The sequence below is a fragment of the Lathamus discolor genome, chromosome Z (genome assembly GCF_037157495.1).
Source record: "Lathamus discolor isolate bLatDis1 chromosome Z, bLatDis1.hap1, whole genome shotgun sequence".
Classification (NCBI taxonomy): domain Eukaryota; kingdom Metazoa; phylum Chordata; class Aves; order Psittaciformes; family Psittacidae; genus Lathamus; species Lathamus discolor.
This window is the reverse complement of record NC_088909.1, coordinates 106301384-106373472: the sequence shown is the minus strand read 5'-3', so window position 1 is coordinate 106373472 and position 72089 is coordinate 106301384.

Sequence of the window (72089 nt, the reverse complement as noted above, 5' to 3'; positions counted from 1 at the left end):
CTCTATACATCCTAAATAATCTCAGAGACACATATGTATAATCATACAAACACACACTGTATTCAAACTCGAGAATATCACCTGTACCCATCTTGCAGCCTGAACCTGAAGTAAAAAAAAACCCAGCTTTTTTTCTCCACATCTTTGTGCCACAAGACGAAAGTGAGAGACTCTAGTGTTTCTGATAATACCCACATCATGTATTTTCTATGTGTACGGCTCATGTGTCAGTTACTGTTCTCCTAAGCATACAAACCAATATACTCTCACTGTAAAGAAAGCCAGGAAAATTAGTGTAAATTAAATATATAATTTTATACACCCATATTTACGTAAAAGAAGTATTGAACATGTGCAAGTGCATCAGATCGTAATAATTCACACTGAGGATGAGCGGGCTATTTGGCACTTGGTGGAGTACTTGCATATGATTTATATAGAGTTCTAATCTCTGTAATAAAAGTGGGCCAAAAAGAGAGAGAGAGGAATCTGCTGGGATGAGTTTGGGTATGTACATTAATCAGTAGTAATAGAAAGAAGTATGTAGAAGTTCAGTGTTTGGCTAAATTCCAACTGATGAGATGCATTTGATGGTAGGCAAGGCTTCCAAGGAACGGGTAAAGGCTTTTATATTTAGGTCACCTATATTTAGAGAAGATAAAGCATTGTGTCTTGTCATACTAAATGCTGTCCCAGCTTAATAGATCATTTCTCTCTCCAGCTTTCACATTTCTACAGGGGGTTGCTGTGCTGCCAACTACAAAACAACGCCTGGATCTGAAAGAAGTATGAGTATTATTTACCTAAAAAGAAAATTAATTTATCTCTAGAAAATTATGTGCTGAAAGGGATAGGGATCTACTGCATTCTGATAGATTCATAATATTTTCTTCTAGGTTATTACTTGGTTAGGTTCGTGAACTGTTTCTTCTTGCACTAAGAAATGTTCTCTGTTCATCTGTTTTGGTATACTTCCTATTGTTTTGTTTTAATTAAAGTTTTACAGCACAGAAGAACGTATGTTTTATACTGCAGACAGCAAAATACCTGATTCCAGCTGAGGCAGAAGAAGAATCCAAGGAAAGAAGATTAAAACATACTCAGATACGTTGTGTATGCTCTCTCAGACAACATTAATCAGAAACTTGCTGAGTCTGAAATTCTTTCTGTAAATACAGTGATCCTCAATCAAACCTCTTTCATAAATTTGTTCTGGAAACCTTTATTGGGCCTGTAGATTTTGCGTTCAAAACATTCAGGCCAAGTTGCATGACACCTCCCTGAGAAACCTGGAGAAGCACAAATTATTTTCCTTTTCCACTGAAAGGTTTTTCTATAAGTATAAAAGTTAACAGACTTTCTCTGGATATTATCTGTAGAAAACAACATTAGGACTGCTAGGTTTTGATTTAATTAGGTAAATACATGCTTTTCCTGCCTCTGGAGTGACCCAAAAGCATTTGCAGCACCCACACAGAGCTGGCAAACATCAGATGAAGAAGAGACCCAGTCTTTCTGTAGCAGCGGGTAGAAACCCTGCAGTACACCCTGGAACTTCACAGTGGAATGAAAGGACTCTTTGTTCAGGTAGGTGTTAACGAGAATACAGAAGGCAAACAAAACTCCACTATAAGATGGTGTTTTATTGGGAATTACTTGAATAGGATGATTCCTGACCCATGCCAATGTCCAAACGGAGCCAAGACATTGTTTCTAAGGAGCTGGGTTTGCCCTGAAGGAAAACTGAGCCAGGTAACACCCTCATTAGTCTGAGATATATTAAATACATACATTTGACAGATAGGTTTGTATGTATCTGCTTCAGTCTGTGACTCTGAGACACACACACAAAATTACAAGATTTCCCTCTGAAGTAATTACTAGAGAAAGATCTGTAATTCTCCACTATAAGAGCAAGCACTATAGAAAGACCTTTAATTCTCTCCTGCAAGAAGAGCAAGCTATTTCATGTTTTGCACAGCATCTCCTTGAATTAACTTTGAGTGCCATGTGTGACACAGCAAAGTGGCACAGGACCACCACAGCCAACAAAAATATTACTGGCTTATTTTCAAGTTGCTAGACTGTGTCGTAGATGTTTATGTGTGTTTTGTTGCCTTGTAAATGTAAAAACAAGTTCAAAACAATTGTGCCAGCTGCTCTGCCACATGTGATAGAAGTTCAGGTTCTGTCAGCCATAAGGAAGAAATATGAGTAACTGTTGAGTTTGCAGTGAAAGCAAGTGCTATGGAGCCTAGAAGCAGCAATGTATTGAGCAAGCTCATTGTTTTGAAAAAAAAACCACCAGCCGCCAGTAAAACAAACATGTTTAAAACACTTACTCATTTCCTTGAATAGATCTTGAGTTTTTAAGAAGGATGTCCTTTCGTTCCACACTGATATCTGTGTCACTCTGCATGCTTTTCTCCACTTACGTTTATTTTCCTATATTTTCCTCATGCAGATGTGAGCATAGAAATTAAAAATGAACCATTGCCTGTGTGAGTTGTGTAAACTAAGCTTATAGGGTATTTCTGGAATCTTCTCTAAACCATACTTTCTAGGGATTTCTCAAAGTAATTTAAAAATTATCAGGAAATTCAGTGAACCAATCCCTTAGAGGTAAAGCCAATAGTCTAATAAGGTCACCTACTAGGTAATTTTGATAAGGATATTTTATGCTATGACCCCCACACTCCCCCCAAAATCCCACAAACATGTACACAAACCAAACACACAACAGTACTATAACACAGCAAGAAGCTGTTTGTTTTTCACAGAATGAGAAATAATCTGGAATATTCAGATTTAATCTATTTTTGATGAATTATGAACCATTTCATTAAGGAAACCCTTTGTGAAAAAAAAAGGAGGATTTTTAAAAGCAGTAAAATGGTTTCTTAAAGGCTTCCCATAGTTATACCATTTTCAGAGAGGCTCTTCATCTGTTTAAACATAGACCTAGAGTGATGTATTTCTGCTATCTGATGTATATAAATTTAAGAACAGAAATATTTTTGCAGCTCGTATAAAAAAATTACAAACATGTCAGGCTATTTACATACAAAATTAATACATTAACTAAAAATCTGCAAGATCTTGACAGAAAATATTAGTTATTATTAAAAGGCATGTTTTGCATGTCTTCCTTATTTCCAGTTTAAGTTTTATGTAGTAAACACTGATGAATTGTTTTCCCTTGAAGGTAGCTTTGACAGAAAGCTTTTAAAAAAATTCAAAAGCAACATATCAGAATTTAAGGATTTTGAAAAAAAAAAAAACCCAACTTTTTTATTTTCATTTCTTCTTTCTTCCTTTTTTTTTTTTCTTCTATTTCTTAAAATCTGAGCCCGTTGGTGGTTTCTAGGGAGTCAGCAAAATCTGTCTTCATATTTACAAGGGCTTTGTCCAGACAATCTTTCTTTATCGGACATTTCCCATGTTCCTAGGTAGGGTTTAAAGGAATGGTATTGCTTCTTGCTTTGTGCAGAACTAATACTCGGTAACCCTCTTTGTGAACTAGTCCACATCAGCTAAACCTGTGGAGCAGAAATGTCACTCAGCAAAACAAGAGCAAGAAAATTATGAATTTTCTGCCAGTTTAGCACTTGAAACCTGGCAGCACAAGGAGGAGGGCAGGTCTATGGCAGTTTTAACTTGATTGCCTCCAACTGTTTTGGAAGTGCAGCCTTAGGCCCTAAGTAATTCTGTGCTTGGCAAATGTGTTTAAACATTGTAAAAAAAATGAAGACATTATAAAGGGTTTTTTAACAGAAATCATTTCTTTTAATTAAGCTGAACAAAATTTTGGCTTAAAATATTGATCAATGGCAATTTGAAATGCAAAAGACTGGCAGAAAAATATTATGAAACTCATTTTCCATCCTTGATGTTATGTATCTTAGGTTTTTATGCTACTTTCCATGAAGACAGCACCACTCCTGTTCCACAGAAACACAGGATCACAAAACAGTTTGGAAAGGACTTTCAATGGTCAACTGGTCCAAACCCTGTGCAATGAGCAGGGACATCTTCAGCTAGATAAGGTTGCTCAGAACAATGTCCAGCCTGGCCCTGAATGTCTCCAGGGATGGCTCATCCACCACCTCTCTGGGCAACCCATGCCAATGTTCTACCACCCTCTTTGTAAAAAATTTTTCCTCATATCCAGCCTGAAACCCCCTCTTTTAGTTTAAACCCATCACCCCTTGTCCTATCACAACATCCCCTGATAAAAAAATCTCTCCCTGTCCTTCTTATAGGCATTACATCTCTGGTATTTCCCACCAAGCTTCAGCTATCAAATGTGGAGTATAATTGAATTTATAAGGGCTCTTTCAGTGACATAGGTACAATCTGAGCCTCTTAACATCAAAACCAAAAAGAAATAATAAAGCTAAAGATGTCCAAAATGCATTCATCTTTACATAACTTTAATTCAAAACGTGTATGGAGGCATTCAAATGACTCAAGAGTAATAAAACCTTTCTCTTACATATGTGGAGAAACATTCAAAAGGATAAGTGTAGTCAGCTACAATGAGAAGGATAACATAAAATCCATGGAACTCCTACTATTTGCAGAAAGACAGTTGCACTTCTGCACCAAGTAAGACAAAGTCCCCCCACATCACACAGTGCTCTCTCACTAAAAGAAAGAGAATATCTGTGGAAAGTTTGCTTGCCCCTGCTTGAAAATGCCTGTAAGAGCCTTCTACTTACACCAGATAACACTTTTGTGTTTGCTTGTTTGTTGTTTCAGGGTTTTTTTATCAATTACTTGAATATATTTCTATATTATTTGATAATAAAATCATAGAATCACAGAATAGTTAGGGTTGGAAAGGACCTTAAGATCGTCTAGTTACAACCACACTGCCATGGGCAGGGACACCTCACACTAAACCATCCCACACAAGGCTTCACCCAACCTGGCCTTGAACACCGCCAGGGATGGAGCACTCACAACTTCCTTGGGCAAACCATTCCAGTGCCCCACCACCCTCACAGTAAAGAACTTCTTCCTTATATCCAATCTAAACTTCCCCTGGTTAAGTTTTAACCTGTACCCCTTGTCCCATCACTACAGTCCCTGACGAAGAGTCCCTCCCCAGCATCCCTATAGGCCCCCTTCAGGTACTGGAAGGCTGCTATTAGGTCTCCATGCAGCCTTCTCTTCTCCAGGCTGAACAGCCCCAACTTCCTCAGCCTATCTTCATAGGGGAGGTGCTCCAGTCCCCTGATAATCCTTGTGGCCCTCCTCTGGACTTGTTCCAGCAGTTCCATGTCCTTTTTATGTTGAGGACACCAGAACTGCACACAATACTCCAGGTGAGGTCTCAGGAGAGCAGAGTAGAGGGGCAGGATCACCTCCTTCAACCTGCTGGTCATGCACCTCTTGATGCAGCCCAGGATATGGTTGGTTTTCTGGGCTGTGGGTGCACACTGAGGCCAGCTCCTGTTAAGTTTCTCATCAACCAACACCCCCAAGTCCTTCTCCACCGGGCTGCTCTGAATCTCTTCTCTGCCCAACCTGTAGATGTGCTTGGAATTGCTCTGACCCAAGTGTAGGACCTTGCACTTGTCATGGTTGAACTTCATAAGGTTGGCATCAGCCCACCTTACAACCGTGTCAAGGTCCCTCTGGATGGCATCCCTTCCCTCCAGCATATCAACCGGACCACACAGCTTGGTGTCATCGGCAAACTTGCTGAGGGCACACTCAATCCCACTGTCCATGTCAGCGACGAAGATGTTAAACAAGACAGGTCCCAACACCAATCCCTGAGGGACACCACTCGTTACCGGTCTCCAGCCGGATATCGAGCCATTGAACGAAACTCTTTGCGTACAGCCATCCAGCCAGTTCTTTATCCACCGAGTGGTCCATCTATCAAATTGATGTCTGTCCAATTTAGAGCCAAGGATGTCATGCAGGACAGTGTTGAACACACTGTTAAAAGAATGTGGCATCTGTTAAAGAATATGAGAACCAAAATTAAAACCCAGATTTTATGCGATTTATGAAATACTTTCATTTTATCACAAAAAATAATTTTGTTATAGAAAAGACTTCTTAAATTATCTTTGTTTTTCCTTGTTTTCCACAATATCTCATACATCCTAGTTAAAAAGAAGAAAATTAATAAAATGCATTTGTACGCACACAATTTCTACAAGTCCAGCTAGCTTATGGAGGTGAATAACTTCAGAAAAAACATAAATGCATATCCCTGAACACTTCACGTCTGCTCTCAGGGCATATAATCAAAGGTTGAAGAGCAAACCAGACTTCACATGAGAACGTTTTCCTCCCAGTCTGCTAAATCAGGTGCCCAAAGTGGGTTTCTAAATTCCTTAATTAAAGTATAAGCAGCGCTCAGAGATGAACAACGGGATTTAAAGGCCGGCACTGATAAATAATTGAGCTAGTCAGCAGAAAGTAGTATGCAGGGGGAGTGTATGAGATCTGCTTATTTTGTGATTTAGTAGCCTGCCTAAAACACTTGAGTTCAACTCCTGTCTCAGATGGTCTTTTCCTGCATTTGAGCACCTGTTTATTCTTCGTTGAAAGTTACTGAAAAAAAGCAGACTAGGATAGTAAATGAAGATCACTCTGAATTCTGGATTCAGGTCTGTGAGGCAGAGAATTCATCCATCCATAGGCCAGAATTTACACATTTGAGATATGTCTAGGTGCTTGTTGTCCTAGAACATACACTGGGTGTACACTGCATTAAGACAGCTATGAAAGTCATTAACATGTAGCATGGAACAAAGGAGTTCAGCAGGGATTTTAGTACGTGAGTTCAGATTTCTAAATTTCATATTAAAGCAGAATATCGTTACCTTCCATGCTACGTGTCTTGATTTGGGTGTGTTATTTCTATTGCACAGTTTCTGTCAGAGTCTCAAAATGCATTATCTGGATGAGCAACTTCCTAAAGACAGCACCATAAACAATTAGATGTGCAGAGGATGATTAGGAGTTCTTTGTACAGACACTGCTGTCAGCTCTAAAAACATGCTTCATTTTTATCAGGTCTCTGCTGCAATTATGGGACTGACCAGTACTAGGAGTTACATTATCTCACTGGAGCAGTAGAAATTATGTTGCCAAGGTAATTCTGTTTTTTTGTGATATTCTAAACATATGGTGAGACAAAACCCCTATAACTCAAAAGCTTAAATCTTGCTGGGCACAAAGGCTACACTTAACTCTCAACTGAGAAACTGGGACTTTCATTACTATGATAATTTCAGGTAAAAGGGCCAAAAAGGGCTGCTTTTTCTATAGACTCTAAACCAAAAATGCTTGTACAGCCTGGAATATCTTAGCACAGCAGCAGACTTTTATGAAGATAGTGCTAGTTAACACATTTGCATTACTGTATGTTTCAGTTAAAAAAAAAATATTCTAAGTTATGTTGGATCCAGATCAAATCATCCAGGCAAGCTTCCAGAGAGTGGGCTGTTTCCCAAATGGCAATAATTTCATTAGTATACTTCCTGCAGCTCAGCCAACATGCTAAACCAAGCACTTGGTAGTAGATGCTGTTGGCTAAATATTTTGTGCTCCTATTATGAGGGTTTGATAAGTGGTTTAACTCAGTTTTCACTAAACTAAATAGGTGATTTGCTATTGACATCAGTATAAAAAGAATCAAGCTAAATGCTTTAGGCAACTGCACTTTATAAAGCTCTCTTTTGACTTGGTATATTTTGTCTATTTATCACCTGCCTTTAAAGCGGCAGAGATTGGCCACAAGTGGACCCTCGACAGGGATGACACAGTTTAGTAAAAAATTTTTATAAGAATCACAGTTTTAATTTATGGACCACAGAAAATATTGACTATATTAAGGAAATTAGGTACAGAAATACATTTTGCGGGGAAGATTCACTGGAGTCTTGACATGTTTCTCATACCTCTGCAATGTAGGGCAGCTCCTTACAGGTGCGTTACATCTGAATTTTGTCCCTGTAAAGTCTCCAGCATAGAAAATCCTTAGTTTTCTTCTCTATTTGGGCCTCAAATCTTTATCACAAGTTCACTCTTTTTTTCTAAATTTACCAGTTCTGTCCTCAAGTTATTTTTCCTCTTCCTCTTTTACATGAGTAAATCCTAAGCAAGCACATCAGGACTTCACTGTTATAAATGATGATTATTTCCTTTACATTTTTGTGTGCCTATAACTATTTCTTTATCTGGGTTTTTTTGTTTGTTTGTTTGTTGCTTTTTTTTTTGGGGGGGGGGTGGGGGGAGTGGGGAGAGGAGTTGTTGTCGGTAATAAACCGTTATTTACAAATCCTGTCTCTATCCTGCTCAGATGGCTATGGAACTGTTCCAGTGTCTGTCTGTCTGTTCATCTTAATTACGGTAAGTGCTTAAATGTGAGAATACATGAAAGTTTTAATAGGAAGGGAGATGAGTTTCAGCACTGTGGTTTGTTTTGGTTGTTTTGGGGTTTTTTTTGGGTTTTTGTTGTTGTTGTTGTTGTTGTTGTTTGTTTTGGTTTTTTTTTCCCCATGGAAAGCAACATTTCACAAATGATCTATGTGGTTTATAAACCTTAATTCTTAAGTATGCACTCCTAAATCTGTCCTCACATATTGTCAGATCTGGGAGCAGGAAGGCAAAATATTAATGATCTCAAGTCATAGATGCTACAGTATGAGCAGTGCAACAAATCTTTTCTAAATAGTTTCATCATTTTGCTCCATGCAGCAGTTCTGCACATTTTCTGATCAATTATTAGGGAAAATTGGCATCCATTTAAAAACTGAGTGTCAATATGATTTATTAGAGCAAAACACCATGCTAATTAACAATAAATCCAAAAATGCAGAGAAAATTCATCTTTCTCTTCACTTGTCCAAGCAGACTATGGTGTTATAATCCAAACCACCCTAATATGTATTTTATCCTCTTCCATGCTGATACAAGTAATTATATGGAGTCAGATCTCTTAGGACTTCCAAATTTCAGTTTAATTTTATTTGGTCTAAAATGTTCAATAACCTCGATTAAATGCCAGCAAGGGATCCAAGTCTGAGACATCACATAATAAAGCTGAGTCAAATATTAGTTCTGCACAATCCTGGCTCATTTTACACCACCTTTGGGAATGTTATATTACCCAGTGATTTCAACAGCATTACTAAGACCACTCTGCTAACATATTTCTAACACTGGATTCCCAGGATTGTGGAGAATGTGCAAAAGTTCCTGTTTTACATTTTTTTTTTCAGGAGGACAGTCCAGCTTAATTTATACAGAGTTTATATTCTGAGTATGTCTGGTCATAATTCATGATAGTTATTTTTTTCCCATCAGCAAACCCAGGCTTCAGAAAAGGGAAAGCAAAAGCAATCACCCTTTCCATGAAGGATTGTCATGGTGGTAGTGGGAATGTAAACATCTTTCTTGATTTTCTGACAGCTGGGTTTTTTTTTTTTTCCATTCTTCTATTTTGCTCTTTTTCATTGAGTCTAACAAAACCAGTCAAAAGCAAGCAAATTACCATTAGCATAAATAAATGCTAGATTAATTTTAAAGCAGTTTAATATGCTGTGTCTTTGTGAGTAACAAAAATTGAGATGAGCTAGAAGATGTTATAGCCACTGGAATATTACATGTTATACTGCTAATTTGACAGAATATTTACCAGCTTGTTCCAAGAAGCACTTTCCCTAAATAATTCTTGTACATTATTTGGTAAGTGGAATAGTTGAAGGACCTTTTCCTCTGATCTATTAATATGCAGTCGCCCTGCTGTTAAAGTTTGATCCATTTCCTGGCATAGGCATAGAGTATTTGGTTCCTGTTGACCTTCATGTCCTAAAACATTCCCACACACTCACTCGGTTTATTGGTATTGAATTCACCCCAAATTCCTTTAATCTGGATCCTTCTTGGCTTCAATTCTTCATATCAATTTACAGAGAAAAACAAAACAACTATGAGGAAGGATTAGAGCTAAGCAGTCTTCCTTTCCTGTAGGTTTTACTTTCTGGCATTTTTAGTGTTGGCAATTAATTTCTTCATTTCTTCCATTCCAAAAATGAATGAATGAATTAAATGAATTAAAATGAATAAAAATGAATTAAAAATTTTCTTGCATACAGATAATGTTTTAGGACTTTTCAATAAAAATTTATTGTCAATAAAAATGTAAAACTCACAGTGTAGCCTGAACCTCAGCTGGAATAACGGCAGGTTTTCTCTTTTGTCCCTGCACACCTTTTCTGATGAACCTTGTTAAAACTTCATGCATCTAAGGTGCCCACTAGTTTGTCAAATATAGTTAAGATTTGTCGAAGTAATTTATAAGCTATTAAAGTTGGTGGTAAACCAACACATGTGCAGTTGTGCAGAGCTGTACCACACAAGCCTTGTTTTTCTTAGGAAATCCAAACAATGACAACTCTTACTATATTTACTATCTAGAGGCAGCTAGCTTATTCAGTCTTTTATTGCAAGATGATAACACTAAGGGTGTCATAAAGTGTTTAAAAAAATTATCATGTAACTGGTGAATTATGAGCTCCATTAGTAGTCTGTGGTACATGAAGCAAAAATTAAAACAAAAAAAATCTACTAAAATACCTCACCCTCTCATATATTTTCCATTTCCATATATTTCCTCCATTTATTTTCCATATATTTCCTTCATTTATTTTGCATACATTTTAAGTGAAATCATATGGAAAGATTTCCATTTTCCATTGGTCCACAACTGAAGCTCATAAACATCTTTGACTTCAGGTCCTGGATAGTGTCAGTTATGAAGTTTAACGATGTATGGAATATAGTGTAGTGAAACAAATAATTTCATTATACTGTCATATTATTAATATCCTATTAAAGCTGTGTATTTGTTATGCTTGGGGGCTGCACTGTTAGCACGTGTAATTTCAGCTTTTTGAAATCACTTCTATTTTTCTGGTATCCTCTTAACTGTGATGAAATCATATGTAAAGATGACAAAATCGGATGATGCACCAGCATTTCTGTTTGAGATTAAAATTTTAGAAGTTTCCTGAGATTATACACAAAAAGCAGCAGTGGCAAATTAATAAGTGTAATCCCCATCATCACTTGGATTTATAGCTAGTATAACTCTGAAACCCAAGAATTGTAAAGTATTTTATAAACATTTATTACTCACATCTCACTGCAACAGCTCTGTGGAGCAAGTATGAATTATTAAACTTAGGTTTACACATGGGTGAGCATGCACCATAGATTTTCCCTCCATAACTATACATATACTTGTGTTCTGAGTTTATTCTGAACTATCTGAAAGGCTGCAAACTATTTCATGTATTTTCCTTTTGTTTGGTTGTTTTTTTCACAGTAAAAAGCACACCTCTCCCCCCTCCCCCCTCCCCCAACCCCCTACCCCCAGTAGTTCTTTATGAACTGTCAAAGGGAGCTTTAGCCAAGCCCTTCAAGGTCACTGTCAGGTATGTCCTGTGTGGGGACTGTGCCTGGGGCCTCCAAATATCTCTTGACTCAAAGTGCCATTTTTAATCCCAGAAAGAAATGTGTGCTCATTAATGGGATGCTCAGTGAGTCCAGTGGTTTGCAGCTGTGATACACTTACTGCCTGCATCTTCTCCTTGTGTTCAATCAACCCAACACACCCAGAATGCACAGATCGCTTGTTCTGCAAGTCTGACATTGCCCAGATGTGTCAGGCTAACTGTGAATGTGCAGAGCTGTTTTTCACACATGCTGTGCATATGTCCCAGATTTCTGCATATCTGGCAGCTTTAGTGAATATATTTTTCCCTCCCAAGGATTTTTCCTCCCAGGGAAAAATCTAGCCAAATAGCAGAATATCCATTTATGTCCACTCACAATTTTTGGGTAGAGAATTAAAAATAGCCCAGGCATTAGATTGTGCTAATAATAAATTCCCATCCCTACTCCCTACCTGCTACTCCTCTTCCAGAGATCCTAAAAACTTCTGGAGCCCATTGGTCAACACTGCTTTTTAGGAAAACATGGTCCTGTGCTCCTTCCTCCTCGGCCTTAAATTTTGCACAAAGTGGATAAACAAATGCCTCCTTTTAAAATTTTTACTTAAACATTTTACAAAAAAGAGAGTCTTAGAAAGAAGTGTAATGAATGTCACTCTGTCCTTTATCTCAGATGTGGATGAGCTGAGATGCTCTGGGACTAATCATTAATATGCCCTGGAAAACAAACTACATGATGCCAAACTGTGAGCAAAACCCAAGTAGATCTGCTCATACCACCCAGTAATACCCACTTCCAGTGTGTATTAATCGTTGAAATGGTCCACAAAATCCTGACTAAGGCACCTCGGGGGACTTGTGACAATGATTGATATTTTTGGCTGACCTCCATCTGTTATTTTAAACTTGAAATTTTAAAGACTTTCAGCCTTGCTTACTAGAAGTTGATGTGATCGACATGCAAGGGTGACTTTCTGCACCAGTGGATCAAAAACATTCTGACATAGCAGTATACTTACAGCTTTCTGCTAGGTAACTTCTATCCAAAATCCTAATGTGTCTCCACTTTGTCATTTTCTACGATGAGGTTGAATCTGAGAAATTTTCAAACCCTGATGGAATAGCCATAATGAAGAGCGCTGCCTGTTTGATTACGCTTTTTTCGGCACACATGCTGTGCCAGCATTAAACAATTCTGGAAAATATGCACTATAGACTTGACAATTATTGTATCTCAGCGTGCGGCTGTCTGTGGTTTTGATGGTTTTCAAACAATGGTATACGAGCCAGATTGCATGAATAGGTTTGTGTTGAACAGCAGTTATGAGGATGTCAGATGAGAATTTTAAATGAGCTTTCCTTAGTCATTTAAAGGATTTATGGATGTATCTGGTCATTTGTCAACTTCATATTACATGAGAAGAGCAACCCATATTTTTCTACTCATGGATATACTTGCATGCTGAAACAGAGGTAGAATGAGAAAGTCCTGCAGAGTCTCAGCTATGCTCTCCTTAAAGTTACTGTCATAAGCAAAAATAAGAAAATAACATAGATTCACTTATGGATAAAAGAATAACTGTAACTAAAATTACTTGGTTCCCATCCACAATTATCTAAATTTCATGTACTCTGTGCTCCACTGCTGCTGCTGCAGTAACTATAAAGCAATAAAACTCCCAATGTAGCATCTAATCATATATACCACAAGCCACGCTGATGCATATTTACAAGTGCAGTAACTGCTGAGTCCAAAATACAAGTAGCACTTTGCTTTGGAAAAGATGTTTGTTTAGAGGTTTTTATTTATTCAGCCAAATGAGATGCTGCTGAGTGCAAAATACTCCATATAGTCACAAGCCAAAGGAATGTTCTTTAAAGGTTTCATACAACTCACACCTGCAGTTGACAAAACTGAGTCAGAACCCAGCAACCAGAAAAATATAGGATTAGAAAAGGGGGAAGCAGCAATAAGGAAAGGTATAGAAGAAATTAACTTGATGCCTTTAACTATTTGATTCTCTGAGCACACTATAGCACTAAACAGGTTTCAGTGAACCACTTTTTGGTTAGACACGGGAATAAAAAATATTCCAAAATGTATTATTTAAGCTTTCTTTTCTTTTCTTTTTTTCTTTTTTTTTTTTTTTTTTTTTTTTGCTTGTAAATGTAGTTTTAAAGCGGGTAATTTGTTTGACGTCTACACAGTTTCCACAGTCAGATATCATGTCTTCTTCTCGTAGAGACTAGAAAGGATGTGAGGAGTTGGTCTATGTTCCCCACCAGGAAAGTTTGTGAGGATACAGTTTGAGCATTTGCATACTTGATGGAACAAGTTCTGCTCTATGACTTTAGAGTCTTTCATATGGATGGTAACAAATCTCGAAAACTTTCGTTTCTTAATCTAATGCCTGTGATATCACCATGATCAAATAAAAGGTATGTACAGAGAGTTACAGTGAAAACCCATGAGAGAAAGACAAGTACGTGAACACCAAAAAGCACCACTGCACATAAAATATTATCTTTGTTTTCTTTCTTCTTCTTTTCAAGGTAAAAAGTAGAAAAGAGAGGTTTTCTGAATAAAAGAGATGGATTTCAAAATTTCTTCAAAGTTAATCCAGAGCAGGTAATTTCTAAAAAAGTTTATTGTTTTCTTCTTGTTCTAAAAAATATAAATAAATTCCCATTTCCTAACTATGATCTAGTTATTATCATCAACTTCTGATGCAAAAATGAAGCACAGAGACATTATATTTCTAGGCCAATGTCATGAAGAGGATTTCTTTCTTAGCAGATACTCTCGCAGAAAAAGATTGTAAAGACCTTCACTGTGGCCATGAGAATACATCAGACAACCTTCTGATGGCTTTGTCCTTGTGTCTCTCTCTTTCTTGGTATAAAAAATGGGGTCAGCCTGGCATGCAGATCTTTAAAATGCCTCCAGTATATTTCCCCACCTGCAGGCATTATGAGGTCAGGGGACTTGAGGTTATATTTATCACTATTTCTGGATACTGGCATTATTCGCTTTAAATATTTTAGGAATGATTTCACAGGAATCTGAATAACATAATGAAGTGATTTTCTCTTTAAATATTAATGAAAAAGAAAGCTGAAGGAAACAATGCTGCATAAAAATCATAGGCTACGTAAAAGGGACTCTATTAATATGCACCTGTGCGCCTGTGGCTGGTATAGACATAATCCCGTGTTTAGAAAACATTAAAACACGACCCATAGGAGCAATCTATCCAGTAAGCAGCCTGGCTTCAAAAAGACTGATTCTGTAGCCACATCACAAAGTTGGCTTTGATTGGCTTTGATCGGCTTTGGTCTTACTTAAAAAGTGGATTTTATTTAATTTCTTTATAGCAAACATTGCTTTTATTATAGTGACTTTTTTGTTTGGTTTTGTTCTCTCCCTTCACTTGGCATAAGTTAGAGTCAGTCCCTGTAAGTAAAACTTCCTGTTGTGTTCTGAGTTCAGTATGTGGAAATTAATGAGTTGGATATAAATAAAGCAAGTATTAAAAATATATTTGAGAAAAAATGTGTTAATTTACTTGAAAGGCTTTCTGCTCTGCGATAGGAAGTACAGAACACCATTTGGAAGAGTTATGTGGAAATGCATTTCTCATCGAGTGATTTCCCACCCCCCTGCTCCAGTCTGTCTCAGGACTGTTTCAAGAGCTGTCAAATTTGCTATGAAAAATAAGGGTGAAAGACCTGAATCTACCCGTAACAGCTAATAGCCCAACCGTCACCTGCCATGTCAGAGAGCTATTTTGCATTTCTTTTCTGCCTTTTACAGATCAAAGCCTTGAACCTTCTGAAGTGTGGTATCAACACCTAAATATGCACTTCAGAAGAAAGAGGTTTCTGACTCTCCCATATGAAATGTTTCCAGTTTGTACAAACAGTTAAATACTATTAAAGAGGGAAATTAATCCCAGATCTCTATGTGAGATAAGTTTTTAAAGCAATTTCAAGGCAATCATTCTCATATTTTAGCTTGATTCCATTCTGGACTCCAAATTTCAAACCGGAAAATATATTTCCCCAAGGTATTTGGTGTTTCACAGCCCATAGTTCTAACATTTTTATGTGCGTGTGCCTGTGTGAATATGAATAAATGTCCATAGAATGTGTTCTTACAAGGTAGATACGCATGCTTTGCCCATTTTGAGCCAGTTAAAATTAACCCTTGTTCTGTTTCAAATGTCACAATGTGAAGTACGCTCCTGAAGATTCAGCTTCAGTGATGTTCAGCTGAAGAGGGCCATCTGCCTCAACTCTATGAAGTGCAGCACCAGAAGGAAAAAGGATGTCAGGAACCAATAAACTTACTATTTTCAGAATGGAATGCAAAATATTACTGAGTTTTCCACCTCCAGTCTTGAGACAGATTATTGGGTGTTTATTTGGAAAAAGGAAACTTGGGTCAGCAAAACGATGTTTGTTATTGAATTTTTCCATGAGCCTTTTCATAGGCAGAGGTTAGAAAACATACTGTGTACTGAAAGGTTTTTATGAGGTCACATTTCCATCTGGAGCCATAAAAAAAGCTCTCTTAATCTAACACAAGGGCTACAGCGCAGAACAAACTGTGTCTTAGTGCATTTTTTATTGGGAATCAACCTGGTTCTTTTATTCTGTTTTTTGTTTTCCTAGGCCTAAAAGCACCAGCAGTGGAAAAAGCAGTATTTGCCAGCACACGGGGGCTGCAAATCTTAACCTCCTTCTGTGCAAAAAGTTACTTAAATTGACTTAATTATTTAACATCCCCTCGCTGACACAGGCTAGTAAAAAGATCAGATTGTTAATGCTCCTTTCTAGCACTTTCTTTCCCAAAGCCTTTAAGAAACTCATTAATATTTAATGCCCCTCAGTCACTGCTGAGGATATGGTACCATTAAGGGTGAAACCAAACGCCGATAGCTTTGTGTGCATCCCAGAGCTGCCTGGAACCTTGCAGTGAAATCTACTCAAATGACTCTGCCCTTGCAGCTGAGCCTTTACAACCAAGCATGAGCGGGTTTTCCTTGCCTTCTCTTTTTCTCTTTTCCCCCCTTGTTTTTAGTCTGTCAAAAAATGAAATGGATCACTTCATGGAAGAATCATGCTGCGGCCTTGTGTATTTATTTTATCTGTTCAAAACTGTAAATGAGCCCATGTTAATGTATAAGAAGTACAAGAAGTACTCGGACTTAAACACAGGGAAATAATGTTCAGTCACCAGGGAACAGCAAATCTAGCTCATTTTTTTGCACTTACGTACATGAGAAAAAAAACAACACTATCTTTTTGCTTGGCACTGCATGAATTTGCTAAAGTAGGAGTGTCTGATTTTTGATACGCCTGTGGTTAATGCACACTGTAATGTATGTGCTTTAAATTTTGCTTTTCTTGTCTGTCACTTAAAATGAAATAAGCAGAATAATCCACCATATCCATATGTTTAAGAGGATCAACATTTGCTGCAAAGTAATAAGTGTTCATGCTAGTTTCTGTAACAAAATGCCTATCACTAAGTTTTTATGATGGAAAATTTTTTTTTCATGAAGCTGGTTTTTCTGTTAAAAATATTCGTGAGAAAAAAAATGTAATTTTACTAACTCAAATTTCTTATTTAAAATAAACCTCTAATGATCTGTCTGAATCCTGGAGGTGTCAAATTTAATCAGACTTTGCACTGCATTCTGGAAATGATGGTTTTGTTTTTTCCTGTCCTCCCACATCATCTTGAGAGTTCAGTCTGTACTGTGCTCAAGGAAACACAGTGTTTAATCTACTGTTGCTTTCCTCACTTTTCTAAAAGTGTAAAATAATGAAAATCATTATTTCTTAAGACAGCCTGGCCCATAAATGTGATACAAGCATAAAAAATCCAAACTACATTAGGTTGTACAGAACACTTAACAAAATTAAGATAACAGCATTTTTAAATATCTGACCAAATCTATTTTTTTTTTAAAGGTTAATCCAAACAGGCTAATCCAAAACCTATTTGCAGATGAATCAACATTATTGCGCATTTCCTTGTTTCTTCATTAAAATATTAAGGAGCATTTAATCCGTAAATCCAGATGTTAATTAAAAAATGCTGTCAAAAAGATGATTGATAGATTGTTTTTTTAATCTCTCCTTTCAATTCTAACTAATTCTTACAGAGGATAGAACCCAGGTGAGTTATTTTTTCTCAAGAAAATGTGGAAGACTGAAGTTTGCAAAAGGGGCTGCTGTAAGAATACAAAAAGACAAGTTGCCTTCTAGTGAGGTTCCTACAAAAACACTTTTTCTGGCTCTGCTTTTGAATTTATCAGACAAATAATATCTTGACAGACAGCTAATAATATTCCATAGGCAATACGGAATATTATTTGCTAGACAACTACTATTATAAACAATAATCTCCAAAGTTCAGTACTTGTGATAGACAGGGTGGCAGCACCATTAGGTCCCCAAGCCACAATGCTGGAAAGTGGACACTGCTGCAATTTAAGAAATAACACTCAAGTTACTTGTTGTATTGCATGACAGATTTCTACTTCAAATATTCACAGTACCATCAAGTTTTATGGTAAGATTAAACAAATTGAAGGCTGTCAGAAGTTTAGATACAGCAAAATAGGTGAAGTATCTATTTTCTCCTTTTCAACAAAAAGTAAAATGCAATAAAATAGATGTGCAACAAATAAAAGCAGGATGAAATTCAAGAATGTCTGTTGTGGAAAGAATGCCCCCTACAAAAAATGTGATCATAGAATCATAGATCATAGAATGGTTTGGGTTGGAAGGTCCCTTAAAGCTCATCCAGTCCCAATCCCCCTAGAAGAATATTCTGTATTTCCAGCAGCTTAGTGCATCTTCCCACAGTGCTTTCATAATCCATGTGAACAGGACCACTGGCACTGACTCCTGGATCCTGGGGGATGCTTTTGATCTAACAAGGCATTCCCATTATTAGGAAGGCTGTAGTTTAACTACAACATCATTGCATTCTGTCAATTTAGTTTTGCATGAACCACTTGGCTCGTGACACTCTAAATTTAATACTGTGCTACAGATAAACTAGAAAGAGAATACTGTAAGAACAAAGCTGTCACAGAAACACACTTGAGTGTTTTGACCCCATTCAAAGGCCCTTCACTGTAATTGTCTCTGACAGAAGGCTTCTATAAAGTAAGTACTTTAGTTGCCAGTGACCTTAAACATGATTATCATTAGCCGCCTTGTAATACTGCCTCTCCCTTGAACTCAAATTACTGTGCTTCTTAGATGGTTTTGTAAGGAGAGTTCAGTGTTGTAGTTAGCATAATTCAAGCTGCTTTAATCAATGCTGTGTCCTTTGTAAATAGAGCTGAGCTCTGAGATACATGCTGTAATAATTACATCCATAATCTGTTATATTTATTGAGATAATTTTGACTATATTAATTTAAATTACTGTCACAAAAAAAAAAAAAAAAAAAAAAAACAAAAAAAAAAAAAAAACAAAAACCAAACAATAAGGAAATAGGTAATACTTAATGTTAGTACACATATTAGTTCCAAGGCTAAAGTTGGGTTTTAAGCCAAACCTCTGAACACTTAAACCATGTTTCAGAGGCAGTAAAGTTACCTTGACTTGAGATGAAAACTCACAACCACTAAACCTTTCTAACATGAGTCTTTTTCTTGCCTTCACTAAAAGTACCCAAAGCTGATGGCTTGTGCTGACCAGCACACAGTGAAACAATACAGAGCCCATCAGCCATAGGATGGCTTCGTGGACATTCATTTCCAGCAGTGACTGAGGCAGGTTAGTTACTATGGGGAACCTCTTGTGGTGTAATTCTGTGAGTAAAAGTCTTCTAGAAATAGGCCTCTCTAGACACATTTTAGAATTTATTAATTGCAAGACACAGAGGCTTTAAGAATAATGAGAAAGAAGGAAGGATTGTTGTAAATCAGTTTTTCAGCAGCCATCTCATATAATCCTTTTCATAATCCAGCCCCCTCTTAAATGGGATTATCTTCTGTTCTTTGATTTTAAAATGAACAACCATGGCCTGCATCTCACTGGTTTTCTTGCTAGAAACATTTTCATTTTCAGCCTAAACATGTTAATTTATTATTATTTATTTTCAGCTTAGCATTGTCCTTTTACATGAACTTTTCTCCCTTCCTGGTATATCTTAAAGTACAGTTTTCATGACCGAAATCCAGAAGTGATAAAGGCTAAATTTAAGATTGGCTGGAAGTTTATTAAACAATTTCCTTAGAGAATGAATTCTTATTAACACATTAATTAGTGCTTATTGTAAAAGTAATTTTACTCTTAAAAAAGATACATCTATAGGTTACATTTCTGTGTTACTAGAAATAATTGCACAATGTGTTTACCTCTATTTAACTAAACTTATTCATATATTGTTAATTTGACTTATTTTATGCCAAAGTAATTTATAAAAATAAAAATCCGCAGCAATCTCTGTCCTTACTAGTCGTGGAGAAACACCGTTAATAACTCTTCTCCAGTAATACAATTCAGTTTTCAAAAAGCTAATGGGTGCCTAGGTAGCCAGCTCCTTATTTGTCATGCAATTATAATATTCATAATTTCTTCTCAAATACCACTGGCTTTTCCTATGTGCACCATAACAAATATTTTACTGAAGCCCAAAAAGATGAGATCTAACATATTCCCCATAGGAAATCAATTATCTTGTCAGTGACAGATACCCAGTTAGTTCAACTTCGTTCAAATCTAATGTTAAATACAATAACAAGGTTTCTTTCTGTGCTTCTGTTTGTAAAATCTCTGAGGGTGAATTACTAGCCCTATGGCCTGTTGTAAGAAATTGAACTCTCTTTTTTCTTACATATGGTACTGTGTATTCTGTGCAAGGAATGAAGCATCTTTATATTAGTAAGGCATTTCATTTCTCTTTCATATTTATACAGAGAAATATATGCAAAAGATTGACCTTTGCTACTGCTAGCCTCACTTGCATGGTGATTTAGTTCCTTAGATGCCATCAGCAACAGTTTTAATGGAGACAGAAAGTGGTTTTGTTTCATATTAACAGGCTAGGCATGGATTTGATGGGTGGACCACTAGGAGGATAAAGAATTGGCTGGATGGTTGCACTCAAAGAGTTGTGGTTAATGGCTCCATGTCCAAGTAGGGATCACAAATGGGTGGTGTCCCTCAGGGGCTGGTATCGGGACCAATTCTGTTCAACATCTTTGCCAATGACATGGGCAGTTGGATTGAGCATGCCTTCAGCAAGTTTGCTTGCAACACAAAGCTGTGTGGGGTGGCTGACATGCTGGAGACAAGGGATGAGATCCAGAGGGACCTTGACATACTTGAGAGGAGGTTCCCGTGTGAACCTCATGAAGTTCAATCAGGCCAAGTGCAAGGTGCTGCACCTGGGTCGGAGCAATACCAAAGCACAAACACAGGCTAGACAGAAAATGGATTGAGAGCAGCCCTGAGGAGAAGGACTTGTGAGTGCTGATTGACAAGAGGCTCAACATAGACCAGCAGTGTGTGTTTGCAGCCCAGATCCTCCCCCATATGCTGGGCTGCATCCCCAGAGTGTGAGCAGCGGTCAAGGGAGGGTATTCTCCCCCTCTGCTGCACTCTGGGGAGATCCCCTGTGCAGTCCTGATCCAGCTCTGGGGCAGACCTGGAGCTGTTTGAGCGAGTCAAGAGGAGGCCACGGAGATGCTGTGAGGGCTGGAGCAGCTCTGCTCTGGAGCCAGGCTGAGAGAGCTGGGCTGGGTCAGCCTGGAGAAAAGAAGGCTCCTGAAGGGGAGACCTTAGAGCAGCTCCAGTGCCTGAAGGGGCCACAGGAAACCTGGAGAGGGGCTTTGGGCAAGGGATGTAGGGACAGGCCAAGGGGAATGGCTTTAACCTGCCAGAGGGGAGACTGAGATGAGCTCTTAGGCAGAAATTCTTCCCTGTGAGGGTGCTGAGACACTGGCACAGGGTGCCCAGTTGTCATGGTTTAAGCCCAGCCAGCAACCCAGAACCATGCAGCCACTCACTCACTCCCCCCTTTTCCTCCCCCTGCTCCCAGAGGAAAGGGAAGGAGAACCAAAAGAACATAACTCCCATAGGTTGACATAGGAACAGCCCAGTAACTAAGGTATAACACAAGCCACTAATGATACCACCAATAATAATGATTATAAGAGAAATAAAAAGGGAAGAGAATACAACTGCTCACCACCTGCTGACTGATGCCCAGCCAGACCTGAGCATGGGAGTTAATTCAGAGGATGTCTATAGTCCCTAATAGTACAAGAGGGGTAAACCAGATGATTATAATTTTCTGTATCTATAACTTGTTAATCTGGCTTTTTAATTTTTCCTGTAGCTATAAAATTTTTGACTGTATAAGAATGCAGGCAGGGATCCAATGTTAAAAAAGTGATACCTGATAATGTTTCAAGTAAGACAACCAAAACCTGTAGATTCTTTGGTTGGGTTTTTGGTTTTGTTTCTGGTTTAAAGGGCTTCCTGGTTGCCTACCTGCATGGTCTTTAGATTTAAAATATTGTGGAAACACAATTTCCGTACTTTATTCTCAGCGTGACAAAATCACAAAAGCGAAAATCCATCCGTGGGACCCACGTTCTGTAAGGAGAAGGCTCACCAAGCTTCTGAATGGAAAGCAGTGCAGCATTACTTACTGTCTTATTTTTTAATTCATCTCCTTTTCCACCACTTACTAAATTTAGCAGCAGACTTGATTGAAGCATTTCCAGACAAAAAATATCCAAACTTTACTTGTAGAGGGCAAACTTCAGATCTCAGACCTTTGCCACCTAAGCACACACATAAGACAATTTAATGATAAAAGGCCCTGTCTATCATTTACCTGAACATGGGTAATGCCACATAGCCTACTGAAGCATTCAGTTTGCATCAAGGCAGCCAAAAGCCTGAGAGTTAAAATGGTTGAGCAGTAACTTTGTTTTATTAGCCAGCTGTGTTGTCCTCCCAGGTCTCTCTGGTGTGACTTAATGTCTTCTCACCATGAAGCTGATAGGTGGTACTTGTCTCTTAAAGGGAGCAGAAAGGAGAACTTGCTTATAACGAGGCTTGTGATCCAAACAACAACAACAAAAGAAAATCACCAATAGCTGTAAAACAGCAGGCACTAAAATTTAGAATGCCAGGACTTGTAATTTTACTTCACTTCCCTACAGGGAAAGTTCCTTCCTTCCTACCACTTTCTCAGAGGTTCAGTGTCCTGGGTTTGCTCCCTGGAGTAACAGAAAGGCTACAAGTTTTCTTAGCAATACATGAGTCTATATCAAAGCTTTCTTTACGGAAAAAAAAGCCCCAAACAACCCAAAACCAACAACAACAACAACAACAAAAAAAAATAATACAAAGCTTACCAGAACAGGGGATGCTGCAGTCTTTCATTGCATCTTCCTCAAACTGAAGAATACCACAGAGAAGCAGAAAAAGCCTAAAGCGTTGTCATTGCATGTGATCCTCCTACAGTAATTCTGTGCCTTTCCAGCAGCGATTTAAGACCACACTGCCTGACAAAAAGCAAGAAGAGAAAATAATTTATTTTTTAAAACAATAATATATGTATCCTTTTTATCATAAGGGGGGATAAAAACTTTTCTGCCTACAGATAGTGTGAAATTCCTTGCATGGAAACAGCAGGCTCTTCTGTTTTCCTACCTTTGGAGCCATGGGGACTTTAGGATCTATTACAAGACTTCCATGTTTCCCTATTCCACCATTAGGTCAAGCTGTTAGTTACAGCCTCAGGTGGCCTCATTTACATTAAAATGTAAATGTTAGGGTTGTCATGCTTTCAGACTTTAATCATCTGTCTTACTGTCCTGTGGAGCAACCAGTGTTCACTAACAATCTTTCCTCTGGTGTATTTATATGGAGACCAGAAGTTAGTGTCTTTTTCTAAGACTAAGGCACCCTCTCCTTCCTAGCCTTTAAATGTAGAGCGATACCTGGACACATTTCCTAGGAATCTTTAATTAAACAGAACAGATCAGGGGAAACAACCATTTTTATCTCTCATGCTACAGCCCAAAACCACTTCTAACCTTGAAGATACTGCTTTAACTCGACATCAGAAAACCTTCACAAATTGTGTCTCTGACAATTATAGGAACCCCCAGGAGCTAACTAGGGAGAAAAGAGTGCCAGAAAGAAACTGTGTTGCAAATATGCCACTGCCCAGCACAGGAAGTAGATGAAAGAGCCTGGTAACTCTAATATGAAAAGTAGGTCTGGGGAAGCATAGTGGAGCACAGAAAGCAATTAGAGGGGGTTATTTGTACCAATATTTGCATTTTTTCTTACTCTAACCTTATTGGAAGTTACTGGGAGTGCCTTCAAATAATATATTTAAAATGGTACAATGCAAATTGCAGAAAATGTATTATTATGCTTATTATGATGATCATCATCATAATTAATGTTGCTTAAAGTGTGGAAAAAGAGAGAGAAATCTGCCCCAAAAGCTTACATGCCATCCGTTGAGCAAAAGGACACTAGTGGTTAGCTTCACTCAACACTGTTCAAGAATTACAGCAGCTGGCTCACTGTGCAGCTGTTGAAACCCTCTTGGATTTCTACATCAGGGTGAGTTTAAAGATGGTTTCAAGAAGGTTAATGAAGTGTCTCAGCAAATATTCATTATGTTGAGCTTTACCACTGCATGCAAGGCAGCATCAGGAAAAAACTAAAATTGCTTATTAAAAACATTAGAAAGTACAAATGTACCATGGAAGAGAAAATTTTGTTAAAAGCTGAAATTATTTCCTTATTATTTTTACTCTAGGAGCAGACTTTTCAAAGATTCATGAGGTGTATCAGAAAAACTGTGATCGCAAAGTATGTATTCTATCACTCTTCAACTATTCCTCTCATTTGGAAAAACCCTTATGCCCAAAGATGCTTTTGATATTTGGAGATGTTGGGTATGAAAGTTCATAGAATCACAAAATCATAAAAAGGTTTTGATTGGAAGGTACCTTAAGCATCATCTAGTTCCAAGACCCTTCTACGTGCAGGAACACCTTCCACCAGACCAGGTTGCTCCAAGCCCCATCTAACCTGGCCTTGAACACTGCCAGGGATGGGGCTGACACAGGTTCTCTGGGCAACCTCTGTCAGGGCCTCACCACCCTCACAGGGAAGAACATCTTCCTAAGATCCACCTAAATCTACCGTTGATTACCTTGGCCTTCTCCATGTCTCACATAACCAGGTCTCCCATTTCATTCCACAAGGTGCCCAAATTTTCACTTGTCTACCTTTTATCCCCAGAAGTCTTTCTCATTGCCCTTAATGTCCTTGGTCAGATTTCATTCTGTCAGGGCATTAGCTTTCTTAACTTGATCCCTGGCTGCACTATCTCTTTATTCTTCCCAGGTTTCCTGTCTTTGCCTCCACCTTCTTTAGGCCTCTTTTTTATGCTGGAGTTTATCCAGTAGCTCCTTGTTCATCCACACGCACCTTCTTGCATTCCTGCCCTACTTTGTAGGGATGTGTCGCTCCTGAGCTTTGAAGAGGTGATCCTTGTATATTAACCATCTTTCTTGGGCCTGTCTATGCTGTGTTAATTCCATCTATGCTTTCTTGTTTTCTTGGCAGCTCCATAGAATCTACAGCAAATTGTGTTTTCTTATGGTCCTAATGTGGCCTAAGAGGTTATTAAACTTTGTTTGCTATAAAGGCACATTGATGGCTCCTGTTCAACTTGCTGCCCATGAGGACTCTCAAGCCCTTTTCTGTAGAAGACTTGGCAGTTCCCTTTGTTGAACTTCACAAGATTCCACTGGGTCCATTTCTCCAGCCTATTGTGGTGTCCCTGAAAGAAGACACAACCATATGGTGTATCAGCCACTCTTCACAGTGTTGCATCAGAACCGCACCATCGTGATAATGTTGTGTTTAATTCCCTGGAAGAATCCCTCAGCTACCCAGATAAGTCAGGCCTTGTATTTCTGAGGAGACAGGTTTTTAGCTTGGTTTCCTAAAGAGAAAATCTTCCTCCAGTCATGGTCTTATTCTGCCTCTCCAGCTGTCAGTAAATTTAACTTTCTCTAATAACCTTTAATCTTCTTGTCAGATGCAATGGAATTTGAAAAACGTTGAATTTTGAAAGATATCGAGTTCCTATATAGCTTAGTGAAGGAAAGAAAATATTGAATGCTACTACTGAAGAAAAAGTAGAAAAAACTCAGCTCTCATCCAATTAATTTGAATGCTAACAGCAGATGGCAGATCAACAGATACATATTTCTAGGTTGCCTGCAGGATATTCCAACTCTTTCCCAAGGGTAAGCCAAAAAATATATAGACAGAAGAGAGGGCAGAGCTTAGGCATTTTGTGAAGAGAAATTAACTAGCATTATGTACAAAGATTATACACATGGTAAAAGGTGTTACACAGAGTCAGGGAGGAAGCTGGGGAATATATGTGCATAATAGCCTAGAAGATTTTGGGAACACAGGAGAAACCTGATAGTACTCACTTAAGAAGTTTAGGAGTGCTGAGGGAAATGGGAAACTGAGAATCATTGGAAAAAGTGGAAAGACTCAGAGTTCTTGTCAGAAAAGTGGCAAAGGAGACAAAGGTTAGCTTCAAACCCATTAGTTTCATTAGGTCCATTACTCACAGATCAACTTCTACCTACTGTGGAACTTGTTTGATAATAAATATTTCTGCCTCTTCTTTCCTGCAAATCAGGACAAATTATGGCATAAGTATGTAATTTAATTTGATGGCAGCAGGAATGAAGGCAAACACTAGAAATATTGAAAAAAAGAGAACAATTAACAAGTTGAAAATACATGAGAAATTGTTAATATTTTCTGTAGATGTAAACAATTGGTATAAATGAGAATATGATAATTATTTTTGTGGGATAAGGCCACTGAACCGAAGAGTTTACCACTGTACCTTTGATTTCAATCCATCTGCATTATTTCACAAGTCAAGAATCTGTCCTTATACTAATTATAATTCTTGAGCTGAAGCATTTCGTTTGCAAATACATATTTTGTATCATATTTTTACCGTTATAATTACAAATAAGGCAATTAAACATGATGACCTTTTGGTAGAGAGATTGTGCTAGTGCAATATTGAATGCAGGAGATGGAGACAGATGCTGGCCATGAAACTGTATGTAATAGATGGGGAGAAATTCTACCACTAACTACCTGGATGATTTGTTTGCTTTCACGCTTACAGGGAGAAGCTATCAGAAGTAGATTAATGCTGAAGGGTCCTCTGCTAGAGTACAGATCAAAATGCTACTTGTCGGCTGGAGAAAGCTGAGGAACATTTGGCTGTGGCAACTTCTCCTTAGGTTTAATTTTGTTTTCCCAAAGCACTTTTTGCACTTGTTGGGAGGTAGTTTCAAAACCAGTCACACCAATTTTTCGCTTGCTAGGATCCCCTCTGCAAGAGGTAGTGAGCGATAGTGACCATCATAAAAATAAACATTTTCCTCTCCCTTCTGTGCTGACTCTGGATTATTATGGAGGAACAGTAGTATACTGACAAGTTTTTTTGCAAGGATGTGCTCAACATCATTGTCATGTTCTGGTATCCTGTACTCGGTTCCTGCTACTTATTCTATCACATCCCTCCCAGACACTCTACAGTGTGCATCACTCACCTTTTCTACTATTCAGTGTTTTTCTCTTGCTAGGAAATGAGATAGTTTTTATCAGTGTCCAGTCTGAAATGCCTACCTTGGGCCATGAACCAGTCGTTATTGACTAACAAAACGCAGCTGCTGATCCTTTCTGTAAACATCCTCCTTTTTACAGGACAGACATCTACTTTCTCCATTTACTATTACTTCAAATGCAGTACCCTTTATATAGCTCTCGATGATTGAACATCTATCTTTTTTTTCCTTACTTCTTTTACCCATTATACAAGTAGTGATGTGGGCTGCATCAAAGTGAACTCATTTTCTGAGAGCTGATCAAACTCCTAATGGCACGCAGAACACAATGCTTCCCTAATGTTTCTTTCCTCTACACCTACATTTTTTATTCCTTTCAATTCTCTGATGCCCTTCTCTTGTCTCTTTCCACCCAGTTCACTGTTTACAACATCTACAGCATCTTTTATCTCTTTGCCACCTCTTTTTCAGCTTCTCTCTTCCTGTAGAAATCTCACTGGCATGGTTTCTTTGTCTTTTTAAGGCATTGATATGATTTATATATATATATATATATACCAGCTGCATATCCATTTTAAACACATTTTTCTTGTCAATTTACAACATTTTTTCCTCTGGCTGTGTGTGGTGCCAGTATAACTGAACTGTCTTCTCTGATATGCTTCTTTTAAAAATATTTCTATAAATTTTATTTTCATAGCACCATTTCTCACTTGTCTTTATTCCACTAGCAATTTTATTTAATAAATCAAAAAATGTGTGGACAAATCAGCCATCTATTTCCACTCAGACATGAGTCTGGATTGCCAACCATCTGGCTCAGGTTATAGAGAAGGATTTTTTCTTCTTCTCTCTTTAATTCAGCTTATATGCCTGACAGGGCCAGCTGCTGGTCCAATCCAATTTCATCTCTATTGCAAAACCTTGTTTTGCAAAAGATGAAAAACATATCCTGTAAATCTTCAGTAACTGCATAGAGGTTTGAAGGATTTGAAGGGTCTTTCTTATCTCTGGGAAGTGTTCATCAGCCAGCAGTTCTTGCACACCAATCTATTGCAACAAATGCTCTTCTGTGCTCAGTATCAGCCATGTAATTTCTTGCAGGTGAGCTAAACAGCAAGCCATTGACTTTTATGTGCCAAAAGTTTTTCCAAAGATACATCTTTGGAATGCATCTTTGTCTAAGTTTGAGGAACTTGCACACATAATTACCAGACACAGTTTCAATCAATAATCACCCAGTGGAAAATCAAGCTCATTAATCATGTCATGAAATCACAGACAATCACCATTTTGTAATTAGTGCTGTTCTGTATTGGTGGGTCAGTGCATTTAGTAATGAGTTCCTGGCACTGTGGTTTGAGTGAGTAGATCTTGCATATTTATTTATAAAACTTATACCTACATATGCTAATATTCACCTTTGTTTTAGATCTCTCTCTGTGGCTAGGTTTATTTGTAGCAAATCAGATTTATTTGTAGCAAATAAGCCACCAACAATCAGGCTGCTCTTAGGTTTGGATCTTAGAATCTTTTACTCTTTTTCAGTACTAAGGGTATTTGCTGTGTGCTCTACTCTGTGTAAGGCAAGATGACTCTATCAGTCTCCTCTCTTCCCACAAGGCCAGCGAGGATCTCTGTCTCCTGCTGACTTAAGTACAACAAGGAAGTTTTTATACAGTTTTATATAGTCTGCTCAGCAATCACGTAGTTACTGTACTGCCCTCCACTACACAGGAATATGTTGGTTTTGATAAGCTCTTGGTGCCTGCTGCCAAACTGAGTGCAGCATGCTTTATTATCAATTCCAGCCAAGTACACATTTCGTCTTTCAGTTCACTCACCAGCACTTTTTCCTTCAGTTTTGGTTCAGCAGCACTGCAGTTCCCCATTCTGCTTTGCCACTTTGCATTCAGCTGTGTTTCATGGCTAATCATTGTCAAACCACATCCTAGAGCCTGCCTTGAGAAATCAGTCTCCTCCTTCCCTCACCCCCACACCACAGCTCACCATTCCTAGGTCACTGATTTCTTACCTGAAAGGAATTCTCTCTGCAAAGACTCTTCATTTGATCTGTTGTCTCTCTGAATGTTATTTTCATTCACTTACTCTGTTTTATTGGGGGTGATGAATGATTCCTACTTTCCCTACCCTAATACGACTCATCTGAGGAATGCAAACAAACAGGAGCAGTAATACATACAGCAGAGTATTTGAGTCTATATTTAAATGTAGGCTTGATTTTCCTGGGAAGTCTTTGCTAGCACAATAAAAGGACAGGCTCTGTTTCTTTCAATTTGCCTTCTAAACCTAACACAGGAGACAGAGGGGAGGGGAAAGAAAAAAAGGTGTTTGGTGACAGCCAGCATGGCTTCACTAAGGGGAAATCCTGCCTGACCAATTTGGTGGCCTTCTATGATGGGGCTACAGAATTGATGGATAAGGGTAAAGCAGTTGATGCCATCTACCTGGACTTGTGCAAAGTGTTTGACATTGTCCCACACGACATCCTTCTCTCTAAATTGGAGAGATATCAATCTCTCCAGAGAGAAGAGAAGAGAAGGCTGCGTGGGGACCTAATAGCAGCCTTCCAGTACCTGAAGGGGGCCTATAGGGATGCTGGGGAGGGACTCTTCGTCAGGGACTGTAGTGACAGGATAAGGGGTAACAGGTTCAAACTTAAACAGGGGAAGTTTAGATTGGATATAAGGAGGAAATTCTTTCCTGTTAGGGTGGTGAGACACTGGAATCGGTTGCCCAGGGAGGTTGTGAGGGCTCCATCCCTGGCAGTGTTCAAGGCCAGGTTGGATGAAGCCTTGTGTGGGATGGTTTAGTGTGAGGTGTCCCTGCCGATGGCAGGGGGGTTGTAACTAGATGATCTTGAGGTCCTTTCCAACCCTAACTATTCTATGATTCTATGATTCTATGGAAAAAAAGACAGAGATGGGGTAGAGCATGAGAAAACAACAAGTAATAAAAATACCTGCATTGGCACCCCTACATCACCAGAGCTGTATTCTGTTGGTAGGTTACATTGTGGTGAGCTGCATAAGCACAGGATTTGAGGCAAGGAAGGGAGAACATGGAGTTACTTGCCAGAAAGGTAAGAAGACCTTGTAACTATCTTCGGGTAAATTTCAATGCTGCTAAACATTAATATTTTAAACTGACCTAAGTTATTTACTGTGAGGGTGGTGAGGTACTGGAACTGGCTGCCCAAGGAATTCTCCATCCCTGGCACTGTTCAAGGCCAGGTTGGACAGGGCTTGGAGCAAACTGCTCTAGTGGAAGATGTCACTGCCCATGGCAGGGGTCTGGAATTGGATGAGCTTTAATGTCCCTTCCGACTGAAACTATTCTGTGATTCTCTGATTCTATATTTCTTTAGGTGAGCTTCTCTTTGCAGCTAAAGTATTCAGTAGGTGCAGCTGCCTAATAATTAAGGCTTTAGTTTGAAACAGGTGCTTTGGTTCTGTCTGCAATCAGCCACACTGTCAGTTTTCTTAATTTTTAGAGAATTGAACTTACATGTGCAAACATAAGCCATTTTACACACAGCCTGGCAAATTCTTCAGGACCCCTGAGTAAAAGAGCTGGAGTAGTGCTTTCTAAATAGTAGAACATACTGGCATTAGTTTTGACAATTTTTAAACTTTTTCCCTATCTATTTTTGAAAAGCCTTAGGGAACTGATATATGATTAGAACTAAGATTAAAAGTTTGTCCCTGACTCCCGAAATGTAACCAAGTACATCTGGCCCTGTCTCATTCTGCAAGTAGCACAGGAGCATTATCTAGAGTTTTCATGATCTAATCTGAAACCTACAGAATCCAGCTTGTCACTGCTGAAGCTAATGGAAATACTCCTTTGCAGCTATATATAAAGACTGGGGCCTTCAGTTATGAGCATTTATAGTAGGTTTATTGGCGGGTAAAGGGAGCCTGAGGAATTCATTCCTCTTTGCATCCATGGACCTTTTGCATTTTTACAAAGTTATCGGGGCATTAGGTTTAATTGAATGTACAGCTTAATTGCTGGGAGCCTCTCAGCCCAGAACACATGCTGTGTGCTTACAGTTTGATGCATCTGCAACTGTACATCTTTGCAGGGATTCTACTTATCAGGGATGAGTGCTCCTTGCTGCTGAGAGAGGCAATTCTTGCACCTCCTTCCATCATTATCCCAGTAAATCTGCTCTTAGGACCTCTGAGTGACAGCTCTCTGGGTGGGATGCTCTTATTTTTCCTACTAATATTCACATTTCTCATGCAGAACATATGTCCAATGTACACCAGGTCACCTCAGCCAAGATATTTACCAAGTAGGGTATAAGAGTAGTTGCGGCTGAGCTTGGTTTTGGCACAGAGTGCCTTTAAAGAAATCTTTTGCTATATCATGTGGATATCTGCCTATGGAAGAGGAAAGTGTTATTGCACCTACAAAGACCTTCCTGTACTTGCTGAATTGGAGCTGGGCAGGGATAATTCCTCACCCCAGAAATATAATGAGAAAGGTGTCCATATTTTTCTCTCTTCAAGAACAGAGGAAGAATGTTGCAAACCAAGGGAATAGAAAATTTGTCACACATAAAATACATTTGTAGCTTGCATAGTTACACAGAACACTCATAAAGTCATATGATAATATGATACAATGACAAAGGCATTTATTAACATGTTTCCTACTGCATATTCAGTTCTTTCACTAGTATGACAGACATCAGTGTATCAGCGAAGGCTCAGCATTAATGCAGGGAAACATAACCGCATATACATGCAGGAGACATTTAGCAGATACTGCTACAGCTGAGTTTAACATTATCAAATGTATTTTTCCTCTTGTATTTTCTGCTTCCTCCTCTCTTTTCCATGATTTGTGCACTGCCACTGATCTTTCCAATCATGAGAAAATATGACATCCAAGCCAGAAAAACACAGTGTCTGCATTAATTTATTCTCCTCTCTGCATGGGAATTAAGCCAAGCTGAAGGGTTTCGAAAAGCTTCTCTCCCTCCCTTTCTTGTTTTTTTTTTTTTTTTCCTTTTTTTTTTTTTTTTTCAGACAGTGAATTTAGAAAAACAGCTCAAAAATCAATGTCTGAAAGGTTCTCAGAGCTGAACCTATTACTGCCAACTGGTCATATTCACCTGAAGAGAAACTATAATACTGATATATGGTGTCTGCAATAAATATGTTAAGAACAAAAAAAGTGTTGAAGAAAAAGGTTTAACATGGCTTGAAAATTTTTTGCCATCTGTCCACTGTGATAAGGTCATGTCCCCTAGAGCCAGTTGGCTCCACATTACAATGGCTGTGATTAACATTGAATGAACAATTTGAGGCTGCAGTTGCTGCATACTTGTGATTGTGGGGATTTAAAACTGTTCAAGCAAATCCTGTGTTCAACCAAAACATATTTATGTTGTGGGTCAGTCAAGTTAAAAATATGCCTAAACTTCATCCTAATTATACAATTAATTTTCAAGTCTTAACTATTACAACACACATGCAATTAAAAATATATTCTCCTCAGAACTGCTGTATTTATTTTTAAATTCCATCATTGCTGAAAACATTCTTGCCATGGTGGATGTTTTACCAAGCTTTTGTTTATCATAAGGATCAAGAAATGTTTAAATATAATTATTTGCAACTAAAATAATGAAAACAGTTTTTAACCTTCAAGAAATCCTGACTTGAATTTGGAGAAAATAAAATAAAGACTTCTATGGTCATTTCAGTGCAATTGACTATTCAAATTCAAAAGAAAAGAAAATTTATAATCTCCTAGGCAGGGCTTAAATATTTATTTATTAGAAAAGTTTAAGCTAAAATCTCTACATCAACAGAAGAATAGCAGATGAATGCAACTATCTTTTCATGAAGGTAATATTCAGGAACACGAAGCATCTGGCCTTTATTTTCCAACTTGTAGGATATGTATGCGAACTGTATGTGGAGCTTGGTGCTCATCTTTGCACCTGGAATTTGCCTGGCACAGTTCTGTGTACCCTACGAATTATATTATGTATGTATTGTAAAGACAATACCATGCAGGTTTTAATCTTGTTTGTGAAGACTCTTAAATTCTTTTCTTCTGAGTAATTTCTTTTGTCCAGTGAAGACCAGTAAAGTTACAGAAGTTTGTGCCCTTGTCTATGATAATAACAGAAATAATCTTGGGACCTTTAAGAAAACACAACTTTATTTTTCTCTGTGACCAAATGTACCATAAAGGGAGATTTATCTGGATGTTAATGACATCTATTATGTGCTTTAGGAAAGGGAAAGAGACCAGAGAAAGCAAGCTGCTCATTCACTGAGGCATTATCACTGCTGGCATTCTGACACCTTCAATAAAACCAGCAGCAGCAGCACTATAAAATCTTTAAAATCGCCAAGTTTATACCAGCAGTTAGCATGAGAAAGCCATAGAAATTCATCTTGCAGGACTTTGCCAGCACTTGTGATTTCCTCTGAAAGGTTTTAATTGAGGTCACGAGGTGACATGAAATTTAGCATAAATACAGTTTAGGAGAATTCAGCTCTGTTTAAGAATTACACAGTTAGTGGAATTGACTGGGGCCCTTTGGCCAAGCCAGACCTTTGGTTCATTGAGGGTCCTGGCAAAGTTAGATGCAATAATGTTGCTCTGCAATTGATGGCAAACAGTGCTTCATCCTAAATCAGGTCATAAATGAAATGTGACTTTTACAATCTTGAGGAAGGTCTCTCAGGTATGTAAGGCTTGGGTCCATGAGTCTGATGCTTCTCTCTTCTCTGTCACTACCTCTGCAGCTTTAGACAGGCTCCTGAACATTTTGCTGTCCCAATTTCCCCAGCTGTTAAACAGGAATGACCACGCTTCACTTGTACATTTGTATCATGTGTTGGTTTTGAGTTAGAACAGGTGAGCAGTGATGGCATGTAGGAATGGAGAGGGGACAGGACAGAGACAAGCACTGCTCCTAAGGACTGTCACTCCTGGACTGTGAAAAACAGAGCAAAGTTCCCTGCTTGAAGGACTTTAAAGTGAATAAAACACAAACAGGAGATAACTGCACTCAGAAAGAGTATAGCCTTAGATGGTTTTTGTTCATAGGTGCTAGGGGAAGTGTTAGGTCTCTGACCACAGCTGTTGGAGCAAATTCTTGAACAGCCAGATCAGCGCCCTTGAACATTCAGATCTTTAGCAGGAACTCTCATTTCAGCAGAGCTCAAAACACCTTTAATTTCTGGATGTTTCAAGTCAACTTTGGGAGTTTGAAAGCTGTTTGTGACAACGATGTAGATGATAGCATAGGATAAAAAGCCCATTTTTTCAAGGGAGTTTTTGTTTTTTTATCCTAAAATTGGGTTCATCTTCACTGAAGTGAAAATGTCAACAAAATGTTCCCAAAATCATAAACTCTTCCAAAACATCTTGATAAACTGTATCATTCTAGGAATCCAGCAGCAAATCTTCGATACAATAAGTCATAAAATCCGTTATGTCGGCAAATGACTATGGAAGGGATTCCTGTAATTCCCTGGGCTGGGAAAGGAAAGAGATTGGTTCTCTCTGAAGCTAAGTAATTCTCAACTACAATAAAATATATTATAAAATAAAATAAAATAAAATATCTTTATTCCTACATGGGAAATTGATAAGGGCTTTGGAACATGAATTGAGAAAGAAGTCCTTTACCTCTTTTTTTAACACACTATTTGGGCAACTTCTTGACTTTACAAATTTACTATCAGTGGGGGGAAACTGAAAATGCAACCCAGCTTTGAGAACTGCATAAGTGCAGTGATAACAGAATTACCACAGACCATTAACTGGGGGTCTGAAAACAGCAAATAAAGATTGAAGCTGCATTTTTTGCATCACAGCTGAGTAGAAACATCACAGAAATCACCACGGTTTTCACACCATGCTGGCAATTTCAGAAGTCACAGGATAGAGAGAGGTGTTGAAGTATTGCAGCCATGCAGTTTATTTTTTTTTCAAAGTGTAATTTTCTTAGAATTTCATTCCAGGTTAGTATCAAGTTGTATATATTTTGCCACTTCCTTCCCTTGTCTCTCACTGTAAACAAAATCCCAAATCATATGTTCAACACATTTCAGAGCTGCTGCTTCACTGAGCAAAGACTATTCATTCACAGCAGGCAGTGATAGTGTATGATACATGTACTACCCTGCATCTTAACTTATGATTGACACTATCCACAGTTTTTTCACTTCAGAGCCCAACTCTTTCATATTAAAAGGATGATTGTTTACTTCGCCAGAAATAATTCCAGCAAAAATTGGGAAGATCTGGGGAAATTTTCAGCTTGCTATGGAAAATAACAAGAATCAGGTAGTTTATGCTTTGTCGTGCCTGGCCCATTGATAACGCTGAATGGTGGTCTGGAAATCAGGAGCCACTCAGCAAGGTATGCAGTTCCCCAAAAAGCATAGTTCTTCATTAGTCCTGTAATTAGCCCAGGCTCAGATAGGTTTTCACATTTTGACAGGGAATATTACCACGACTTTCATTTTGTAAATATAGCTGTGAAATTTCATGAGGAATCCATCACCTGTTGTGTTCTGATAAGCCTACTGTAAGGAAATCTAATTTAACATTTGGCATGCTTACTAAATTTCCAAAGACCAAGGGTGTTAGTATCTGACTGGGTCTGATTTTAGTTTATGAAGACTCATAGTCCAATCTCTCAAACTCACCATGAGACAGAATAAAAAAGTCTTACAAAGATGAAAACCAGTGTGAATTCCAGATAAATGATTTCTGGTGAGCTGGCACAGAAACCTCTCAGTTCAGCAAGGGGCAAAGCAGATGTTAAACTGTGTGAACTGATAGATCAAGTTTTGAAAAGTTACAGAGTTTTGAGTGCTTCCACTTTAACCAAGCCAAAACGGATGCTGTGACCCTGTTTGCTCCCTAGGACAGTAATATCTCGACCTGACAAGCTCTGTATGTGGTCACAGTGAGAAAACCTGGGGGGTACTTGCAGCAGGGTTAGGTGCAGTCTTAAACCAAGGTGCAAATACAGAGCTCTGTTTCAGCAGCCCCTCTCTCTGGCATCACTCCTTTTTATTCTGTGGTTTAGTGATTTAAAGATGGCCTGGTCAGCACCCTGCATGAGGCAGCAAGGAGGAGAGATGAAGCCAAGACCTCACTTTTCTCCTTCATACCCTGTAGAAGCATGTGAACTGTAATGTGTCTTCTGTCTCTTTCATGGGCAGATAATGTGACAAACCAGTCCCTAGAGAATGATTCACCCATGTGGATACTGATACATATGGAGACTGGTTAGAGAAATTCTCTCGTCATTATATTTTCCTGGCACAGTTCTTGTTCAGATGCAGACCAAACCAAGTGCACAGATTATTTTTAGTTTTTCAACCTTAAATCAACTTTATATTTCAGCTTTTGCATACTAAACTTCTTTGGGCCATTGTAACAAATGTTTTCAGAGTGGTTCTATTTTCAGCTGTATTTATACAGTTTTAATTTGAGAACAGCAACAAAAAGGTTTGGTTCAAAATCTAGCTCTTACATTTTTCCACACTAAGGCTTTTAAAAATTTTCCCTCCTGTGAAAGAAGTGAAAATATTCTTTATCCTGCGAGAAGACATACAGAAAAGACATGACTTCTATTGGTAGAACACCTGAAAGAATATTTGTGTGTCAGCAGCTTTCTCTTAAATATCCAGCCTCATATTAATATCCCAAAAATGACAACTCAACTTTCTTCAATTGCATTATTTTTAAATTTCAAAATACTTTTTCATATTAAATTGAAGTTTAAAAAAAGTCTACTTTATTTCACAACAGTGTAACCTTTAATATATCAAAGTTGATTTATGCATCCTTCCTTCTTATTGACAAAGGATAACTTATTCCCAGAATATCTGTCTAGAAACATCTTTAAAATCTGCTTCTGCTCACAAAATCATCAAAGCTTTGATAAAAGAATAATAATACACATGCACTGACAAACATCACTGAATATGTATGTATGTATGAATGTATGCATGCAGATCTATATATATATATATATACTAGATGCCTTTGAAAAAGAAGACTTCTGGCAGAGTTTGGCTCATCTTCTTTCCAGTGCTATCAGACATATGAAGTAATTCAAAGCTATCTTCCATGTAGCCCTAAACAAACCTTTCTCAGTTTATAGAAAATACCTCCCCCCCTGCCCCCAGTCCTGAGTTCAGAAGACTGAATTTGGGATCTTGAAATACACAGGAGTAGGCATGGTGTGGGTATTCTTGCTGTATACCAGGTCTGAAAGGAGGAGAGATAGCCTATCACTACAGGAGCTGTTCATTTGCCCAGGTCCAGACTCTCAGAGAATACTGCAGCCTTCCTCTGGAACAAATAACAGATTTATATAAAATCACCATCTTTCTGCAAGATGTCAATAAATGGAACAGGAACAGACCACTGCACATCACAATGAAAATAAATACAATTCAATATGCAATGTATCAGAAGAGATAATTACACATACCCTTAAGGCAAGCAGAATTTAGCAAAAAGATTATTTGATACTATTCATAGCATTGCTTGGTGAGCCCTGTGGAATAGCCATAAATTCTCTTTTCCTGCCAGATGGAAATAAAGCCAAAGTGATGCATCTGTTAGCCTCAGAATACGTCCACTGATATTCAGCAAAAATGTGAGATAACGACCCCAAATTCTATATTCACCAGGGAAATTCAGTGCACTTTGTGCTTAGTTTTCAATGCTTAGTTATGTAGGCTTCCTTGTGCTATCTGCAGCCATTTTTAGTCTGACATGATAAATTGCCTCCTCAGGTCTCAGCAAGGATAATTATTCTCTGAGCAACACACAGCCTCACACAGCCGCCCTCATTGCACACAGAGAGAATGCAAAAGTCAGGAGAGCTTGGCAAAAAAACAAAGAGAGAGAGAAAGGAAAAAAAGAGAAAAAAAAAAACAACCCAGAAACCAGAAAACCCCAGCAAGAACTTCAGACTGCTTAAGCTCAACAGGCGACTGAAGTCAAACTGAGCAGATAAACCCCTCGTTAGACAGGTGCAAAACCACAGATAGAATCACAGAAACATAGAATGGTTTGGGTTGAAAGGGGTCTTAAAGATTACACCCCCTGCCACAGGCAGGGACACTTTCCACTGGACCAGGATGCTCCAAGCCCTGTTCAACCTGGCCTTGAATACTGCCAAGGATAGATGTAGATGTTGGCTGTTTCTCCTTCTCCTGGGGAGGCAGGAAAACATTCCCCCTGGTAGGACACAGACCTCCCACACCAGCAGATATAGATTTCTCATCCACTGAATTCACCACATGCATGTGGAAGTCAGACCTCTGCATCTCAGTGGGGTGTGTGGTGGCTGCAATAAGAAAGGATAGATTGCACTTTCAGAACCTCTTGATTCCTTCTTCAGCAGAGCTAGCTAATGGGCATCGCTATTGTTCACAGCATGGAGAAGACAAACTTGGAGCGAGCCTCAGAGAAGGAGTGAAAAGGAGAAAAGCCAGCACGGACAGGGAGAGATAACACCACTGTTATTGATTTTTTTTTTTTTCTGTGAAAACTGTTCAAATACTATGATAGGATGGTAACCTAAAACCAAGACATAGATAAACAGGCAGATATGTTAGAGCAGACTGAATTTTCACTTTTATTTCCCTTAAATGCATCCGTGGGTCTTAAGGGCTCAAAAATACCTAAAAAATCTCCATTTAAGCAGCTTTTGAATTTCTGAGGCACAGTTTGTGCAAAATATTCCTGTCTACCTTCCTTCTTCATTAGTACGTGTACAACAGCTCACTGAGGACCTCTGGCACAGGAACTGGTCCCACTTACAAAATGCCATTTTATCACTGATAAGAAGCTCAGCCTAAAAACTTATATAAACATGATATAGCCAAAAAAAAGCATAGAAGTAATGATAGATTTTTATCTCCATCATCAGGGGCAAAGAGGCTTAGAAAGGCTGTTTTTCTCAGCCTGTAGAAGAGTTGAGACCCCAAAATATCAACATCTTCCCTCTGAAACACCAGCTATGTACGTGAGGTTCATGACACACATTAACTGGAAGGGATGGAGATACGCACTGAGACGGATGGATATGCTAGAGATCTGGAAGGCACAGGGCTTGGCTTGTGAAAGGATTAAGTTGATTACTGTTATTTTGCCATAACTGAGGGAAAGTTGGCTTTCTGAAGCCTTTGAGAATTTGTAGCTAAGAAGATTATAAACCTGCTTCTTTCTGTAGGGTAAGTGGGAAAACAGGATTCAGTCAATAAGAACTTATCAGCTGAAATCTTGCTTTGCAGAGTATATGATCTGCAAACACACTTCTTTAGAAGCCTACATGAACCTTTGATATTTAAAATGTTTTAAGCAAAAAGCAAACACTCTAAACCTGTCTCTTCTCACTCCTCCACTCACCACCTCCTCACACTCAGTTTTGTAGGAGTCCTTCATTTACTTCAACTTTTTGATGAGTTTGTGTTCTTTATTGTGTTCTCTATATTCATATGGCAGCTGCATCATAATTGCTAGGAATAAATGCAAGCTTTTGCTGTGCTTTTTTCTTGCATGCAATATGAAACTGAAACTAATGCAATATGTCTAAAATGGCTAATTCTCTGGAAGGAGATGCAAAAGATAATGATGCAAAACAAATAGTGGGTCATTGCTCTGGCCTACACATTTATCCTACCAGAAAATTCATAGCAACAATTTTAGCAGAGCAAAGTTTCCAGTAATGTCTTTTAAAGTACATATGAATTCCAGGATTAAAAAGTCACACTTTACACACATAGAGGGGTTATAAAGTACATAGAACAGAGTAAGCACCATAGAAGAGTCACAAAATATTAAATGAGATATTAATACTTCATATACTTCTGCCTTTTTTTTTTTGTTTGTTTTCTGTGTTTTGGGGGTTTTGGGTTTTTTTTTTTTGGTGTTTTTTTTTTTCTTCACTGAATCATTTTGTTTATTTCTTTCAGTTTTTAGTATTTCCAGTCTTTGTGTTGTCTGCAGGAGACCTGGCCATTCAGAGGTCTATTCGTCTAACACTTGGGTTGATCTCCTTTCCTTATTTTACTCCCGTCACCTCTCTTACTCTCAGTTTGCATCCACTACATAAAATATTTTTGTCATAGGCCATGAAGAAAATGTGATGATAAGCATTTGATCACTGACATCTCTCTAACAATAATGCATTTAGTGTGAAGTATTTATTAGAAGGAAATGAAAGATCCAGACTTTTTGAGGAGTGGTAGCCAGCTTTCAAGATTAACTGACAAGAAAATATATTGTACTGTACTAATGGGAGATGTGTCCCATATTGCTGCTATTGAAGCTGCCACGCAAAATAATGAAATATACTACAAAACATGTCTACAAGGTAATTTATACAGAACCAACACTTGTCATACTGTTGGTAGTGAGTGACCTATGCTGCTCTGTTGTGCTCCACAACATCATTAGTTATAGTGGCTATGGGGAGCTCTATAGACAGGTGTCCTGGGACTCTGTGATGGAGAAGGAAAAGATCATAAAGCCAGACCCGTGCTGACTGCTGTCTAAGGCTATTACAGGGCACATTTTTAAAGTTCCAGTAAAAGTTCCTGTAGAGAATTGTCATAGTCACCACATAACCATGGCTTCAAACGCTGCCCACAGCCAGAATGCAAAGGGAAATGACCCGTGTCTCATCTCACAAAACAAACAGCTCCCTGACTAGAGCTGCAGGGAAGGACAAAACCAGAGCTATGTGTGCTTGTGGGATTTGATGGTGTATTGCTCCCCATCCCTTCCAGCTGGGAACTGAATTGGTACAGCAATGCCTTGCTTTAATGTTTATTTCAGTGTTAACACTAGCCTAAAAATGACTCACTCCAGAAAAATATCTGAGACAAAGGACCCCGCCTCTTTTACAGAAGTATTTTTCCACTCTTCTCCCTCTCTCTTATGTTGAATGGTAAAGGGGGGAGATGGTAAACTGAAAGTGCTGATGGCGACCTCATCTCTATGGCAGGCACTATGTCACTTCAAAAGGGACAACGTTTAGCACCAGCTACTACCCACAGGAAAGAGCAGAGGAAGTTTTTTCCCTTTTGAAGGAAACATCTGAGCACTAAAAGGAAGATGTCTAAGTTTAATTCTAAATTTTGAAGTTACTCACCATTTATTTATCTCTCAAGGCTCATCATCTGCAAGATCATGCTAGTTACATACCTGTGTACAGTGCCATGAGATCAAGGACATAGAAATACAGGAATTCTACCCGGAAGATAGTTTTGATGATGTGGAAATAAAATTAGGTCCAAATCACCTCTAAATTATCATTAAAAAAGAAAAGGATTATATTTAGAGATTATGGAAACACTCCTGAGAACATGTTTGACTGAACAATTGCCATAAATGAAACCCTCCCTTTCGTCTCTTAGTACTTTGGCAAATAATTTGAAAAAGAAAAAAGGAAATACTGATCAAAGTATACGTGTACCTGATTACCTGATTTTCCACCCTTCCTCCCCTCTGTGCAGGCGTTAATGATGAACATGAAATACAGGAGTGAGACAAGATCAAAAGAATATTACCTGAATGTGCACAAATCTCTTACAGCCCCCCTTTCCTCCCAAGACTCACTTCATGTCTCTTTTCTGGTTTTGGATGCTATTTCACATCTGTTATTCTTTTTTGTCTGCTTTTGGTTTGGCAAGACTGCATTGCACATACTGGGTACATGACCAACGGTTATTTCAATGTTTCACATTCACTTGATTTTAGCTATCCAAGCTTGCAAAATTTCATCAGTGAGTCTAAATTTGATTCAAAATGAGGACCAAGTTTTCTGTTAGACTGAAAATCAAGACTTCTATATCAGTTTGAATCTGGCAGCCTGGTAAGATTAGGAGATATTGAAAGATTTTCTGATCCTGTGTGGCTTTTTTCCCCTTTCATGCAGGCAGAAGAACTCTCATGACAAAATCCATCTTTATGACAATTCCTCTATCTTTTCCTGGAACACCGTAAAAGAGCATCTTTTCTTGTGGGATTTCAGCTGCTTTCAAACTGTAATCGATGACAATTCACTTCCCCACCAAAACCCCTCATAAAACGTACAATAGGAAAAAGCATTTAGCACACATTCCCTAACTTTATGATGGAAATCACATAAAAGCATGCTGGACAACATCAAAATGTGCTTACCTAGTTTGTTTTAATTTTTATTGGCATTTTTCCTCCCTCTGTGTCCTCAAGACACTCCCACTGTGTCCTCCCACTGTAAATGAACATCAGGTTTGTGACCATTTGAAGAATCTGAACTTACGTAAGTCTATGGGACCGGACAGGATCCATCCCAGAGTCCTAAGGGAACTGGCTAAAGTAGTTGCCAAGCCAATCTCCATGTTATTTGAGAAGTTAGGCAAGGTCCCTGGTGACTGGAAAAAGGGGAATATCACCACTGTTTTAAAAAGGGTACAAAGGAGGGCCCTGGGAACTACCAACCTGTCAGCCTCACCTCTGTGCCTCCGAAGATCATGGAACAGATACTTCTAGGAGCTATGCTAAGGCACATGGAGGCTTCACCAAGGATAAATCCTACTTGACCCACCTAGTGGCCTCCTATGGTGGAGTTTCTACATCAGTGGACAAAGGGTTAGGGTTGGGGATCTGGTCAATCTGGAGTTCTGTAAATCCTTTGTCATAGTTCCCCACAACATCCTTCTCCGTAAACTGGAGAGATATGGATTTGATGTGTGGACTGTTTGGTTGATGAGGAATTGGCTGGATGGTCCCATCCAGGGGGTAGTGATCAATGGTTCAATATCTGGAAGGACACCAGTGAGAAGTGGCATCCAACATGGGTGATCCGTACTGGGACCAGTCCTGTTTAGTATCTTCATCAAAGACATAGTGGGATTAAGTGTGCTGCCAGCAAGTTTGCAGATGACACAGCTGAGTGGTGCAGTTGACACACCTGAGGGACAGGATGCCATTCAGCATGACTTGGACATGCTCGAGAGGTAGGCCTATGAAAACCTTATGAGGTTCTATAGGGCCAAGTGCATGGTCCTGCACCTGGGTCAGTGCAGCTCCTGGTATCAATACAGGCTGGGGGATAGAGGGATTGAGAGTACCCCAGAAGAGAAGGACTTGGGGGTACTGATGGATGAAAGACTGGACATCAGCCAGTAATGTGTACTTGCAGCCCAGAAGGACAAGCATATCTTGGGCTGCAGGTCAAGAGAGGTGATTCTGCCCCTCTTCTCTGCTCTGGTAAGACCCAACCTGGAGTATTGCATCCAGCTCTGGAGTCCTCAGTACAGGAAAGACATAGAACTCTTGGAGGGGGTCCAGAGGAGAGACAGAAATTATCAAAGGGATGGAGTATATCTCCTTCCAGTTCCTAGAAAGGGCCTACAAGAAAGATGGGGAGAGACTTTTTATCAAGGCTTGTTGCAATAGGAAGGGGGCGATGAGTTAAAACTAAAAGAAGGAAGATTCAGGTTAAATGTGAGGAAAAAGTTCTTTACGATGAGGGTGGTAGAGCACTGACGCAGGGTGCCCAGAGAGGTGGTGGAGGTGCCATCCCTGAAGACATTCAAGGACAGGCTGGACGTGGTTCTGGGCAACCTGATCTGGTTGAAAATGTCCCTGCTCATTGCATGGGAATGGACTAGATGAGCTTTGATGGTCCCTTCCAACACAAACTATTTTATGATTCTATGATTCTAAAAAAATCAGATGAGATGGTTTTTCAGGCAGCATATTAAACACAGGTCTCAAGTTACGGACCTATGCATTTAAAACATGACTGATGTGGTCAGTCTCCAAGAACTTAGAAGTCCTCTCTTTCAGTGCACTCTGAACCCAAGCTACCTACCCATTTTTTCATATAACATCTTTCCCAGAATCCTTATAATGCTGTTACTGTTTTGTGTATTTACCTTTTACAAATGCAAATTTGTGCTTTGGTGTTTCTGCACAGTGCCTCTTTGTTTCTGTTAGTCTTAGCGCTATTGCTCTAATACATTTGTTTTAACCACTGAGTTTCCCTGTAACAGAAGATTCTAGTTGGGCTGCCTCTATTAGCTAAGAATAACTGTCAATGAAATTACATCCTAAAGGACTCTTTCATTAATTTCTTTTGAACTTCTGAATACTTTCCCAGGGATTTGATTGCTTTTAGACTGGCACTTCCTAACAAGGCTTTTGATGTAAACTTTCATGCTACTGTTACTATGACAATAGTGCAATGCTGCAGCAGCATTAATTGGAATTTTAATTATTTCTTTGGCTCAGAAGAATGTGTTTCAATAACTGGTTCAAATGTGTTTCAGATCTATGCTGCAAAACAAGGCTCAAATCTTTATTTCCAGCAAATTTTGAAGTAACAGATCTGCGAGAAAGGAAGACATGGAAGATGGGAGTGGTATCATAACATCAGTCCATATTCCTCACTACTGTTTGTATGATTCACAACAATTAGTCCTTGTACAGAAAAGATGAGAATTTCCTTCCATGTTAGGAAATTCTTGCATAGCTTTGCATATACTTCTGTCTAAGTTAATTTTGATTCAGATGGTAGAAATTATGAAAAAACATAAGAGTGTACTCCTTATAAGAAAATACAATATGTTTATGTTTGATAAGGAACGGATGGGAGTAACATTGCAAAAACACCAGCTACCATCTCTGCCAGCCATTAATATTCTTCATTCTTCAGAATTTGAAGGTCCAACATATAACAAGGCAAGTCATAAAGTTTTGATGAGAAATACTTAATTTTTCCTGTTCCAGCTTTGTATTAAATCCCCAATTAGATATTGCCAAGAGGCAGAAATGAACAGTTTCACAAAATCAATTAATCTCATTCAGTGTTTTTTTTCAATCCAAATTAATCTCCATTTCTAATTTTCGATAATTCATCATATTATGACTATATGTGCATGTGTGCGTAAGTATATATATACACACACATCTCTACTGAAACCAACCTGGTTGTGGAATTGCAGTTTTCAATTTTATTTTTTTTTTCATTTCTATTTCCACTTTCCAACCAATATCCTATTAGAAAGTTTAGCCTAGACTAGAAAGAACTGATATCCCTCAGCAGATTTCCAGCTGAAGAAGACCACACCTATCTGTGTCGTGGTCTAACAATATCATGTACAAATACTCATAGATATTGATGAGTTGTATAACCTGTTCATTCAAATCATTGAGTCAACCTATTTGCACAATTACAATAAAATGCTGGCCTTTGAAAGCTTCTTTTCAGAGACATAAAAACAATAATCTAAACTCTTTACCTGCAAAAGCTATAGTCACTACTCTGTTCAGTCTTTTGCCCACAGTTAAAAAGCTCTTAGGAGTCTAGTTCTCAGAACTTACTGATGTCAATGTAACCAATAAAACAAACCTCAATATACACGTACAGTGCTATAAAGTATTCTACCTTCTAAACAAAATTTAAAAACATGTGACTTGACCTTTTTCTGTGTTATTTTTGTATGCAGAACACATTCTCATATTATTGCAGACATGTAGGGATGCATATCTTCAAGAAATCAATGGAAACTGTCTTGAGCAGTTTGATCAATGACTACCCCCACCTATTTCAGCCTGGACATTCATCTCCTGTTGTTCTGAAGACAGTTTACAGATTAATAATGAAGCATGAAACCAAGTTAGTGGTAACATATGAGCCGGGGAGATGCAAAGCTGAATATCTCACATTAAGGGCACTCTACAACAGCAATCTATCAGACTGGTTTACATTGCACCATTTGTATAGTTTTCCTGTGCCTCCCCACAAACACCCACAAATAAAGAAATACAGCTGCTTTTTAGGAATCCCTCTATTTTACTTATGGAAATTAAACCATTGGCCTTTTAAAGTGCAAGTGCAATTGGCCTGATTTTCCCATCAGTCACACAAAGTAAATCAGAAGTCACTGTATTGAATCAAGAATCTGCAATGATTTACATTGATTATTAAAAGTAATTATTCTATGTCAAATCCTAAAGAGCTTTTATGTCCATTTTTTTCTTTTGGATTTTGAGGCTTTTTTCAAGACACAGAAACAACAACATTACACCAAAGTAAGTGGATTATTCATGGTGGAAAAGTAAATTTTCTGCTGGGATCATATGCATCAGTTATATGAATTTAATATGACCTCAGACAAGACAATAAATTTAAAATTTGTCTTGTGAAGGTTCAGGACATTTTAGCTAGATGGACATCTATTTCTCTTTAGTCATAGATTGTGAATAATTTTAACATCCTTTATTCCTCAAGTCCATCCTTAAAAGAATGTCTAGAATCCATAAGAGTGAACCTATACTTTTTTCTCCTTGCAGTAAAGACAGAGATAAGCTACCATTCTGTGACTCCTTAACACAGATGTTATTCCTTGTGTTCACACATCAGCTGTTCACTTGGCTATCAACTTTATAAGTTTTTCAAGCTAGGCCTCATGTGTCAAGCCTTTCTTTACAGCAGCTGACATACTATCACTGCATAGCAGATGTTAACAAAGACAAGAATTCAGCATTTAAATATTCAACATTTCACCTCCAATACCAAAATTAAAAATAGAAAAACAGATAAGGTTGTTAACAACAACAATTTATTTTTAAAAGTTTTTCAAAAGACCTACTCAAGCAATTTCCTTCATAATTTATATGAAAAACCAGTGTTGAAATCTTCAGCAAAAAAAAAGAAAAAAATCAGTCCTGTGGCACATTAACATAAAATACTTAGATGTGGCCACAGATTCCATCATCTTTTAAGACTGCATCTTTGCTGAATATTATGTGGTTGTCACAGTAAGGATATTCTGGCTATAGGACAAAAAACATTTCCAGTTACCTCCAAATCAACCAATTATTTCAAGTCTGTTATATATACTTCACTTTAATTTCTGTGGGGTTCCATAGAGATTTGCTGGAAATTTATTGGTTTGGACAAGAAAGTTCGGGGGGGGGGGGGGGTGAGGGGGAAGGGAAGGGGGAGGAGAAAAAGAAGATAGACATTTTCTTTAAAAAAACATTCATATCTGCTGGAAAGAATTTTTCTTGCATTTTCATCTTTCTGACATAGCTAATAAACTGCAGTAAGAAATCAGAAGTGACTCAGACTCCATTAAACATATGCAAACAGACAGGTAAAGCAGGCAACAAGAATCCTTTTCTCTCTCCATTTCTCTTGCAAAATGCTGAGGAAGTAGCCAGAAAGAGCGGACTATAACAGCCCACACTACAACCCATGAAAGACTTAATCCACACAAACCAGTGAATTGATACATATTAAAAAACCTGAAATGCAAATAGTGATTATAGGGGATTACATACGGATTTGAGTGCAGTGTTTATGTTGGCCTCCTTGCATTACCAAAATAGGGGTAATGCAAGGGTGAATGTCATTAGAGAAATCAGCAGTCAAATACAGAGTTCATCTTAATAATTGCAAAGAAGCTCTTTGACAAGATTAGTTGCCTTGCATAAGCTGTGTGGGAGACTTAACACCACATCTGCTCACTGCATATCTTGGTCTTTTGGTTTCTTGGCCCGCCACTGCAACCCCACCACATTCAATAACTGCTGTATGTCTCAATGTCCTGTCTTGCCTGCTAGATGAAATACTTTTAAACTGTGTGACTGCTTCCTACATAAACTGATTTTTCTCTAAAGGTTTAGTAACAACTGCCAAATACAAATACAGATTAACTTATGAGGCTTTCAGAAAATGTGAGAAAGGAAAACTAAGTGGAAAGATGAAGTCTTTAATCTCTATGTTGCCATTGCAGCTTCTGCTGATGGGACAAATTTAGTGATGTGTTTGGTGTGATTGGCATGAGCAGTATGGCCACTTTCTTTGCTTTTTGTTTTTGACTTTGAACCAGAAAGACAAGAAATAGGCAACTTCTGTATAGTTTGACTATAAGAGAATAATGTAACCATGAAGTGTATGAATATTTCAACCGCCTATTTAGTCCTTATAAGGCCCTTTGCTAAGTGTTTATAAGGGCTGGCAGGGTAGAGTCATATATAACATTGCCTGACAATTCATAGAATCATAGAATAGTTAGGGTTGGAAAGGACCTCAAGATCATCTAGTTACAACCCCCCTGCCATGGACAGGGACACCTCACACTAAACCATCCAACACAAGGCTTCATCCAACCTGGCCTTGAACACTGCCAGGGATGGAGCACGCACAACCTCCCTGGGCAACCGATTCCAGTGTCTCACCACCCTAACAGGAAAGAATTTCCTCCTTATATCCAATTTAAACTTCCCCTGTTTAAGTTTTAACCCGATACCCCTTGTCCTGTCACTACAGTCCCTGACGAAGAGTCCCTCCCCAGCATCCCTATAGGCCCCCTTCAGGTACTGGAAGGCTGCTATTCAGTCCTGATTTGTTTTGCATTTTAACAGCAAAAGTCTGTGCTGTCTGTACACTGGGACTGGATTGGAGGGCTTCAAGTTTAAAAAAAGAATCAAAATAGAGAAAAACTCCAAACACTCTATTCCAAAATTTAGAAAGGAAAAATAGTCCAAGCAAAAAGGGAAAAAACATGTCAAGGTTTTAGCTTTTTGTGAAGTACATGGTCAAAGAAAAAATGTGAATTCTCTCTCTTTTGTGAAGTTTAAACTATTTTTTTTTTGTTGTTATTTTTTGGTTAAATATCTTGAGTTACTGGTGTTGCTCCCCATTGTACTGGATGTTTTAAATGGCTCCAGGCTTATTAATGAAGACTGGTTTTGCTCAAAGCTCGGTATTCCCAGAAAATGCTGCTCAAACCGTTATTCATGGCACTTCACACAGGTTTGGGGTGCTTCTGTAGCACCAAGACATCATTTTTGTGGTTACTTAACAACAAAGTTTAAACAATCATCATAAAAATAAAACATAACTGAAAACAACTATAAGTTTAAAACCTTTGATACTGTGATATATGTCATATCAGAACACTGTAGGTGTTCTCTTCACTTATTGGCTCAGCTTCAGAAGAAAGTCTCATAGAGAATTAAGCATAGTCAGACTTGTTGAGAAGTCCTAATACATCTTGTTTTAGATATCTGGTACAGTTTCAGGTTTTCTACAAAGCAGTATCTATTATAAATGCTTAGAAAACTAGATCTCCTTCTATCAATACATGGAAACAGCTCAGGAAACAGACAGGGAAAAGCTTTGTCTGTGAAAAACAGAATTAGCTAGACTAGTGCACTAGCAGATTTGCTCTTCTGTCAGGTGAATCAGTTAGTGCTTTGCCTACTTGTTGGTATATTGAATATGTAGGTGTCGTGGTTTAAGCCCAGTCGGCAACTCAGCCAAGCAGCCGCTTGCTCACTCTCCCCCCCCCCCCCCCCCACTTCCTCCCCCCAGCTCCAGGAGGGATGGGGGACGGAGTATTGAAAGAATGTAACTCCCACGGGTTGAGATAAAAACAGTTCAGTAACTAAGGTGTAACACCAAACCACTACTGATACCACCAATAATAATAATGATAAGGGAAATAACAAGGGAAGAGAATATAACCGCTCACCACCTGCCAAACGATATCCAGCCTGACCTGAGCAGTGATCTAACCCTTCCGGGTAACTGACCTCAGTTCTACATCCTGGCCATGACATGCTGTGGCGTGGAATACCTCTTTGGTTAGTTTGGGTCAGGTGTCCTGCTTCTGCTTCCTCCTGGCTTCCCCTCCTCCTTGGCAGATCATGAGACTCAGAAACTCCTTGGTCAGAGTAAACATTACTGAGCAGCAACTAAAATCATCGGTGTTATCAGCACTGTTCCCAGGCTGAAAGTCAAAAACACAGCACTGCACCAGCTACTAAGCAAGAGAAAAATGGCTGCTACTGCTGAACCCAGGACAGTAGGGTAAATACGTGGGGTGCCAATACAATGTCAGGAGAAGCTTCCACAAGCCCACTGAATCATAAAGTCATGATTCCAGCATTCACAAGCTGTTGGCATTGGTCTCTGTGGGTATCTGGTATAGAAACTATGTCTAAGTATATTCTACTTCCCTCAAATTTAATGGGTGGAAAAGAAAACGAATTTTGTCATTCCCTTCCCCCTTATTTTTGGTTTATTTGTATCATAAAAGGATGAGTTAGGGAAACAGTTCTGAGAGACTGTGACTTCTACAGGCTCCTACTTCTTTATCTTTTTTAAAGTAGTTATTCATTTTGTGTAATTTGCACAGGTTGAAATGTAAATCACTCTTTGGGTTGTGGTGAGCTAGGAAAATGTTTTCATGTTGCTCCCTGAAAACTCAGATAAACAGTGCAGACTGTTTCTAAGAGTTATTTCTGGCTTTCTTCTTATCTATTACCATGGTTTACAGTGTATTAGGCTATAGATTATTGCAACTGTTTACTAAGGCAGATAACACCTTTGACTCTAATAGCACCCAACTTACAGTACATCACATGAATAGTTTTCTACTATCTGATACTTTATATTTATGGAGGAGCTAAAGGAGAAGAGATGTCTAACTATGATTTTTCTGTGTATATTGTACCACATCCATTTTTTTCTTTGATGGTTTCTTCATCACAGAAAAAAAAAAAAAAGCGCTTCATAAAAGTATAAGCGAACATTTCAACATTGAAAAGAGCTTCATTGTTCAAAGTGTGTTTGTAACATTTTACCAGTGTGAAGTTTAACACCATCTCTGGGCTTTTACACAGTACAGATGACCTTGGTTAAAAAAAGTTCCTCAATTCAGCATTAATTTACTAAGAGGCCCAATAAACTTGGTTCTGTTCTTGACTAGCTGTCTGAAAATGCTAGCTAAAATTTAACCTTGTTTAAATAACACTAAATCAATGGAAGATCAATGTTGAATATAGCATTGCCTCTTGGGGAGACTTTGATCAATGGAGAATTTGGTGGGTTTTATCTGATTAAGACTTGGGCTAAGACCACACAATTACACGAAAATAACTACTTGAAAGTTAATATATTTTCCTTTTCCTTTAATTTGTGCTCTGACTACAATACAAGAGACCCATGACAAATGCTGTGTGGCATATGTTATGAAATATGTGCAAAAATATATGGTCGTTGATTGTTTCTATATGCTGCAACATATTCATTTTCCTGGCCCCACATCAGTATATCTCAGTGTCTGTAAGGATGGTAGAAGCTGGGAATGTTAATATTATTCCTGTCACTGGGTTTTGCCGTATCGTTTGACTAGGGGATCTCTGTCAGGTATTCAATTGCCTTGTGGCCCTCAAATGTCAGCACACAAAACCCAATTTGTAATTTTTAAAAAATATATTCATAGATAACTGAATATGTCCATTTAAGCTACATTTTCAGCAAAATCTGTTCTGTCTGTGGCTATTTACAGACATATTGATCTCCCTCATGAGTCTCTTGCCTACAGAACCACTTTAAGGGGACATTTAGTCAAAGGAAGTGAGGTGCTGTGAAAGACCAATGTTTTTTATTGCCAGAAAACTTCTTCTCTTCTGGAGATTCTTCTTCCCATGAAAAAAATAAGTATCCAATCTACAATCACTGCAGGAAACAGTGCAAGGAGATCTCACTTAGCAAACACAAAGAGGGTTTTTTTTTAAACCATGAGTATTTTTACTTTGTTTCACATCCTGTATCCTCTGTCCTCCCAGGCCTTTTTGTAGCTGCGTTTAAGAGACAGCTACTTACAAATCATGACGGGAAGTGTAGAAATACTTCTTCAGGCCAGTCTGTAGTTACTCAAATTACAAATTGCTCAGGATGCACAGAGAGCTCTTGTTGGACCTCAAAGAAGTAAATCCTACTTATCCCACTTTCATATCACACTGTTGGTAGTGTTGCTCAAGAGAAGTGACTGTACTTTTGCTCATCACACAGTGAATCATCTACTACCCAGATTTTCACACCACACCTTTGCAAGTTTCTACACTCTGAACTGTAAACAGCACCATGGTGGTGATCTTTTCAGCTTGCCAGTAGAAATCCCAAAGCTCCTGTAACACCATTCAGTTCTCTTCCTGGAAATAGGTCATATTGTTACGTATTTGTGAACTAAATTCTACACTTTTAATATTGTCTTATAATTTCAGACACATTTTGCAAATCCAGTGATCATTTTACCCCTTCTGAGATGATGAAGTTTGCATTATTCATTTAACATTTTAAGAAATTAACTTTGGAAGTAACTATCCCTTATACCTGCATTTTTGCAGTTCTATCTCAACAGCTATAGTGTTAGGTTTTTACAATGTAAACTTTTTTCTTAATTTTCGTGTGCCCACTTTTAGACACGTCAAGAAAGCTACTTACATTTTCCACAGAAATAAAGGTAAAAGGTAGTCTTTATAGCCATTATTGTATTTAAAAAACAGGAATATTTTCAAATATCACAGAAAAGTCCCAGAAGGAGAAATCCGGAAATTAGTCTTCTGAGAGTAGACTTCCTGGTTTAACTGACAGCAGAAAAATTTGAGGTTCTTTAATAGGCTTCATCTTTCAAGTCTTACTCAGCCCAAAAGTCAACACAGATTTCTTTGCTTACAAATATCAATACAGGGTGCACAGTTAACCCCTGGAGCCTGCAATGTATCGCGCTGTCCCCAAATGCTCCATTTTCCTGTATGACAAACTGTTATATCCCAGTGCAATTGCCAGCTGGCAGGCAATTTTCCTGTAGAAGACTTTTCCTCCAAGTAAGCACCATCATGGTAATATTCAACCACAGCAATGTAGTTGTAGGAAATTGAAAGGAATAGGCACTTCCCAAGGATGACTCAGCCCATTCGGAGACAGGTGTGCAAGGTGGGATAAATCGCTTTTAGAGGTACTTTCATCTCTTTGCCAATTAGAAATTAGACGACACACCAGATCTTTATGTGGATAAACCTCGTTGGGATAAATCTTACTCTAAACATTTGACTTTTCTGACAGGCAATTCTCGTAACAATAACTATCAGGTTGCCTGAAATAGAGACGCATTGGAAACCAGATATTATTGCTCATAGTATTATGTGGAAAAGAAGAGAGGAGCATGGTCAGATTTAACTCTACATATGATAAAATTACAGTGGGAAAGAAAAGGGATTCAGACGCTCATAGGCAAGATTAAGGAACAAAAGCACGGCTTGAATCTCCAGGATGTGTCCAGACAAAGTGTAATATTATTGACCAAACAAGTCATGCTGCTGGCCATGGGTATTTAGAATATATTCTCAAATGCCAGCAACCTTTTAGAATAGCCTAGTTGGAATCCAGTGGAGGGAATTATCTGTGGGTATAATTTTACTGTTGTATCAGGAGTTTTTGAAAAATAAGGTTTTAATATCACTCTAAGTCATTGTACATCATGAGAAAAAAAAAGGAAACAATTCAAATGAAAAGTCAGACTTTAGCAAAAAATAGCAATGAATTCTTCTCTACACAAAAAACACAAACAAAACATAAACACAAAAAACCCCAACCCAAACCAAACAAAAAAAACAACCAAACAAAAAAACTCCTCACAAACAAAACCCTCCACCCTCACACCCCCCCAAAAAACCCTGCTTGAATTGCTTGTGGTAAAATACCTGACATTACCAATAGTGACTAAATCACAACCTCTGCCTTACCCTAGTTTTACCCATAGAACTTTTGGACGTTAATCCATGTATATGGGACCAGTAGCAGACAGCATCTAATTTCCTGTGGCTATTTTCAGGCCCATGGTATTGCATTTTCAATATTGTTAGAAATTTCCCAAACTACCTACTTGATGGTAAACATGAAAAAAACCTTATCCCCCAACTCTGGCATTTCTCTTCACCTCAAACTTGATGATGAAACAGTACAGGTTAAAAAAAGGGAATTTAGTTTTCATATTAAGACACTCAATTGCTTTTGCTTTATTTTTTGTTCTTGTCATTTGTTCAGACAAAAGTTGGAGATGTTTGGCGTGTATTATTTATTCAGCCCTTAAGAATGAATTAGGCAAATGTATAAAAGAAGCTGGAATAGTATTTCTAGGTGTACACTCTCCCTTTTAAGTCATGTTCAAATTTTGCCTTAAATTCCTACCTGTTTTCCAATGCAATTAATGTATTTTTCGCCTAGGTTTCATACCTGCTGTCTTCAAACCTGCTCTCACTTAGTTGTTAGTTTTCCCCCCTTGTCTTGTCAGTTTGGCTTCTGATTCCAGGCCTTTTGCCAGTCTTTTAGGATTTTTGCATCCTCCCGTGTAATTGTTTCAGATCAGTGAATTGTTTATTGCCTGCTACCAAATAACAAATAACATTGCAAAAAGACGCTTCCCTAAACTGACTTAGGCAAACACCAGAAGCAACAGTTATAAATCAGTGATGCTGTTCAAAATGCAATGTTTACTTCTTGAGCAGCCTCAGCTCCTACATCTGAGGAGAGAAACAGGCACCTCCAGGGAGTAATTTCCTTTTTCTAATTACTGCAATTAAAGGAATGGCTTAAACATTATTTAAAAAATTTCAAAGGTAGATGAAAAAGTTAACTGAAGTGAAAGTCACCAGTGGAAATTATGGGGTTCATCATGTCATGTTGAAAGTGGATCTGGACACAAATTCTTGTGATACAAAGCAAAAGAAGTTTCTATGCCTCACCTGTTGGAATAGTAGATCAAGGATGTTAAGATGCAGAACGTACTTCGTGTTTATTGTTTAAAAAAATACTTAGCTTCAGTTTAAGACATTAACCACATCAAGTATATTTCTCAAATACTTAAAACTGGACTGATTGCAAAGAGATGGAGTAGGCCCTCTGACAAATCTATCATTAATTTTCTATGAGGAAATAGACACGGGCTGGCAGATGCATGAAAAAAAACAGGTACAAAAAGGACCACCATCATACTAATGAAACACTTTACTTCAAGCTAAAGTGCTGATATATACATTCATATACTCAATGGCTGAGGTGAGTAGCTCGAGAGAGGACGCCTTCAACACCATAGCGGGGGGAGATCAGCGTCCAGGAGCCTCAACTCAGTGCGGCGACAGCCACCAGCCCTCGGCAGGACCTGCCCAGGAGCCGGCAGCTCCGCTGAGGCGAGCAGGGACTCACAGGGGGCGGAGCCAGGAGCAGCGGCACCAGCCCTGAGGGGTTGAAAACCTGCCTCAGGGAGCGAGAGCGACCAGGGTAGGTGAGTGGGATCGGCAGCAGTCATCTTATGACCAGGGCCCGGTCTGGGAGCTCTGCTCCTGCTGCCCCGGCGGTGGCCAGCGTAGGCACCCAGACAGAGCCGATGAGAGGGGAGGCTGCAGCGCAGCGCTCGGAGTGTAGAGAGTGCCTGCCCTGGGCTTGTGAGGGGAGGGTGCACGATGGGCAGGGCTGCACTCGGTGCTCCCTGGTGGAGGTCCTCCTGGAGCAGGGGCTGACCTGCGGGATGCTTTCAATGGGCTGCGAGGTGTCAGGGAAGCTGAGAGGAAGCAGGGCTGCTTGCTCCAGGCCCAAACTGTGCAGGGGCCTCAAGCGTCCATTGTAGCTCATGGAGGAAAGAAGGAGGCCATTACCCCAGGAAGCTGGGAAACAGAAACAAAACAAACAAACAATACAAAAAAAAAAAAAAAAAAAAAAAAACCAGAAAAAACCACCCCACAAAACCAAAACAAAACAACCCCCCCCCCCCAAAAAAAAAAAAAAACACACAACAAAAAAAGGAGGAAAGAGGACAATTAAAAGCAAGGAGCTTCCTCCTAAATCTGATGTCCCCACCCAGAACTGCTTTGCTGTCCTGCAGGAGGCTAACGAGGAAACACACTCGCACCATGAACAACCAGCTGATGCACTGGTAAAGAAGATCACTGCTGGTGCTGCCAGGAAAAAGTGGCGGGTCATGGTAGTAGAGGACTCTACTTTGAAAGGCACAGAGGCACCCATCCATCAGCCTGACCCAGTCTCAAGGGAGGTGTGTTCCCTACCAGGTGCATGGATCAGGGATGTTGCAGAGAGGCTGCCTGCCCTAGTAAGGCCCACTGACTATTATTCACTTTTAGTCATCCATATGGGTGCTAATGCTATAGATAGCAGTAGCCCGGAGAACATGAAGAAGGACTACAGATCCCTGGGAGAGGTGGCTACGGGCTCTGGAGCTCAGATAGTCTTCTAGTCAATTCTCCAGGATAAAGGGAGGACCAAAAAAGGCTAGGAGGATTAGCCAGGTTAATAAATGGTTAGAAGGGTGGTGCCATAGTCAGGGGTTTGGGTGTCTTGAACATGGGACTCAATTTAGTAGGCCAGGTCTAGTGGGGGCTGGTGGTGCTGGTCTGACAAAGAATGGGAAGAGCAGTTTTGCTAGGAGTATCACCAGGCTGGTCAAGGATGCTTTAAACTAGATGTGTTGGGGGAGGGGGGCATCATTCCATCCCAACACACCCAGTCAGTTGCCAGAACATAAAATAAATTCTTGGAGCAATGTAGAGGTATTCCAGCTGGCTTCATCTGGAGCTCAGCTCAGACGGCTCTATACAAAAGCCAGTAGCATGGGGAACAAACAAGAGGAATTAGAGATGTGTGCACGTCTACGGGGGTATGATATAATAGACATCACAGAAACATGGTGGAATGGCTCCTATGACTGGAGTGTTGTAGTGGAAGGTTACAGGCTCTTTAGAAAAGACAGGCCTGGCAGGCAGGGAGGGGGAGTTGCTTAGTCTGGAGAGTATGGAACTCTGTCTGGGGACAGGTGATCAGTCAACAGAGAGTTTGTGGGTCAGGGTTAAAGGGAAAACAGCTATGGGGGACATTATTGTGGGGATCTGTTACAGACTGCCTGATCAAGAGGACTGTGTGGATGAAGCAGTCTACAGACAGATAGGAACAGCCTCATGCTCCCAGACCCCTGTTCTCATGGGGGACTTCAACCACCCTGATATCTGTTGGAGGGATGGTGCGGCCCAGCACAAGCAATCCAGGAGGTTCCTCAATTGTGTGGAAAACAAATTCCTTCTGCAAGTAATAGAGGAGCTCATAGGGAGAGGTGCCATGCTTGACCTCATGCTCACCAACAGGGAAGGGCTCGTTGGAAATGTGATGCTCCAGGGCAGCCTTGGTTGCAGTGATCATGAGATGGTCAAATTTGAGATCCTCAGGACAGTGATAAGAGTGTGCAGCAAGCTCACTGCCCTGTACTTCAAGGGGGTAGACTTTGGCCTCTTCAGGAACCTCTTAGTAAGGTTCCATGGGATATAGCCTTAGAGGGCAGGGGCCCAAGATTGTTGGTTGGTATTCAAGGTTCACATGCTACAAGCTGAGGAGTGTTGCATCCCAACTAGAAGGAAGTGCAGCAGGAGGGCCAGGAGACCTCCTTGAATGGATAAGGAGCTGCTGAGGAAACTTTGAAGGAAAAGGGGGCTTATAAAAGGTGGAAGCAAGGACAGGCGGCCTGGGAAGAATACAGCTAGGGACCAGGTTAGGAAAGCTAAGACCTAGTTAGAATTAAACTTGGCTAGGGATGTTAAAGATAACAGGAAGGGGTTTTATATGAACGTAGTGAATAAAAGACAGGCTAGGGTCAATGGAGGCACCCTCCGGAAGCTATCAGGAGAACTGGCTGCCCTGGATCTGGAGGAGTCTGAGGTTCTTAGTGACTTCTTTGCCTCAGTCTTCACCGGTGAATGTGCTGACCACACCACCCAAGTCGTGTAAGGCAGATGCAGGCACTGTCAGAATGAAGACCTTAGGCCCACTGTAGGAGAGGATCTGTTTCGAGACCATCTTAAGAAGCTGAACATACACAAGTCCATGGGACCTGGTGAAATCCATCCGCGGGTCCTGAAGGAGCTGGCAAATTAAGTTGCTAAGCCACTGACCATCATATTTGAAAAATCATGACAGTCAAGTGAAGTTCCCGAGGACTGGGAAAAGGGTAATATAACCCCCATTTTCAAGAAGGGGAAAATGGATGACCCGGGGAATTACAAACCAGTCAGTCTCACCTCTGTGCCTGGCAAAATCTTGGAGCAGATTCTCCTGGAAGGCATGCTAAGGCACATGAAAAGCAAGGTGCTTGGTGACAGCCAGCATGGTTTCACTAAGGGGAAATCCTGCGTGACCTGTTTGGTGGCCTTCTTTGAAGGGGCTACAGAACTGATGGACAAGGGTAGATCAGTTGGTGCCATCTACCTGGATTTGTGCAAAGCGTTCAACACTGTCCTGTGTGACATCCTTGTGTCTAAATTGGAGAGACGTCAATTTGATAGGTGGACCACTCGGTGCATAAAGAACTGGCTGGATGGCTACACACAAAGAGTTGCGTTCAATGGCTCAGTGGGCAGCTGGAGACCAGTAACGAATGGTGTCCCTCAGAGATCAGTGTTGGGACCAGTCTTGTTCAGCATCTTTGTCGATGACATGGACAATGGGCTTGAGTGCGCCCTCAGCAAGTTTGCCGATGACACCAAGCTGTGTAGTTCGGTTGATACGCTGGAAGGAAGGAATGCCATCCAGAGATACCTTGCGCTTGTAAGGTGGGCTGATGCCAACCTTATGAAGTTCAACCATGACAAGTGCAAACTCTTACACCTGAGTAGGAGCAATCCCAAGCACATCTACAGGCTGGGCAGAGAAGAGATTCAGAGCAGCCCTGCGGAGAAGGACTTGGGGGTTTTGGTCAATAAGAAACTTAATATGAGGTGGCTTCTGTGTGCGCTTGCAGCCCAGAATGCCAACCGTATCCTGGGCTGCATCAAGAGGTGCGTGACCAGCAGGTTGAAGGAGGTGATCCTGCCCCTCTACTCTGCTCTTGTGAGACCTCAGCTGGAGTACTGTGTCAGTTCTGGTGTCCTCAACATAGACAGGACATGGAACTGCTGAAACAAGTCCAGAGGAGGGCCACGAGGATGATCAGGGGACTGGAGCACCTCCCGTATGAAGACAGGCTGAGGAAGTTGGGGCTGTTGAGCCTGGAGAAGAGAAGGCTGCGTGGAGACCTCATAGCAGCCTTCCAGTATTTGAAGGCCTATAGGGATGCTGGGGATGGACAGTTCATTAGGGAATGTAGTGATTGGACAAGGGGTAATGGGTTAAAACTTAAACAAGGGAAGTTTAGATTGGGTATAAGAAAGAAATTCTTTACTGTAAAGGTGGTGAGGCACTGGAATCGGTTGCCCAGGGAGGTTGTGAGTGCTCCATCCCTGGCAGTGTTCAAAGCCAGGTTGGATGGAGCCTTGGGTGGGATGGTTTAGGGTGAGGTGTCTCTGCCCATGGCAGGGGGTTTGGAACTAGATGATCTTAAGGTCCTTTCCAACCCTAACTGTTCTATGATTGTATGATTGTATATACATATATGTATGTAGACACAACATAGAAGCATAATTCTGCTTTAGCTTGAAATTCAGGTTCTGTGATTAATTATTCTGGTCACTTGGCTCTGATACTCTATTTAACAGCAGTTTAACGAATATGGCAATCTTATATTTAAGAAGTCTTGAAATCTGGTGTAGGTCTCCATTTTGTTTCCTCTTTAACTTTGCTCTTCTGCACAAATGATAATTGTGTATTTACCAGGTATAATGTTGCTGCCAAAATCTGGGTTCTTTAAGAGAGATCTCTTCCCCAAAGTTTAGTGCTTATTTAGTTGTTAGTCATCTTTGAAGCTGATTATATCTTTGACACCTTGAATTAAGATCAGACCACAATATTTGGCTCCAACTCAAGAGCAAATGGTGAATATATCTGAGTAAAAAAAGGATTAGTCTCAAATTACTGTTTCATACAATGAACTCTGCTTCCAGACAGTATCATTAGTTCACATGAGGAGTGGAAGAGATGTACCTGACAAACAAACACATTTATCTGCCTTGGTTATAAGAGTGCTTTTCCTTTTTTATTAATTAGTATAAAATCTTCACCTTTTCAGATCATTAAGGTGCACTGTGGTCACAGTAGGTAGTTTCGTGCTTTTTGTCCTTTCCCACAGTGATGATTATAATTCATAATGATTCTGAATTTGATTTACAAGAACCATACAAGTCTGACAGGGTATTGGCTGTGTCATGGTGGTTGTGTTGCCAAGGTGTTCATATTTGCTCAGATGCCAACATTTTTATTGGCAATATTATTTATGGATTAAACTTTTTCCAGTTTTCACTTTTCTGGTCCTAATTATCCCTCCTCCAAGCAAAAAAAAAAAAAAGTAATTAACTTTTTTGGTGAAAATCTATTTGATGTTTGTAAAACTTGCTGCATTAATATTTTTGGAAATGCCTTATGCTATCAAAAGAATGCAACTCAAGATACTAAAGGATTTATTTACCCTATGATACTTACTAAATGGCATGTTTTTCTTCAGAAATGCCTTCAATAAAATGTGTTTTGTTGGGTTTTTTTTTAGGTATTGGATTTAATACTCTTTCCCCATAAACTATGGCTTCTTTATCTTTTCCATGTTAGCGTCTGGTGTGTTTCACTGTCAGTTAGAAGAAGATAAATACATAAAGGATGATGTGACCAGTTCAAGATTATTTTTATCACAGTTTTGAGGAATTTTACTTGAAGGGCAGGACAAAGAAGCCCATTTTGTTTCATCTGAAGCAGTGAAAATGCAAAACTGACAGAATATAAAGCCTTTAGATGACAGTGACTGACCAGACTAAGATATCAGCATTAAAAGTATGAGGGGGGGAAGAAAAAAATGGGATTATTTGTATGATTCTGAAACAAGTGCAAAGCAGTAATATTTTATCGCACTTATGTCTTGTTCTCACAAAGGTACTGGGAATTTGGCCTAAGCACTAAGGGCTTTTATATTAACCACTGCCATTTCATCATATAGAATCATAGAATCATAGAATAGTTAGGGTTGGAAAGGACCTCAAGATCATCTAGTTCCAACCCCCCTGCCATGGACAGGGACACCTCTCAGTAAACCATCCAACACAAGGCTTCATCCAACCTGGCCTTGAACACCGCCAGGGATGGAGCACTCACAACCTCTCTGGGCAACCGATTCCAGTGTCTCACCACCCTAACAGGAAAGAATTTCTTCCTTATATCCAATTTAAACTTCCCCTGTTTTAAGTTTTAACACATTACCCCTTGTCCTGTCACTACAGTCCCTGACGAAGAGTCCCTCCCCAGCATCCCTATAGGCCCCCTTCAGGTACTGGAAGGCTGCTATTAGGTCCCCACGCAGCCTTCTCTTCTCCAGGCTGAAAAGCCCCAACTTTCTCAGCCTGTCTTCATACGGGAGGTGCTCCAGTCCTCTGATCATCCTCGTGGCCCTCCTCTGGACTTGTTCCAGCAGTTCCATGTCCTTTTTATGTTGAGGACACCAGAACTGCACACAATACTCCAGGTGAGGTCTCACAAGAGCAGAGTAGAGGGGCAGGATCACCTCCTTCGACCTGTTGGTCACGCTCCTTTTGATGCAGCCCAGGATACGGTTGGCTTTCTGGGCTGTGAGCGCACACTGCCGGCTCATGTTCATTTTCTCATTGACCAGCACCCCCAAGTCCTTCTCTGCAGGGCCGCTCTGAATCTCTTCTTTGCCCAGTCTGTAGCTGTGCCTGGGATTGCTCTGATCCAGGTGTAGGACCTTGCACTTGTCATGGTTGAACTTCATAAGGTTGGCATCAGCCCACCTCACAAGAGTGTCAAGGTCCCTCTGGATGGCATCCCTTCCCTCCAGCGTATCAACCGGACCACACAGCTTGGTGTCATCGGCAAACTTGCTGAAGGCACACTCAATCCCACTGTCCATGTCAGCGATGAAGATGTTAAACAAGACCGGTCCCAACACCGATCCCTGAAGGACACCACTCGTTACCGGTCTCCAGCCGGACATCGAGCCATTGACCACAACTCTTTGTGTGTGGCCATCCAGCCACTTCTTTATCCCCCGAGTGGTCCATCCATCAAATGATATCTCTCCAATTTAGAGAGAAGGATGTCATGTGGGACAGTGTCAAACACTTTGCACAAGTCCAGGTAGATGACGCCAACTGCTTTACCCTTATCCATCAATTCTGTAGCCCCATCATAGAAGGCCACCAAATTGATTCAGGCAGGATTTCCCCTTAGTGAAGCCATGCTGCTTGTCACCAAGCACCTTGTTGTTTTTCATGTGCCTTAGCATGTTGTCCAGGAGAATGTGCTCCAAGATTTTACCAGGCACAGAGGTGAGACTGACTGGTCTGTAATTCCCCGGGTCTTCCATTTTCCCCTTCTTGAAAATGGGGGTTATATTTCCCTTATTCCAGTCGTCGGGAACTTCACCTGACTGCCATGATTTTTCAAATATGATGGCCAGTGGCTTAGCAACTTCATTTGCCAGCTCCTTCAGGACCCGCGGAAGGATTCCATCAGGTCCCACGGACTTGTGTGCGTTCAGTTTTTTAAGATGGTCTCGAACCAGATCCTCTCCTACAGTGGGCCCAAGGTCTTCATTCTCACAGCCCCTGCATCTACTTTCTAAGAACTGGGTGGTGCAGTCAGAGCCTTTGCCAGTGAAGACCGAGGCGAAGAAGTCATTCAGAACCTCAGCCTTCTCCAAATCCTGCGTAGCCAGTTCTCCCGAAAGCTTCCTCAGGGGGGCTGTTTTGTCCCTAGTCTGTTTTTTGTTTGCTACGTACCTGTAGAATCCCTTCCTATTATCCTTAACATCCCTGGCTAGGTTTAATTCTAACTGGGCCTTAGCCTTCCTAACCTGGTCCCTAGCTTCCCGGACAACATCCCTGTACTCTACCCAGGACACCTGAACTTGCTTCCATTTTATATAAGCCTCTTTTTTCCTTTGAATTTTCCTCAGCAGCTCCTTATCCATCCAAGGAGGTCTCCTGGCCCTCCTGCTGCACTTCCTCCTAGTTGGGATGCAGCACTCCTGAGCTTGTAGCAGGTGATCCTTGAATATCAACCAAGAGTCTTGGGCCCCCCTGCCCTCCAGGGCTATATCCCATGGAACCTGACTAAGCAGGCTCCTGAAGAGGCCAAAGTCTGCTCTTTTGAAGTCCAGGGCAGTGAGCTTGCTACACGCTCTTCTCACTCTCCTGGGGATCTCAAATTCGACCATCTCGTGATCGCTGCATGCAAGGCTGCCCTGGAGTACCACATTCTCAACAAGCCCTTCCCTGTTGGTGAGCACAAGGTCAAGCATGGCACCTGTCCTTGTCGGCTCCTCTATTACTTGCAGAAGGAAGTTGTCTTCCACACAATTGAGGAACCTCCTGGATTGCTTGTGCCGTGCAGTACCATCATTCCAACAGATGTCAGGGTGGTTGAAATCCCCCATGAGAACAAGGGCCTGTGAGCGTGAGGCTTTTCCTATCTGTCTGTAGAGTGCTTCATCCACAGGTTCTCCTTGATCAGGCGGCCTGTAACAGATTCCCACAGTAATGTCTCCCACAGCTGTTTTCCCTTTAACCCTGACCCACAAACTCTCTGTAAACTCTCTGTAAATATAGTCAGGTAACAAAGCCAAATCACTGTCTTGCTGTCAAGTATACTGGAAAAAGGGGGTTAAGAGCTAGGTTTTAAATGACAAGATTGGAATAGTCTTTAAAATGCAAAGATTTGCTGGCAGAAAGAGATGTAAAGCAAACAAACAGTACATTATCTTAGTCTGATTTCAGAGGTTTTACAACATGTAGTAGAAGTCAAGGACTCCATTCTTTTCTGTGTAATGTCTCAATAATTTGTGGTTTGTTTTTCATCTTTATAGACTTACTTAGCACTCTATCTGTTGCTGCCCTAGCTTCAACAACACAAAGCTGTAGGCAAACCTTTTCTTCAGCTTTGATTCACAGTTATCTGAGCATGTTTACCTTGGAAATTTGATTTTGAATGGCACCAAAACACAAAGAGAAGGCTAAAAATCCATGTTTAATTTTCACCTTGCTTACAGTTTCAGCATTCAAATTTTTTGACTGCTATTTTGCCTGCTAGGAAATGCACAAATTGACCGAAAACAAATGCTTATGTGCCATTGAACATAGAAAAGATACAATGTATTTGATTTCAATTCATGTAGAAATATGAAACTTTCAATAATAAGTAAACAATATTACAGAATCACAGAATCCCAAGGGTTGGAAGGGACCTCAAAAGATCATCTAGTCCAACCCCCCTGCAAGAGCAGGGTAGCCTACAGTACATCACACAGGAACTTGTCCAGGCGGGCCTTGAATATCTCCAGTGTAGGAGACTCCACAACCCCCCTGGGCAACCTGTTCCAGTGCTCTGTCACTCTTACAGTAAAGAAGTTCTTCCTGATGTTAACGTGGAACTTCCTATGTTCCAGTTTACACCCATTGCCCCTTGTCCTATCACTGGATATCACTGAAAAAAGCCTAGCTCCATCATCCTGACACCTACCCTTCACATATTTGTAAACATTGATGAGGTCACCCCTCAGTCTCCTCTTTTGCAAGCTAAAGAGACCCAGCTCCCTCAGCCTCTCCTCATAAGGGAGATGTTCCACTCCCTTAATCATCTTTGTGGCTCTGCGCTGGACTCCTTCAAGCAATTCCCTGTCCTTCTTGAACAGAGGGGCCCAGAACTGGACGCAATATTCCAGATGCGGCTTTCTTGTAGTGTCATTGTAGAAGAGTCACTCCTTCTAGAATGCTATTAGTCAGCAAGGAAATAATGTGTTAAAAAAAAAAAAAAAAAACAGAAGAAAAGATATCCAGCAGCATCCAGCTGAAAGCAAAATGAAAGGCACTGGGTAAACTTTAAAAGTCTGACTGAGTTAGCACGTACCATTTTTATACTTTCCTTCCGACTGATCGAAGTATATGTCTTGGGAACACAGAAAATTAGAGCCTTGTTCTAACAATCTTACTTGGTCAAAATTACCTTTGAAGGTGAGGAAAGAGACAGCTAAGATTTACAGGGACAAGCCTTGAAAAAAGGAATTAAGTGTGTAAGAATTGATTTATAGTATCCAAACTCATATCTTACAGTATTATCTTGTCAGCAGACACCAAGAAAGATACAGAAGGGAAAACATAAGAACACAGGGGGAAGAACAGCGATAATTAATCCTGTCTGCTAGAATCCTGGACATTAGCAATGATCAGCTTAAGGCTCCCTTGAACAAATCAAATAATAGATTTTCAAAGAGTGATTATCAATGACAATATGTTTAGATAGATGTAGAAATTTGGTGCCTTTGGAGATACCTTATACTTCCAGCATTTTTATGAGCAAAAGAGCAAAAGTTTTTAAAACATCTCAGTCCTTCCATGCATGACTTACTTTGCAGCCCAGAACTTCAGAGCTGCAGCCTATGAAAATGTGTTAAATCATACTTAAGCAAAACAAAATAACTCCTTTCCAATAATTGTCCAGGAAGAGTTAGACTTCATGAATATTGAAAGTAATTATTAGTTTGCATAAAGATGCTCAATCAGTTTGCCAGATAATCTCTGTGCATGTGCTTGTTTGGCTTATTTGTGGAGAAAATCTACGAAGAGTCAATGAGGCATGCTAGTGCTTACAAATCTGCAAAACAGTTTAAAGGCTGAAGCTCTTACAGAGATAAGGGTAGGAACTGAAGCAAGAGAAATGTCAGGCTCCCAGAGAGTTTAGCGGAGAAGAGCCTATGCACAAAGATATCTTACATGGGAGCCTGACAAAGACACTACTGAAACCTGCCTGACAACATCTCCCCACTCCTTTTTTTTGAATAAATAAACAAGCTCTTTGGGAAGGACAAGTCACAATGAAGGTCCAGAGGGACAGGTGCTTTACAGGCATATTCAGGGAAAGAAGTTGAAGATTCATTGGCATAATATATCATTCCTGTGCTTTAGTTAATAATGTTATTTTCTAGCAAGTACAACACCACCTAAAAGTCCAAACTCCACTTTACCTAGAATAGTCATAGAATAGTTAGGGTTGGAAAGGACCTCAAGATCATCTAGTTCCAACCCCCCTGCCATGGGCAGGGACACCTCACACTAAACCATCCCACACAAGGCTTCATCCAACCTGGCCTTGAACACTGCCAGGGATGGAGCACTCACAACCTCCCTGGGCAACCGATTCCAGTGTCTCACCACCCTAACAGGAAAGAATTTCCTCCTTTTATCCAATCTAAACTTCCCCTGGTGTCGTGGTTTAAACCCAACCACAAACCTCATTTACTCACTCCTCCCCTTCTTGCCCTCCTCCTGCTCCTGGAGGGACGGAGAGGAGAATCGAAAAGAATGCAACTCCCACGGGTTGAGATAAGAACAGTTTAGTAACTAAGGTATAACACAAATCACTACTGCTACCACCAATAATAATAATGATAAAGGAAATAACAAGAGGAAAGAATACAACACCTCAACACCAGTCGACCAATAACTCGCCCCACTCCCCCCAGCCGAGCACCGACCGATACCTCGTCCAACCCTACCGTTCCCACCCTTCCGGGGTAACTCCCCATTACATCCTGGGCATGACGTGCTGTGGTATGGAATACCTCTTTGGCTAGCTTGGGTCAGGTGTCCTGTCTCTGCTTCCTCCCAGCCTCCCCTCCTCCCTGGCAGAGCAGGAGGCTCAGAAAGTCCTTGGCCAGACCAAACATTCGAAGCAGCAACTGAAAACATCGGCGTTATCAGCACTGTTCCCAGGCCAAAAGATCAAAACACAGCACTGTACTAGCTCCTAAGAAGGATTAAAATGACTGCTGCTGCTGAACCCAGGACACCCATTACCCCTTGTCCTGTCACTACAGTCCCTGATGAAGAGTCCCTCCCCAGCATGCCTATAGGCCCCCTTCAGGTACTGGAAGGCTGCTCTGAGGTCTCCACGCAGCCTTCTCTTCTCCAGGCTGAACAGCCCCAATTTCCTCAGCCTATCTTCATACGGGAGGTGCTCCAGTACCCTGATCATCCTCGTGGCCCTCCGTGTCCTTTTTATGTTGAGGACACCAGAACTGCACACAATACTCAAAGTGAGGTCTCACAAGAGCAGAGTAGAGGGGCAGGATCACCTCTTTTGACCTGCTGGTCACGCTGCTTTTGATGCAGCCCAGGATACGGTTGGCTTTCTGGGCTGTGAGCGCACACTGCCGGCTCATGTTCATTTTCTCATGGACCAGCACCCCCAAGTCCTTCTCCGCAGGGCTGCTCTGAATCTCTTCTTTGCCCAATCTGTAGCTGTGACTGCAGGACTAAATTCTCTTAAAGACAAACAATACTTTATACTTCTATTATGCTTTTGTGTATTTATAAGTGAAGTTATGCATGTTAAATAAGCAGTTGTCCTATCAGAAAAGTAAAACTGTCAACTATCAGAATTCTTCCTAGATGGAGTGTCTGCTCCACAGATCCATGAAGCTGAGGACACAAGTGTTATGTGTGCTTCCCGGGGAGGAAAGGAGCATCATATTCACACCATGAAATCAGAATGCAGTCTTGCTCATTAAATTACATATTTGTCACAATGCATTGGTCAATATTAGAGTGTGTCACTTCCAGCCCATCCAGAGCAAAGGATACAAATGCTATCAAAACACACCACAGAGCAGCAAATGCTTTGTTGGGGGGGGTGGGGGGTGGGGAACAGCTGACCACCACAAAGAAAGAAACAAGCAAAGAGCTAAGCAGTAGAATAGCAATCCTATGCATGCCATCCCCTGCTCCATCCCCATGTTCTCTACTTGTGATATTCACACACACAAAGATGGCCTCAAGCAGGTAGTACTTTCTATAAAGAATTGGCGCTGGAGTTCACCGTATCTTTGGTAATGTAGTCTGAGCAGTAAATTAAGATTTTAATCTGCAGTAAAACCGGACAGGTTTGAAGGTCTCACCTGGCCAGCTTTGCTCTCCCCAAAATTCACAATCCTAATGCATATACTTGGAAATTATTATCCACCAGTAACTACCCTGCTGAGGAGGGAAACATAAGCTTGCTGCAAATCTCTTTAGGGTATGTGAACATTCAGTGAAATCCTCCTACTTGATTAAAACCTGCCAAACACAGGACAAGAAGAGTCAGTGAGCCTAAAGCTGTGTTATCTCATGCACCTCTTTAAAATTTATGTTCCTTTTAAAATGCTGGTGATTCTTATCTTTGTTTTTTTCACTCCCTTGGTGGTCTGATGTTAAGCAGAGAGATAACAGAAGTTTAAGGCAAGAGATTGCCTTTTATACTGCAGAACCTCGTTGCCACAGAATATATAATAGGTCCTTCTAAATGTATTGATTTTGACCTACCTAAATATTGAACAAATTGCGCCACTAATATTGCTGAGCTGTGCCAAACCCCAGGAAGGTCTTTACCTGTAAGGGCAGAGGCACTTTGTCTGCATTCTCACATTAGGGACCCCCACAAAGGAGCAAGCCAGAGCTGCCCACCCTGACATCGGTCCACCTTCCCTAGCGACTCACACAGGGTGGACCCCCACTCACCGCATCCTCTTTCTGGATTGCTCCCTTTAGGGCAGTTGCTCTGTTACTGTCAACGCACAGGAATCCTGCGGATGGGATTTGTCTTATATCACTTAAGATATCTGAAGGTTGGACTTCTAAATCTGAGCTGGTCACCCTAGGCTCTTTTTTGTCAATGGAGATAAATAGGTCAGAGGGCTGAATCTCTGGAGGTGCTTGTCTTTTAACAGTGTGAATTGCCCTTTAAATTAAGCCTTTTCTATGACGTTAGAGATCAAGTTCATGCTGTATTGCCTTATAGTTAATTCTCATACTAATAAAGTTGCTGGCATGACCTGTCACCATGGTATGACTACAGTTCCATGCTTTATTCAAAATGGATCCTTGTAGTTTCTCTTAGTGGAACTTTTGTGTATTTTTAACTGTATTTGAGCCTGAGATAAATAGTCACTATTTATATTTCAAGTGGTGTTTTTTTAGGGCTTATCTATAGAAAAAGACTTGTATGCCTTTCAGAATTTGACAATTCCAACAAACTTCACATAAAAAAAAATGTGGCATTCTGAAAACTGGAAATAATTAATTTTAAAGTAAAAATAGAACTGATCAATAAAATGTATCATATTCTGGTGTGGTTTACTTTCCTAGGCAGTGTTTCAATACAAGTACTTCCTCTATAATGTGTTGAATGGAATAAAAGAGGTTAAAAAAACAAAACAAAGCAAAATCTCACAGTACTAAATTCTGATGAATGCAAAGATCTTGAAAACATCAGTGGCTGTGTAAGCCAAATACTGATCCCTTTGATAGAATATGCAGGAATAAAATGGTTAGCAGTTCAAATGCTGGGCACAATAATAATTACTTTGCACCTGTAATTCTATCTCTTATTTCCCTATTTATTGTCTGATGTTTTTGTTTATCACAGGCGTAGTCCAGTCTCTTCATTTGTAGTCTGTTTTTAAAAAATAACTTATGCTGAATGCTGAAAGATACGAAAGACCATGATTATAAATTAACAATTTTCCTTCCCTCTCTTTTTTTTTTTTCTCCTAAGCAAGAATGATTCTAGTCCTTTCTTTCTTCTTTTTTTTTTTTCCTCCTTTCTTCTTTGTATTATTTTTAAATAATTAATTTCTATTTGTAATCTCAGGGTTTATTCGTAGCTCATTTATATGAAATCTCAACTACTTCTGGCAATTTTTAACATGCTATTTTACTATCACCATTGTTGTTAGGACTGAAATTAAATTTTGTAAATTAATAAGCTTGCGTGGTACTTATCTAAATGGAAACAAAAACATAACTGAGGTATGGAAAATTAGTATTTCTGCTCTGAATGGCAGGAAGGTGATTTCTCCACATAAGTCACAAAAAATAAATTCTTCTGGAGACAGAGAAAATCGTGGTTGATTTTCAGTAAAGACTAAATTTTAGCTGAACCACTGAAGTTGGGGGCACAAAAACCTAGCAATTTTAAGAGCTGAAGAAAGTTTGAAGAGGAAAAGGTTCACAAAAATTTCACTTCACCAGAATATGTGTAGATTCAGTTTTGTAGGTTGAGATGAAAATTAATCTTAAATGCAGTCATGAGAGCTTGCTGTCCTGAATGTGCATGACCTTTGTTGGCTATTGTAGCTTACACTCAAAAGTTAAATATGTGTTCATGACATGCCCAGGAGCCCCACAGAGAACCCTAAGTGGGAGCTGGGGCCATGTCTTCATCAGAGACAAAGTTGATGCCAACAAGACAAGAGTAATGAATGAAGTGCTGGAGCAAATAGCAAAGAATTAATCTGGAGATGTTTCAGTCAGCAAGCATCCCACATGCTGCTGGTACTGCCCTCGAGGAGGAAGAATGATTACATAGGGTCAGCTCAAGGTGTGTGGGTTTTGCAGAGCAAGGAAGTAGGCTTTGAAGATGAACATTCTGGCAGCAGAGCAAAACTGGGCTGACTTGTTTTCTTCATGAGAAATGCTCAGTTAGGGGTCAGTTAGTGTTCACTTGATGTTTATTACAAAATGATGCTCCTATGCATTCAACATTGTATGTTGACTGTACATTTGTAGTAGAGGAAGGAAAACTAGAACAGAGATCCTCAAGCACAAGACAGAAATACTTAATCAACAGACTGTGAATGAAGACTAGAGAGGTTTCTAAACCACTGAGCACTGCACATCAAGTTAACAGACAACTGCAGAAACAAAAGTAGTCAGAACCAGCAAGAAGAATTTCAGGGTGTGTCTTGAACAAAGGACGATGTGTGCTGTTTTCTTGAAGAAGAAGGAAGAAAAAATCCCTTCCTATTAGATATACTTTGTATATTTATATATGTTGAAAGTTAATGTCTTCTCTTCATATTCTTGAAAAAAGTTCCTATATGAAGAGCACAAGTTAGGCAAAATAACTGGTGCTGTTCATATAGGCCAGTTTGCTTTCAATATTTCAGACAACGAAGTTTGCACTCTCTGTTTTCTGTATTATTTACTCCATTTACCCCTGTTTTTCATCAAACATCTCTTAACTGTAATCTGTTTGTCATTTTTATGGCTTGCTTCCTCTTCAACCAAAATACAGTGTTGATAGATCAGCATCACCAAATCTTTTAGCGCCATCGGTGTCATTTCTGAAGTGGCTGCAAGAGTTATTGCAGAGTCTTCGCTGCTGGTAACTGTTGGGCTCCCATCTAACTATCCAGCTGATGGCGGAAATAATTTTTAGTTTCTTCTATGACTGAATTCAGTATTAAGCTGTATCGCTCAATTAGACATTATGGGCTACACAACAATTCTCAGGAAGAAATAAAGGCTTAATGGTTGGTAACGTATGTACACACTCAAGGAAGCAGAATAAAAAAAAAAACACACCAAAACATGGAAAGGACCGTAGGAAGAAGGTGCCTTATACAAAAGGGCAACCTAGGACAAATGCATAAAGAGCACATGAACTAGAGGCTAAAGCAAAACAAACAAAAAAATAGGGTAAAAATAAGACACCAGGCTTCAGAAAGAACATTTCTGAGCGCTGCTGCAGCCAGCATGCACACTTAGAAACAGTAAGACAGAGCAGCAGCAATTCCGCTGTAGACAAGCTGGATAGATCAACCACCAATTATGCCCACAGACCATCACTTAGCTGGTGAAGATCGCTAGCACAAAGAAGAGGGACTTCCATCTATGATAGTCTGCAACAACTAAGTACAGGGCCATTGAGGCATTAGTTTATTTCATCTTCAGAAAATAATATTTTTTTTCCAGAAATATCTGAGTCTTTAGAGATTTTCTAGACTCTTACCTCTTCTCTTATCTTTGTTCATCTATATGAACTGCTCTGTCCGGGGATTTGGAGAAGGCTGAGGTTCTTAATGACTTCTTTGCCTCAGTCTTCACTGGCAAATGCTCTGACCGCACCACTCAAGTCTTGGAAGGCAGACGCAGGGACTGTGAGAATGAAGACCTTGGGCCCACTGTAGGAGAGGATCTGTTTCGAGACTATCTTAAGAACCTGAACATATACAAGTCCATGGGACCTGGTGAAATCCATCCGCGGGTCCTGAAGGA